The following is a 72,089-nucleotide window of genomic DNA, read 5'->3' on the forward strand; positions in this document are numbered from 1 at the left end:
GTAAATCCACCAATCACAGCGTGCTTTTCTCGTGACGTAGGAACATTTGAAATTGACGAACAGCGCGAATGGTAGTTGAAGAAATTGGCACAAAATGTCCCTGGTCTGATTGTCTTTTTGACGGAAAAGCGAGTATGGACTCGTTCACAAACAGAGTCGCGGCAGATACAGAGTTGTGATGGAGGATGTTTTACCCGCTCGGACAGTTTGTGGCCCAAACAACAGAACTGTCTCCTGGTCAACGGACTCTGCCCTCAACAATAAATACTGGAATGTAAGTTTTTAAATGTCTTTTTCAGTTTACATCTTTCGTTTATCCTTTACGTATACACTAAAATCCGTTAGATCTTTCTTAGAATGACATGACAATTACATTAATTGTGGTTGTATGCTTTAGAATAACAGCTAACTTTTAGATTTGTTTTCATTCAGAATCAGACGGCCTACTTAAATATGGACACTGATGATGCAACAAAAAGTCTTCATTTACAACAAAGGTACTTTAACGTCGTTTTACGTCGTTATGCGATATTGTGTTCTATATGAATACGGATACTGTGCATTTGCTACTTAAAAGTGTTAATCTGATTATTTCTTTTGAACTTAATAATATTTAAGTAATTCATAAAGATATGTTGAAATGGGAAAGATATGTTTTAATTTTTTTTCTGTACTTTGGGGCTGACAGACAGCCATTGTGAAGGACACAATCTGGCAAAAATTTATCTGCAGAAGTGAATGGGAGGATATGGGTAAGTGGTTTTGTAAGTTTTGTTGTAAATCTTAATAAAATGTCCTTTAGAAACAGTTTGTAGTAATTATTTACTAATATTTTCAAGAACAAAATAATGTTGGTTTAAGAAATGCAACATATTGTTAACCTATTTGAACATTATTATTATTATTATTATTATTATTAATATTATTATTATGTTTTCCTCCGAGACTAAATTTTTTAACCCTTAAAGGATTAGTTCACTTTCAAATGAAAATTAGCCCAAGCTTAAAGGCCTTTGCACACTGAGTCCAAAATTTGCATGTGAAACTTAAAATAAAAAAATAAATTCGACCTCACGTTATGTCAATTGCGTTTGCACACTGCCTCCGAAACTTTCGTCCGTCAAAAAAAATATTCGGATCAGGTTCGATTTTCTGCGTTTTTCGCATCCATGGCATGCGTTTTGAGAGACGTTTTGACAATTCAGAGCCACCGTACGCGAACGCAAAAATCCAGAATGCCATCTGACAAGTTGATCCACGTCTTCTACAGCACAAAACAGCAGCACTTAAAGGGCATATTGCAGGTTAGAGTATCAGTGATTCAATGTATAGAAAAATAATGTATTAAATAGATTTTCTTGAAAAAACACATATAAATACGCTACATAGGCTTCTGGAGTCGTTTTTTGTGAGAGAATTTTACTTCCGCATCTGAAAAATGCCAAATCGGAAGTGATGTAACTCAAGGGAGTGCGATCAATATAAACAGGAAAACAATGGATCGCAATGACAGTTCGGATACTGAGGAAATTGTAAATTTTTATTCATACTCGTATCACAAACCGCAGCCATACAATTAGCCTGCTATGTGTTTAAGAGAGCAGGGACAGGCCAGGATTAGACAAAATAACGGTCAAAATAGACAAATTGAGCTGTTGTGTGAGGAGAAGCAGTGGAGAACAGGGCAGCGACCGATGTTAGCTTAGCTAACGATATGTGCTCAGATCACAATATTGTACAGATTATTATCATGATTCAGGCAATAGCAAAGCTATTGGTCATCTAGGAGTAACGTTATTGATTACTAATAACAGAATCTAATAAACCTTGATCAGGCGTATGTCACACGCGTTAATATCCGTCCACACTAAAGTTACGTGATATAGCGGTTTCTCATCACGACTGATTTGGTAGTTAGCAAATTAAATAATAAAATAATAATAATAATAATAAAGATTTACGGTGCAAAATTCACGTGTTCATCAAGCTGCATCTCTGACGGATCCGTGATCATGTCTCCCGCCAGCGGCCGAACGTAGTTTATGTGTTTCATGTAATGGTATCCTTTATTCATTAATTCTGTGTTATGAGTTTATTCCGTGCCCATTCGCTGATAGTGTGAGGATGTATATGACGCCATGATTATGTAGTTGTGTGAACTTGAATGTGTATATACGTTTACAGTATATACATGGCATGAATGAAATTGGAGTATTTACATTACCAGCACATAATTCAAAACTGTTTTGTGCGAGTGTGAGACTGTATGTATGTGTACATAATTTGTATTCATCAGTGTTGAAATTGATTCAAGTAAAAATGGTGAAGAAGCATTGCGTGTGTAAGTTTATTCATTTAATATCATTATTTACAGTAGTATTACAATGTTGAACTCAGGGGCGTAAATTTCATTGGACAGTAGGGGGGGACAATAAACATAACATTTCTCAAAAGCAATTTTTGAAGGGGACACAAATAATACAGCCAAAATTTTACTTATAAAGGATATATGCAGGGGTTAAATCGGGCCGGGGCCATCCGGGGCTGAGCCCCGGCACATAGGCTTATCAGGGCTCGACATTAACGCTTAATTTTTTGAAGGCGCAAGAGAAAGAGAGCTTTACTTGTCCTGATTAAAACATCAATAACAAAAATAGTTAGGGAATCACCAAAACGCAAACATGATTCTATTACATTTAGTGTAAGTGGCGATTGATAATGGATAATATAAATATTTAATAATAAATATTTATTAATGAATGATTCAGCATTTTGAACGAATCGGTTGAGTCAAAGATTCAGTAATAGCCTATTCCAAAACACCTGCCTCATTCTTGAATTAATCAGCCGTTTGAACAAATCGTTTGAATGAATGACTAGGACAGTCTCTTGCCACCACCTACTGCCGGTTCAGTTTCATGTTTAAATTTTCCCAACATTTCTTATTTGTATATTCAAAAATATTTAAAGAATATCATAACATTATTTAATGCAGTTGTAATTTTTCAGTGTAAATTATTTAATTTGATTCATAACAGTCCTGCTTTATTTTTCTTATTGAATTTATTGATCAAATGTAAAAAAAAAATGAAATAAAAGATGAAGCATGTAATAAGATAAGGGGAAAAAATGCCCTTGGGGTAAATATCACAAATATGCAGATATAAATATGCAAAAGCTGACGGAACACTGTTGAGAATATAGCTTCAGAATAAATTATATTTACACCAAAAAAAATCAAATTTTTTCCAGACAACTTTTTTGGTCAGACAAGTGACCAATTTACTTGTCCAAAGGACAATACCCTGTATTTTGTATTGATATGCTCTCCTTTAAGCCTACAGAAAGACTTTGTTATCAGATGTAGCTTTGCACACTGCCAGCATTTAGAATGATTTTGATCTGCATTTTAGTGTTCATAGCAGAGGGCTCTGTCGACTTATTTTTAGTTTGTCAATTGATAAGATTTTGTAGGCTTTGCATACACATGTGCACTCCTCGAAAGCCTGAAACCACAGAGCCCCCCACATAAGAAATCCCAATTTAACCCCTGGATATATGTAATGTTACACAGAAGAAAACCTTACTACTATTATTAGTGTAGCATGTAGACTGCCATTATGCTCAATGTTTCTCTTTGGTTCAATAAAAAAACTGACTAAATTGACCAAAATATTCAAAATCATTTATTTATTGGAATATTTTTGAAGTTGTTTACAACCAAGTCACCAAAATACGATGAATACACTTTGAGCAAAACCCAACACACAACAGTAAATCTACTAGCCTTATTAGAGTTCACATATTCTTATCACACTGTTAATTGTTGTTGGTGTGGGTGACATAGTATCCAACAAGCTATTGTAAACAAGCTACCAAATGCTAGGTAACATTATAATCGCTAAAATAGCGGACTCACGGGAAAAAAAATCATGTTATCATCTTGCTTTTTTTGTTATGACTAATTACTCAGCGTCGTCAGCATTAAAGCAAAAATAACCACTTAATCCGATGTTTTTGAATAAAATAGCCTTAACAGCCTACTTACTAGAGCTCCTCTCAACTACTGTCTGTCTTCTCTCCCGCCGGCGCCGCCCGATTTCTACACGCACGAGTGTGACGTGCGCGGTGGACCAAACCACTGTGAGGCAAGGGAGGGGTCACTCAAAATGTTTCTAAACTTAAAACGCCTGTTTGCGTTTGTATTGCTTTACTTCTTACACAATTATTTTAAGGATATATCATTTATTTACAATACTTAGAGTGGTTTTTAATTATATTTTTTTGGGGGGACAGCACTCAGATAGGGGGGGTCATGTCCCCCCGTCCCCCCGCGATTTACGCCCCTGGTTGAACTCCATCATATCGCCAGGATGATAATCCTTCGGTCTATAATGAACACGTTTTTCGACGCAGATGCAGAAGTGAAGTCCCGTCTCTTCACCTGCACAAAACAAACCCCGGCACAGAAGATAGCAGCGTCCTTTTTCTTGTTATTAAACCTCTGTACTCGATATCCTGACAGGCTGGAGTTTGTGCAACCTCCACAAACACAATAATTTACCATGACGATGATAAATAGAATACAAAAACTACCGAAAACACACTAATTCACGACCGCTGTCACTGAATACCAGCCTACTCTGCACTGAGTCAACACAGAGCTCGGCGATCGACTCCCTTGAGTGACGTAATATGACGCGACGCTGAAAAAAAAGCGTTTTTTACAGAGACTGTCACTTTATCTACTAAATTCATGCCCTTATGTCCTGCAAAACATGTTTAAACCCTGCAGTACCCTTTTATATGGTATTTTTGTGCAAGGTTATATATTCATCTCGAAAAAAATGTTTAACCTGCAATATGCACTTTAATGACAAACAACGTGCGGTTAATGAAGGCCTTCTGAAGTGTGAAGTGATGCATTTGTGTAAGAAAAATATCCATATTTAACAAGTTATGAAGTAAAATATCTAGTGGTCTGGCCAAAGCTAGATATTTTACTTCATATACACCTAGGATGGCTTGGGTGAATAAAGCTTGGTGTCATTTTCCAGCACCAAACACAGACCTTAAGACTGTTTTGAAGTTCAGTGCTATCATTTGTAACTGATCAGACTTAACAGTTTTCATATACAGTGTTAAGTTGGGCAACCCTTTGCAGAATCTGTGAAAATGTGAATAATTTTAACAGAATAAGAGCGATCATACAAATTGCATGTTGTTTTTTATTTAGTACTGTCCTGAGTAAGATATTTTACATAAAAGATGTTTACATATAGTCCACAAGAAAATAAATAGCTGAATTGATTAAAATAACCCTGTTCAAAATTTTGGGAACCTTTGGTTCTTAATACTGTGTTGTTACCCGGATGTTTTTTTGTTTTTGTTTTTTGGTGATGATTGTTCATGAGTCCCTTGTTTTTCCTTAACAGTTAAAACTGCCCAATATTCCCAGACCCCTGACTCTTAATGCATCGGGTTTTCCTTCTGGAGCATCAGTGAATGTTTGAAACTTTTTTAATAGTTGAGTTTAAGTACCTTAGTTGTTCTCAGTGTGAAAAGATGAATCTCAAAATCATACAGCCACTGCTGGAAAGGGTTCAAATATGCAGAAGATGCTGAAAAACTGAAGAATCTGCAGGAGCTGGAGGATTTTTCTGAAGAACAGAGCTCAGTTTAACTGCTCAGGACAAACAAGAGACTCATGAACAACCATCACAAAACACACAAACAGTCGTGGATCATCAGGTAGTGACACAGTACTGAGAACTTGCAGTTGCAACTTTTTATCTCACAATTCTGAGAAAAGTCAGCCAAAAAAAAGCAATTGTGAGAAAAAAACATTGCACAATGACATTGACATTGTAACTCCCAATTGCGAGAAAATGTCAGCAGTTTATGTTTTTTCTTATTCCATAGTGGAAACAAGCGTCCATACGCACATACTTTAACTCATATATAATGTGCAGATTGCAAACGGAAACCTCCAGGAGCACAGAAACTTGTCAACTGTCCTATAACTTAACAATAACAAAACAGTGTAGAAACTGAAAGTTATGGCATATATTTTTCTTTCTGCTTTTAAAGTAACTAAAACCTACAACTTCACTATTAGCAAAGAGATGCTACACTGGTAGGATTAATTCACACACACAGTTGCTCTCGCTGATGCATTCAAATACAGTGCTACTTTATCTGTATCTAAATGAAAAGAAAAGCAGAAATCTGTAAGAGATGTAACGATCCATAGACAAAATAACTGATGAAAACTAGCTATGTCGTAGCAATAGAATTGTTGGCAGCGTTCTGCTGCAGCTCTGCACAAGTTGACTCGAGTTCGAGTCTCGGTTCGAGGTTCATGCTTTTCAAGCCAACATCAAAGTTTGTAGTTGTGTTATTAACATAATGGATTAAGTAGATGTGTTTTAAATAGCAAACAGAGTAGATACTTAAAGTATTATATCTATTGAATATCAATATTGTTTGCGATTTTAAAATGTAATATGTATTTTGTGTTTACACTGTTGTATGCTCCTCTGTTATAGGCTCTGAGGAAAAACTCTACACACAGACGCTCTACACACATAGACGGCTCAATGCTGCTAACTGGCAGAGCAGCTGGAAAAATAAAAGACAAGAAAAGAAGAACATTAATACGGACGACTGTATTATTTTTCTTCAAGGACCAGGTCAAGCAAAGACAGTGTTGAGCACTCAGAGCAAACACAGCAGTCAGACGCAGGATTACACACTGGACTTTAGAGTTCTTCAACATGTGATGTTGGACATTTACTGTTTCTAAAGCCAATAATTTATGTGGATGCCATTTATAGACCTGTTAGATTTTGTTTTATTTTTGAGATTAATAAAATTGTATGTTTTAACAATGTTATAGCTAAGCTTTTTCTTTCTTTCTTTTTTCTTTTTTGAATATTTAGGAGAACATTCTGGGAACAAAAATAAAACTTCCTGTTAAATAACTATAAGAATGTTAGGGGATAATGTTCTAATGTTATGACTAAACATTTATAGAAGGTCATCGCAAACGTTTTTAGAGTGTTTTGTAGAGAATGTTATCTTACCTTTTTAGAAGAACATTCTAAGAACAAAAATAAAATTTCCCACTACAAACTTTATAAAAACATTGGGAAATAATGTTCTAACAATGTTATGACTAAACAGTTTTAGAATGTTTTAGAGAATGTTATCCTACCTTTAAGGAGAACATTCAGGGAACTAAAATAAAACTACCCGCTAAAAACATTATAAGAATGTTAGGGAATAATGTTCTAAGAATGTTATCGCTAAACATTTGTAGAATGTTTTTTAGAGAATGTTATCCTAACATTTAGAAGAACATTCTGGGAACTAAAATAAAACTACCTGCTAAAAACATTATAAGAACGTTAGGGAATAATGTTCTAAGAATGTTATCGCCAAACATTTGTAGAATGTTTTTTAGAGAATGTTATCCTAACATTTAGAAGAACATTCTGGGAACTAAAATAAAACTACCCGCTGAAAACACTATAAGAACGTTAAGGAATAATGTTCTAAGAATGTTATCGCCAAACATTTGTAGAATGTTTTTTAGAGAATGTTATCCTAACATTTAGAAGAACATTCTGGGAACTAAAATAAAACTACCCGCTGAAAACCCCGCTGGGGTTGAGTACTAAAAAGAGAAACAGAAACCAGCTATAGGGCTCAAAGTAGTTTTAATAGTACTTTCAGAAGGGAAGGAAACATGGAATTTGCAATGGGGCTTAAAAACTCCATGAGCAGTGTTGGGGGTAACGAATTACAAGTAACTTGAGTTACATAATTAGATTACTTTTTCAAGTAACTCTTAAAGTAACGCATTACTTTTTCAATTTACAGCAACATATCTGTTACTGTCACGGTTCATGAATCCGCTGTCTCATTCTGGTGTCTGTGTGATGGTGTGGGTGTGTCACCTGATTGTTTTGTGTGGGCGTCGCCGCTGATTGTTGATCAGCGGCAGCTGTGAGCAATTACCATCTGCCTATATAACGCCTTGTCTTTCGTCTCTTGTTTGTCAGATCGTTGTGCGGTGTCTGCGTGTTGTTTCCTGTGTTGCTTGTTGTGTGTTTCCCTGGACTGGACTTTGATTCATTGCTTCCTGGTTTTCGTGTTCTCATTGGATTACTCTCTGGACTTCACTCACGGATTACTTCACGGACACTGCTCTTCGGTCACCACTCATCACGGATCTTCACCGCCCATCGACGTCCCTGTGTTACCACTCTCCTGCTGACTGTTATATGTTCTTTGTGTATGTTGAATCTGACTACCTTCGGTGTGAAGCTCTATTAAAGAGATTTAACTTGCATCTGCATCCTCCCTTCATTCCGTGACAGAACGATCTGACCAACATGGATGCAGCGAGTTCAGCAGCTTTAACGGAATTCATCAACCACAGCATCTCCCGCATGGACCAGCAGCAGGAGAGCATCACTTCCACTGGACGCGCTGTCCAAGCGCTGGTAACACAGGTGTCCGAGCTCTCCCGGGAACTTCAACAACTTCGCGCTCCCACTGCGCCACCCACACCGCCTGCGACGCGATCTACCGGAGCCCCGCCTGCCTGTGCCCCAGAGTTACGCCGGTAAGCCAGAGTTTTGCAGAGCTTTTCTGAATAAGTGTTCCTTGCATTTTTCTCTGCAGCCTCGTACGTTCGAGCATGAGGAATCCAAGGTGGCGTTCGTCCTTACATTGTTGACTGGGAAGGTGGCCTTATGGGGAACGGCGGTGTGGGAGAATAAAGACCCATGCTGTTCCTCGTTCCAGGCACTCTCCGCCGAGATGAAGAGGGTGTTCGACCGTGCGGTTGCAGGCAAGGAGGCCGCTCGCCAGCTCACCGAACTCAAGCAGGGCAGCCGCACGGTTGCGGATTATGCCATCCAGTTCCGCACCCTCGCGGCGGAGTGCCGTTGGAACGAGGAGGCACAGTGGGATGTGTTCCTGCATGGGCTGGCCGGCCGTATTCACCGCGATATTTACACCCTGGACCTTCCTCAGACTTTCAACGGGCTGGTTGATCTCGCTTTACGGGTGGATTCCCGCCTCCAGAAACTGGAGTTTTTGGAGGCCCCCAGCACCAGACTACAGGGAGCGGAGGGCCGGACGGCCAGCGCTGCTAATACGGTCGGTCCCGCCACAGATCCTGAGCCCATGCAGGTAGGGAGAGCTCGGCTTTCCTGGGAGGAGAGAGAAAGGCGGAGATCCCTGGGCTTATGCCTTTACTGTGGAGCATCGGGACATCTTCTCAGGTCTTGTCCAGTAAAAGACCAAGCCCGATAGTAAACTCGAGGCTACTATCGGGCGGGATCTCCGCTGAGAAGTCCTCACCATCACCTCTTCTCCCGGTAAGACTGAGATGGGCGTCTCACAACATCACCTGCAATGCACTCGTTGACTCCAGGGCTGAGGGGAACTTTATGGACACCAGCTACGCACTACAGCACGGACTACCCATCTCTTCACTCACTTACCTGGTTACAGTCAACGCACTCAACGGTCAACGTCTTCCTAACATCTCTCAGATCACGGATTACGTCACCCTCATCACCTCCGGTAACCACAACGAAAGGATTCAGTTTATGCTTATGGACTCACCACAAGCACCCGTAGTTCTCGGACACCCCTGGCTCACCAAGCACAATCCTCGGATCGATTGGCAACTCAACACCATCACCGAGTGGAGCACTTTGTGTCACAGGTCTTGTCTTGTGTCTGCTTGTCCCATGGTGTCTTTCTCTGTGTTACAGGAAAAGGCTGCGGATTTGTCTAACGTGCCCGCGGAGTATCTGGACCTGAAGGAAGTGTTCAGTAAGTCCCGTGCTGCTTCTCTCCCTCCTCATCGTCCCTATGACTGTGCCATAGACTTAGTTCCGGGTAAGTCTCTGCCTAAGGGCAAATTATACTCTCTGTCTGTTCCCGAGAGGGAGGCCATGGAGAAATACATTTCTGATTCTCTGGCAGCCAAGTTCATCCACCCTTCCTCTTCTCCAGCGGTGGCGGGGTTCTTTTTTGTGGGGAAGAAGGACGGATCTCTGCGACCTTGTATTGATTACCGAGGGTTGAACAACATCACGGTAAAGAATACTTACCCTTTGCCGTTGATGTCTTCAGCCTTTGAGAGGTTGCAGGGAGCGTCCGTTTTCACTAAATTGGACTTGAGGAACGCTTATCATTTGGTCCGCATCAGGAAGGGGGATGAATGGAAGACCGCTTTTAACACCCCCAGAGGGCACTTTGAATACTTGGTTATGCCCTTCGGGCTTTCCAACTCGCCCGCGGTCTTCCAGGCACTCGTCAATGACGTGTTGAGAGACATGGTTGATCAGTTCATTTATGTCTACCTGGATGACATATTGATATTTTCGTCGTCTCTCCAGGAACATGTTCAACACGTCAGACGAGTGCTCCAGCGTCTGCTAGAGAATGGGCTTTTTGTCAAGGCGGAGAAATGCGAATTTCATGCACAGTCTGTTTCCTTTCTAGGGTACATCGTCTCGTCCGAGGGAATTCGCATGGATCCTGACAAGGTTAAGGCTGTGGTGGATTGGCCAAGTCCAGATTCCCGTAAGGCCCTACAGCGGTTTCTGGGGTTTGCCAATTTTTACCGCCGTTTTATTCGCAATTTCAGCCAGCTAGCCGCGCCTCTGACCGCCTTGACCTCACCACGAACGACCTTCAGGTGGTCAGATGCAGCTCAGGTTGCATTTGCCAAACTGAAGAGTCGCTTCGTTTCGGCTCCCATTCTTATCGCCCCTGATCCTTCGCGTCAGTTCGTGGTGGAGGTCGATGCGTCAGAGGTGGGGGTAGGAGCAGTTCTTTCCCAGCGGGCGCCCTCGGACGGTAAGATGCATCCCTGCGCGTATTTTTCTCATCGTTTGTCTCCCGCTGAACGCAATTATGACATTGGTAACAGAGAGTTGTTGGCAGTCAAATTAGCGTTGGAAGAATGGCGTCATTGGTTGGAGGGGTCGGGGTACCCTTCATCGTTTGGACTGATCACAAGAACCTAGAATATATTCGATCGGCTAAAAGACTCAACTCCAGGCAGGCTCGGTGGGCACTTTTTTTCGGACGTTTTGATTTTGCTCTATCGTACCGCCCGGGCTCCAAGAACATCAAGCCCGATTCTTTATCTCGTATTTTTGATCCATCCGAGCGCCCGTCTACTCCCGAGTGTATTCTTCCTGAGACATTAGTAGTCTCCACTCTTACATGGGAGGTCGAATCGAAGGTCCTGGCGGCCTTAGAAGGGGTAATGCCTCCGCCCAGGTGCCCACCGAACCTTTTGTTTGTGCCGGAGGAGTTAAGGTCCTGCGTCATCAAGTGGGGGCATTGTTCCAACGTGGCTTGTCATCCAGGGGTTAATCGAACCAGATTTTTGGTTAAGCAACGATTCTGGTGGCCTGCTATGGCTCGGGACATCCGCAGTTTTGTTTTGGCTTGCTCGGTTTGTGCCACTGGTAAAACGTCCAACCGCCCTCCAGATGGGTTCTGTCCCTTTGAGACCCTGGTCCCACATCGCTCTAGATTTTGTCACCGCCCTCCCACCCTCCCAGGGGTACACGGTCGTTTTGACCGTAGTGGACCGGTTCTCGAAGGCGACTCATTTCATTCCCTTGACCAAATTGCCCTCTGCCAAGGAGACAGCGGTAACTGTCGTAGACCACATCTTTCGGTTACATGGCCTCCCGGTAGATGTGGTGTCCGACAGGGGTCCCCAGTTTGTGTCCAAATTTTGGCAGGAGTTTTGTAGACTGCTGGGCGCGACGGCTAGTCTTTCCTCTGGGTTCCATCCCCAGACCAATGGACAGACCGAGAGAGCCAACCAAGATTTAGAGCGTATGTTGCGATGTTTGGCGTCCAAGAATCCTTCCTCCTGGAGCCAACAACTCTCTATGATTGAGTACGCGCACAATTCGTTACCAGTGTCTTCTACGGGCCTCTCTCCATTCGAATGCAGTTTAGGTTACCAGCCACCTGTGTTTCCCAGTCTGGAATCCGAAGTCGCGGTCCCCTCTGCTCACGCCTTTGTCCAGAGGTGCCACCGCACTTGGAACAGAGCCCGCGAGACTCTGTTGCAAGTGAGGGCGCGCACCAAGGCTAAGACTGATCGCCACCGGTCAAAGCCTCCCGTATACGTCGTGGGTCAAAAAGTGTGGCTTTCTACCAAGAACATTCCGCTCCGTTCCGTTGCCAATAAGTTAGCTCCCAAATTCATTGGCCCGTTTCCTGTCACTAAAATTATTAGCCCAGTGGCAGTCCGACTCAAATTGCCTCCGGCGTACAGGAGGATTCATCCCGCCTTCCATGTTTCCAAAATTAAGCCTGATTTTCACTCACATCTTAATCCACCTACTCCGGTTCCCCCACCGCCGCGGCTCGTAGACGGGGAACCAACCTATTCGGTTAATCGCATTCTGGACTCGAGGCGGAGGGGACGAGGATTCCAGTACTTGGTGGACTGGGAAGGTTACGGTCCGGAGGAGAGAAGTTGGGTTCCTGCTAGAGACATTCTGGATCACTCCCTTATCGATGATTACAATCGACAGGTAAGGAGTTCTGGGAACGCCGTGAGGCGTTCCTAGGAGAGGGGGTACTGTCACGGTTCATGAATCCGCTGTCTCATTCTGGTGTCTGTGTGATGGTGTGGGTGTGTCACCTGATTGTTTTGTGTGGGCGTCGCCGCTGATTGTTGATCAGCGGCAGCTGTGAGCAATTACCATCTGCCTATATAACGCCTTGTCTTTCGTCTCTTGTTTGTCAGATCGTTGTGCGGTGTCCGCGTGTTGTTTCCTGTGTTGCTTGTTGTGTGTTTCCCTGGACTGGACTTTGATTCATTGCTTCCTGGTTTTCGTGTTCTCATTGGATTACTCTCTGGACTTCACTCACGGATTACTTCACGGACACTGCTCTTCGGTCACCACTCATCACGGATCTTCACCGCCCATCGACGTCCCTGTGTTACCACTCTCCTGCTGACTGTTATATGTTCTTTGTGTATGTTGAATCTGACTACCTTCGGTGTGAAGCTCTATTAAAGAGATTTAACTTGCATCTGCATCCTCCCTTCATTCCGTGACAGTTACTTTTTCAAACAAGTAACGCAAGTTACCTTTTCACATTTATTGACTGACAGCTCTCCTGTCCTCATGTTGAGAGAAATAAAGTGCAGAGGTGTTGTGTATGCTGTGTAAACATGATGGTTATTGTAGTTCTAGACTAAATGTGAACATGCATTTACTCATTTATCATTTATGCATTTGTCTCACTTGCACGAAAACATTCAGTATTCCTCGAAATGAATAAAAACAGTGAAATGCAATCTCTGAATTTTACGCAATCCTGTAATTAACTATATTTAATTACACAAATATACTTTATATGCATTTAATCACACTGTATTTACCAATATCTGCTGACCTTCAATGATTTAATGATTTAATAAAATGACTTTAGATTAGATTTAGAAATAAAAGTGTTGAACTTCAGTCTCCTGTATCCTTTTCTTCTTTAATCCAGAATGGCAGCACAGCTGAAAGGTTTGTTTGAGCTGCGCCCTCTACCGTACAATTGTAAATATGCATTACCTTCAGGCTTATTCATTTCACTTTTGGTGTGAAAGGGCTTTCACTACAAATGTAAACACACACACAAATAAATTGCCGAAGACTGAAAAACATTATTGAGTTAATTTAAGATGTAAAGGTCAATGTTTTCAAGTTGATGAATATTTTGGTGGGATGCTGCCCAGTGCGCCCATGAGACGTATTATTATATATAATGACACAATTTCATCTTATCTCCAACGGCTGCTGAATGTAAGAGACAATTACGTGACCTCGGGAAAAATGATTGGAAAATAAAATATCCATTCAAGATTGAAATGAGGTTGACTCATCAACGTACCGCCGATCCATTTCTTCGAAATCATATTCATAACGCTTATTCTATTTTGAAAATTGGCTGGAAGGAGAAGTTGTGCAATTGCACATAATTCGAACCATAACGCTCAACTTTCACTGTACGCTGAGGAAAGGGTAAGTAAAAATGTCTTTTTATTAATAGTTTTTACACATTTGATGTTAAAGGGATGGTTCATTGCGATTTCACTTTTTTAACTTTAGTTAGTGTGTAATGTTGCTGCTTGAGCATAAAGAGTATATCTGCAAAGTTACAGCGCTGAAAGTTCAATGCAAACGGAGATATTGTCTTTTAAAGTTATGGCAGTTTAATGCCTACAATTATGACCGGTTTGGACTACAACGAGCTTCTTCCCAGGTTGGTGACATCATAAACCCTGCAATTAACATAAACACTGCCCCCGGGAACAGCAACAAAATGTGCGAGGCCATGTCGCATGCATGCATACAAGTCTTCTGTGTTTGGGATTCCTAGGGAAGCTCGACTTTGGGAACAATGTTTAAAATGTATGTTTAATTCTGTTCCTGACAATTATAATGCTAATTTAGCTGTCTGTGCTGCACATTTTACGGAAGACAGCTTCCAGAATCTACACGAGTTCAATGCTGGATTTGCACAAAGGCTATTACTGAAAGATGGAGCAGTTCCCACTTTAAAAGCAGAAGCTGCTGTTTATGGGCCCCAACCTGTAAGTATGTTTTATTGTTTATATAAAGTTATATAGTTTCTGGGAAGTAAACAAAGACCAATGTGGTTTGGCTTCGCTAGCCAGTTAGCTAAATTCTAATTCAACAAACACCAACAAACTTCTATGTAATAGCTCCAGTGAACTTCTGTTGGTGTTTGTTGGCGTTTCTGTTATCAGTGTACAGCATTGTTTCATTACGGCTTTTATGTTGTTTACCCACATGCTCCTTCATGTTATAAATTAAGCAATATCTTTACAAAAATGCTACTACTCAGTCATGTATTCAGCTACAGTAAAGCTTTAATCAGGATAACAGGTTACATAAACAGCAACACTTTGATAAAAATACAAACAAAAATACTTACCATTCATAAACGTCCTTTAAAAGCCATGCTTGCAGAGGTTCTGCTTGACCCTCTTAATTACTGCTATCTGTGTCTGATTTGGGCTCAAATTGATATGGCAATATTGACACCATTACACTGTGTTCCAAATTATTATGCATGTGACATATCAGTAGGATTTCACTACAATAAACATTCAGATTTTAGTTTTTCTAAGAAAGTGTTTGTTTGTTTATTTATCCATGTCTTTTTAGATAACTGGTATCAATCTCAGACAAAATAATTTGCCAGGTCTACATTTCCACTGAAGCACATGCGTCTTTTGCCCATAATGGTAAGGGTCGTGGCGTTTCCGGACAATGTGAATCGTGACAACGTGCCAGCTAACCAATCCGAGCCCATTGCGTATTTCTGAGGGAAGGGCTTCATAGAATCAGAAACTTAACAGAGCGTTTTTAGGAGAAGGGAAACAGTTGTGTAGAATAAAGGTAAAATATATGAAAAATATGGCGCTTTTTTTTTTTTTAACAAAGCATTAAGACATGTTAAACTGCACCCCATAAACTGACGGTTTGCAGGGGAACACGGAAGCAGGCAGAGAAAAGGATCCACGTGCAGTATATAATTTATTCCAGTATTCCATGAAGTAGATAAACACAGGTAGCAGGAAACACAAGGGAAAAAAACAGGAGTTCAAGAACACAGGAATACATTCAACGACTGACAAACGACAAGTGAAACACACTTATACACTGGAACAAACATGTCCAGTGTCCATGGTAACAAACAAGGGAATGGCAGGAGGGAAACAAGAGGTGAACACAATGAAGACAGGGTATACAGGCAGGGATCATGCCATAAACACAATCAAGCCTAGAAAAAAACAGTGAACCACCCCTTTATTGTTGTAATATTTTATATTTTAAAGTATTTAAAACTTTTCTGCTTCATAAGTTCGTAACGTATCGTCCTGTTTTGTTTTTTGAGGTAAGTGTTGGAACTGTTTTAGGGGCCGTTCACGTCGCATCTAAAAACGTGTGGAAAGTACTGCTTTCTCCTTCTTTCCAAAATGCTTGTGCTCCAGAGATGTAAAGTACTTGAGTAAATGTTATTAGTTACTGTACTTAAGTATCTTTTTGGCTACATTGTAGTTATTAGTAGTAGTGGTTTGTAGTATTGAGTATCAAAGATATTGGCAACTTTTACTCTCTACTTGATTACATTTTTGAGCAAGTAAATGTGCTTTTTACTCCACTTTGGACTTATAGACTTTAATAGACTTTGACAATTTAATTTTACTTAAAATTGAGTTATTTATCCGCAATATTGACAAGACCGTTTTGATGGATATTGGTTTACTTATGGCCACTTGAGCTTAACTAAGACTTTAGAGTTTGTAGACGTTTAAAAGGTTGCTGTGTCAACCTTGATTTATTGCAATATTGAGGTGTTCAGTTTCATTTTGATTTTAGAAAATGAACTTGATTTCTCATCTTACAAATCAGTTGTTTCTTATTTTCACTGGCAGTCTCTCAGGACTAGTGCATCTCTGAGCCTACATTCAACATGATTAAAATACTTAAGTACTGTTAAAATCAGATACTTTAAGACCTTACTCAAGTCGTTTTGGAATTGGTTACTTGTTACTTGTAGTGGAGTCCTTTTTGATGCAAGGTATCTGTTCTTTTACTCAAGTATGGTTTTTAGATACTCTTTACACCTCTGTTGTGCTCCCGTGGCATCTGTCATTGCTATACAACCATGGACTGTGCTGTCCACAACAATGAGAAAGTTTCAGCAAAGAATAAATTGATTTCTCGGCTAGCCCTTGCATTAGCTCTACTTCTAGATATATTTATGGAGATGAGAAATAAAAACCCACCCGCACAGGTATGATCAGCTGTTTGGCTGAGCTTTCTATATTTTGTTACAGAATGGCTGAAGCTGATCGGTTGGTTCTTGTCACATGACCTGCAGTGCACTTGCGGCATTCTGAAAAGTTGATATATTAGGCTTGTTCGACTTCATGTGGTGCCGCAAAGATTGGCTGTCGCCTGACAAAAAGCAATGCAATCTGGTTAGAAAATCTTCCTGACTTTGATCGGCACTGCAGCCGCCTTACAATTACATGTGCCATCAAAGTACCGCAAGAGCAAAACAAGACCAGCCACCTAGATCTTATTCCTGTATTTAACCAATCTTGATGGTGAATATCTGATATTCAAAACATGGGAATTTCAATCACATCCAACGCAAAAATCTTGTGGTCTGCCATGAATGACGTTGGTTCAGCACACTACGGAAAGAACGAAGTGTCCGACCTAATGGCCATTTCTGTACTCCTCCCCCGCCTGCAACTGGCCGATCTCGCCAGCCAGTGACTGGCTAGTATATAGTATATAGTTAATCTCGGACAAGCTTGTTTTCATCATGCTGTGCCTGGAAGACGCGAGCGTGTTGCACCGCATGTGCGTCGCTTCTATTTTGAGCGCGTCCACATTTGAAATAAGGAACCTGAGCGCACAAAAGACGTGATATGTGAACGACCTCTTAAGTTGTTTAAAGTCCCCCTGTAGTCAATTTTCTTAATGCCTTTTAATAGCTTGACTGTAACTCTACACCCTTGCCTCATTTAATATACACGGATCTATGAATATGATAATTAGCCCCGCCTCGACTCACTCGCATGAGCTCAGACGAAATCCACTCGGTCAACATACTGAGAAAACTGGTGGTCCTTTTACAGCTTGTTATTTTTGACCCTTTACTTTGCTTTATTCCCCTGTTATGATACGGTTCAAATTCATTTCACTCTATCTTTTATCATTTTACCCATGTACGTGTGACTTGTGTGTGTGTGTATATGTATGTGTTTGTTAGTTATATGTTCATGATTTAGTTAAATAAAACTTGTGTGCACACTCTTGTTAGTTGATTCTGACTTGCTTATAAACCCAATGTCCCTGATAATGATTCGATCACAGTTACGTGCTAAGTGTTTAGTGCTCCTAATTCGTGCCTCATCCCAGACCGCTTAATTGGCAATTGAATGAGCAATCACTCAGCGCTGAGGGAGAATATAGTCTCATTTTATTGATAAGGAAAGAGAGAATATATAGAAAGAGTACAAGGGGTGTAGTATAGGTTCAGCCAATGAGAGAGAGCATACATCATATAGCTCATGGTATAGGAATGTGATACATATAGAAAAACAAGTCTAAATATGGTCATCTATTGGTCAGGTACCCATGAGGTTCCCTTAAAATCCCAAGGACCTTCTCCTATTCTTGGTAATACAGAAAAGCAGGGACCATTCCCTGTCTCCCATTCTATCCTAGCAGAGTATTGTTCCTTATATGGAAATGGTTCCGGTACATAAAGAAAACCATATTTTAAAACATAGGATACAGCTTCAACAGAGGACAAAGGACCCTCTGTCCACTTTCCTTCAATGCTGAGACCATCATAAAATCTATCAGTTGCCCCTTTTGGCAATAAAATTGCCACACCCAAATCTCAGCATTACTTTTTCATATACAAATACAATCACTTTCTTTACCTTTCATAATCACAACATTCTTCAGCAAACATTTCCTTCATTTTTCTTCAAAATTACTAACATTTAACAGTTCTATTCATCAAAGCATATTGAGAGGATACAAAGGTATTCATAGCACAATTAATCAAAGCTCTAATAAATGGAATAATACAACAAATAATAAATGCCATAATTAATAGGATTACACCTATAGGAATCAAAGCAGATACAAGCATTTGTTGCCATCCTGTGAGCCATGCTAAGAACCCACTTTGATTATCAGTAATTTCTCGTCCTTGTAATTCTTGAGCAATTCTAGTCATATTTTTTAAACCCTCTGAAATTAAATGACCATCTGCATCATTTTCAGGGATATAAGTACAACAAGAGGTACCAACAATAACACAAACTCCTCCTCCTGCCGCGGTTAATTGATCTAAAACTAGCCTGTTTTGCAGGGCAGTTAAACGGAGCCCTCGGAGTTCCTGTTGAACACCAGCCAATGTGTCTCTTGTAGTATTGATAAATGAAATTAGCTCATATCTTGTAACCTCAACTTCAATTTGAAGACTAGAGACACCTATTCCTGGAAACACTGCTTCAAAGAATCTTTCAGTACCAGTCCAGAGTCGATGTTGCATTGATACTGGATTATCTCTACTCAAACTACTAGTTGAACTGCAACCAGAGAGGGAGCGTTTCTTTTTCTGTTTTTGTTTTGTCATAACGTGAGGTTTGTGTGGTCTAATAACCATGGAATATTCTTCCAAAGTTACTAGAGCACATCTTCCACTCCAATCTTCTGGAAGAGTAGTGTAGACTCTATGTCCACACAGCCAAAACCAATCTTTTACAGCTCTAGTTCCCCGTGAAGCAGGAGCATATCTGTAGCAATTTTGACCTGGCACAAGTGCACAATATTTAGAACACACATCTTGAATAAAAGGATTAGCCCATCCATAAGCAATCATAGTAGATATAGGATGTGGTGTTCTTTTAGAACACTCAGTCATATTAGCTTTTGGATAATGCAAAATACAACTCATACAACAAGACATATTTTCTATCTCACAATGATGGTATGTTCGATTACATTTACTTTTAGGAATTACCCCCAGTCTCACTGTTCCAGTTTCTCTTTCCATACATAACAGTGAGTCTGGAATAGAGCCAATGGTTGTCACTTTAGCATGTACTTGCGTTGCAAGCATCATTATTCTACTTTTTCCACAACTCCATATTGCACTTCTATTTGGAGCCATCATTCCAGTAATGCTAACAAAAATAGGGCATTCTAATTCTTCTTCTGTCCTTGGTGATTTAACCTCTACATGTGGTCCAGAAGCACTATGTGGCATTTTGGTGCAAACATAACAGTCACCTGTTTTTCCTTCAGATTTGGCAGTGTAGTTGGCTAATCTCCACCACATGTTAGCTGCGAAGGCATGTGGTTCTTCTTCATAATGTACCCAAGTTTCATTACCAGTGCTAACAGCAGCTTGTATGTGAATAAACACATTTGTCAGCACAACCAGGTAAAATATCAATTTAGCAATCATGGCTAGAGAGCTTCAATGATAATTATTGCTGGTTTTAGATCTCTAGCAATCTCTTTCTTCTTCTCCTCGTTGAACGTCTTGGTTCACCTTCCTTCGGATCTTTCCTTGGCTCACTGGCTTCCTTCTCCTCATTGACCAGAACGTTCCCCTGGGATGGAGCTGCTTTCAGTCGACTGGCATGGATCCACTGCGGCTGGAAGTCAGTCAGCACTCCTGTTCTCGTCACAGCAATCACCGTGGCGGGCCCCAGATATTTCGGCTCACCCAGTTTTGTGGGCTTCAGACACTTTATCAGCACCTGTTGTCCTGGAACGAAAGGATGAGTGGGTTTTTCTGCAGGAAGAGGGAGAGAGAGAGACACATCACCATTGATGCTATTCAAAGTTTTAATTAGGGAATCCACATAATCCGTGATGATCACCTCCGTGTCACCTGTGGAAAAATTGCCAGCGCGACCTCTGACCCATGGGGTCGGGAAAGGTCTACCCATAAGGATTTCAAACGGAGACATCTTTGTTGTTGCTGATGGTGACATTCTAATTTCTGTCAATACGGCAGGCAGCAGATCAACCCAATTTCTGCCTGTATCAAGACACGCTTTATTAAGACGATCTTTGATAACCCTATTCATGTTCTCAACTTGTCCACTAGATGGAGCATGAAATGGTATATGTAATCTCCAGGTAATATTAAGCTCCTTTGGCTAACAATTGTGTGACTTTGGAAGTGAACGGTGTTCCATTATCACTATCGATAACCATTGGTATACCAAAACGCGGTATAATGTCCTTAGCCAGAACTTTAACTACCGTCTGTGCATTTTCTTTTCCACACGGAAAAGCTTCAGGCCATTTAGAAAATCTGTCAACAATCACAAGCAAATATTTATTATTTCCGCAAGGAGGCATATGCGTAAAATCAATTTGCAAGTGTTGGAATGGTAGCTCAGGATGTGGTAAAGCGTCATGTTTAGTTGCCTTGTGCTTGTTAGTTTGAGCACACACCAGACAAGCATCCAATATCAACAGAGTATTTCTTTGAATATTTGCTATGCAATAAGATCGATTCAACATTTGTATCACTTTCTTTTTTGACACATGTGATACACCATGATAATGTCTACATAGCATAACAATCGCAGATGCAGGTAATGCAAGTCTACCCTGTTTGTCTCTCAAGATTCCAACTTGATCTGGTTTTACTTCATTGTCTGACCAGTAAGTCAAATCAGCTTGCGTAGGGTTAGCTTGTAATATTTTAATGTCCAAATCATTAGTCAATAATGAATTCATCATAGGCACATCTGTGCCCCTTTCGCTTACATGTGGACTTAACATTACTTCTTTAGCAGCCCATTTCGCTACTTCATCTACAAATCTATTTCCTTTGGCTTCATCTGTTTCTCCTGACGTATGTCCTGCTACTTTAATAACAGCGAGTTTTGATGGTTGTTGTGCTGCATTAATGAGCTCCGCTACAATACTATGGTGAGCAATTGGCTTTCCATCTGAGGTTTTAAAATTTCTTTCTTCCCACAATTTAGCAAAATCATGTACTATGCTATACGCATATTTAGAGTCAGTGTATATATTAACACACTGATCTTTTGCCAATTGACAAGCTCTCGTTAAAGCAATTAATTCTGCAACTTGCGCTGACTTGTATGGCAAAGAGTATGCCTCAATTACACGATCAGGTAATTCAACAATAGCATACCCACACAAGTATACATTATCATTTGGCTTGAAACAGGATCCATCAATATACCAATTCTTCCCCTCCTCCAGGACAGATGCAGAAACATCTGGCCTGCAGGCAGTCGAAATCTGGATTCTGTCCAGGCACTCGTGGTCATCACTCTCAAATTCACCTTGCGTCAGCAACCTGTGCAAATGTACAGTAGGGCCATGAATAACAGAAGTTGGCTTCAAAATCAAATTAGCAGTAGCTAATAATATAGCCTTCATAGCCAGAGCGGCGTTGAGCAGTCATATGTTGAGTAGAAATATTACTCATAATGACTCCTACCTGATGAGAGGTATGCACTATCAATTTATGTGATAACACAATTTTTTCAGCATCTTGCACCATGATCGCCGTGGCAGCCACTGCACGCAAACAAGCAGGAAGTCCCCTGGCTACTGAATCAAGAGTTTTAGACAAATAAGCTATGGGACGAAAAGTACCCCCATGTTCCTGGGCCAGGATTGCGGCGGCTGTACCCCCACTTTCATGCACGTATAAGTGAAAGTCTTGAGAGTAATTTGGGAGGCCGAGTGCAGGAGGTTTCATGAGGGAGGATTTCAAATGTCTGAATGCTTGATCCATCTCAGCTGTCCATGTAATGTCCTCTGTGTCCCCCAGAGTAGCAGTTCGTAGGATTTTATCATACATGGAACAGTTGGGCACCCATATTCGGCAATAATTAACCAGTCCCAGGAAGCTTTGCATCTGCTTCCGTGTCGATGGGTGCTTGAAAGTAGCAATAGCTTTCACTCTGTCAGCAGACAATTGCACTTTGCCCTGTGACAGTTCATGTCCAAGGTACTCGACCCTCCTCTGTACCCACTGTAGTTTCTCTCTTGATGCTTTGAAACCAGCCTCTGCCAAAATATTGCAGACAATTTTAGAGGCAGCAGCACACATGTCCTCAGTTGCACCAGTGATGAGGATGTCATCTGCATATTGAAGCAGACAGGTGTTTGGAGGAAGTTTGGCATTTTTCAGAGTTGCGTGCACTACAGCAGAGAAAACAGCCGGAGAATCCCTGAACCCTTGTGGGAGTCTTGTCCACGTTAATTGTGAATTTTCCAAGGTAAAAGCAAACAATGGCTGTGTTTGGCGATCAACAGGAATGCTGAAGAAGGCACTGGAAATATCCAGAACTGTAAAAAATGAATGTTCAGAAGGAATAGAATTAATTATAGTTTGCACATCAGGTACAATAGGAGACAATGGTGTTACCAACTCATTAACTTTTCTCAAATCTTGAGTTAAACGCCAAGAACCATTTGCTTTCTTAATTGGATTAATTGGTGTATTATAAGGTGAATGAGTGTGCACCAGGATGCCTTGAGCCAGTAATTTATCAATAACAGGAAGAATACCCTCCACCTTTTCTTTTGAGAGGGGGTACTGTTTCTGATACACAGGCTTGTCTGTTATTAGCTTAGCAACATAGGGCTGGACATCAATGAATCCTGCGTCATCCTTATGGGCCGCCCACAACTTGGGGTTGACGCCCTCAATTTCCTGTTTGAGCTCAGTTGCAGAATCATCCTCAAGGAGAGCATTTCCTGTATCAACAGTGAGAGAAAAGGCTGCAGGAAAAATAAGTTGTAGAGAGTCAGCATTAAAATTAAGTTGAATACCTAATTTATGTAAGAGATCGCGTCCCAGAAGAGAAAATGGTGAACTCGGTATTATCGCAAAAGCATGCATTTTAAACAATGATGGGATATCATTAGAAGTAACTGGAAATGTTGGTGTCATTTCACATCTCACAGGTACACCATTGATTCCCACAGAGTTTACATGTTTTCCTGTAATCGAGCCCTCATAGACAAGAGAGGATAACGATGAGATCGTTGCCCCCGTATCTATGAGAAAAACATAGGGTTTATGGTCAACATTTAATTCAATAAATGGCAAAACAGTTGACACATTCGGATAACTCAAAGAAATCAATGAAAAATTATCAGAAGAGGGCTCAGTCGAACTCAGTCATTGTTGCCAGGAAATGGGATACACTGGATTTTGTCTGTCAGTCTTTGCAGAAGGGAGCGCAAGTGGGGCTTTTGCTTCAAGCCACCACCAGAGCCCTTCTTCTTCTGCTTTTCTGACCTCTGCCTCAAATCCCAAGCCTTTTTCCTACAGTCACGTTCCAGATGTCCTGGCTTGCCACAATAAAAACAGCGTCTCACATTTCCAAATTGTTGTGGACGAGGATTCACAGCAGCATTCACTTGAAGCATTGCAGGAGTTTTGCCCCTGGAGACATCAAAAGCTCCAGCAGAGGAAAGCTCACGCAAGCGTCGTCCCAATTCATCAACAGAAATGGTAGTAATATTCGGAGTTGTTATACGAATTAACTGCGCAGTGTCTTTGTTCATATTATTTAGGAACGTATTTAAGAACAATGGACAATTTTGTTCAATAGGAATCGCAGATTCCTCAACCCATGCATGTTTAAATCTATTAAAGAATGCAACAGGGCTTTCACCAGTTCTCTGTTTGGTATTGGCTGCATGCGAGATGTCTTGTTTAGCAGAAGACACTTTTAACAAAAAAGCAGTCAATTGCTTTGAAAAAAACTTTAAGTTTACCTGAGCTGGCCCAAACCCAATCACCTGCTTCGTCCTCATCATTCCTCCGAATCAGTAATTAGAAGCACTCGTGAAGGTTTAGACAAATCAAAGGGGCTTCGAATCTCCAGCTTTCTGAGATACAACATGATGAACAGGCGGTGTATCGTAGATGGGGTTTAAGTAATAAACTTCTTCAATCATTTCCTCCTCTGTGATTTCCGCAGGCAGTGTTTTAGTCAAAATAAAACGATAATCTCGTCCCGTCAATTGACTGTAGGCAGTTAACCGTTGCAGCACTGCCACAAATTGATGTGGTGACCTAGCCGGATCAGGCAGATCTTTGCAAATAGCCACTGCCTCCGTAACACTCAGAGGAGTAATTTTGTAACCATCTGGAAGCTGTACAAACGGAAAAACTTCAGTTGTGGACGGCAACTGCGGATACAATCGATTGGTCAAGGGCTTTGGAATTTCAGCAGAAACAACACATTCATATGGAGGAAGGGACGTATCAGGTTTCAACTGAGACTGAGAGAGAGAGCTGTCTTGTTTTTTCAACTCTGGACCCTTATCCCAATAAGTTTTCATCTTCATCCAAGCTTTATACGCATCTTTCATATAATCAATTGGCCATCCTGGGTCACCCCAAGAACCAAAGATCATATCTTTTGCACCACGCATATCTTCATCTTTAAAAGAACCATCGCGGGGAAACTGGATCTAATTGTATTTTCCCTTCTGACCATCCCGCGAGATTAGAGATATAGGGTTCAGTAAAAAACGCTTTATTATTGCGATTCATGAAATCCCTCTGGGGTTTCCCCCATCAACGGTCGACTAATCGTTTCACCCATTTAAAACAGCCAACAAAGATCTCTCCTTTGCTTAAAGAAAAGCCTTACAATTTCAGAAAATGGCCAAACAAAATACAAATTAAAGTCTGCAGCTTTATATTAACTTTTTAGTATTTTTGGCAAAAAGAAAAATTTTAAATTCAGTATTATTCATTCAACTGCCAACAAGGACCTGAGGATATCACCATGAAATGGACTAAGAGAGAGAGAAAAATTTTCAACTCAAACTCATCTATTCCCTTCCCACGTATATAATCCGTGAGGATAACACCAAAAAATGAAAGGGTGATCAGTCCTCTTTCACTCTTCCCGCATTTATCAAAATACGAGGATATCCACTTTTAACAAATATGAAAAAAGTGCGGCACAAAAATACAAGGATCAATTTCTCAACAGACAGTAAGATGCACTTAAGCATTTTATTTCTTACCTGTCTGGAGAAATCCCGACGAGCCCCCAAATTGTTAGGTTTTTGCTCCTAATTTGTGCCTCATCCCAGACCTCTTATTTGGCAATTGAATGAGCAATCACTCAGTGCTGAGGGAGAATATAGTCTCATATTTATTGATAAGAAAAGAGAGAATATATAGAAAGAGTACAAGGGGTGTAGTATAGTTTCAGCCAATGAGAAAGAGAATACATCATATAGATCATGGTATAGGAATGTGATACATATAGAAAAACAAGTCTAAATATGGTCATCTATTGGTCAGGTACCCATGAGGTCCCTTAAAATCCCAAGGACCTTCTCCTATTCTGGTGATGCAGAAAAGCAGGGACCATTCCCTGTTTCACATTCACTCCTAGTAGAGCCTTATATGGAAATGGTTTTGGTACATAGAAAACCATATGTTAAGACATAGTATACAACTTTGACAGAGGAAAAAAAAAAGAGCCTCAGTCCACATACTTTCAATGCTGAGACCAACATAAAATCTATCACTAAGTAAGCGTTATTTTTGAAAAGTTGATAGACGATCATTACTGAGTGTTCCCTAGCCAAACAGGTTAATTGATTGTAATATTAATTTTATCACATCAAGTTAATTTTATTAACTGATCCAAATATTTATAATTAATTATAACTTGTTATGAATAATTATATTTATTTTGAGCTAATTTGATGCAAGGTAGTTTGTGACTTCAGAAACACCAGCGATTTCAAACTGCGGGTTTGAGACTGTCTTTGGTTTACTGCAGTTTTAAAGAGAAAAAATACTCAGCAATGGTATCAATTGCACGTCCTCATATTGCTGTGTTAGATGCATTCCTGGGTCAACATATTTTGTTGATCCTGGAACAACATTCTAGTCTGAAAATTTAGACTTAACCCTATTCCTACCCCTAAACCTAACCCTACCCATAAGTTATCCCAAAAATCTGAGGGAAATGATAGATGAATAACACTGATGTAGAAGCACCAATTCACCAATTCATAATCTGTAAACTTGTGTAAACCCTCAAATCTGATTGGTTGATTTGAATGTTGTTCCAGGATCAACAAAAATGTTGACTCAGGAACATGTTGAACTCAGCAGTATCAGGTTATGTGTGTCAATTTATGAATTTGCACATGGTTTGTCTTAAAGCATTTTAAAAACACCACATAGACATATGAACAACATTAAAAACTTGATTTTCACCACAGGGGGACTTTAAAATGTCAACTTTAACACAATTAACTTATCATTTTATAGCTTTAATATTTTCTAAACTGTTGGACAATCACATGTGTAAATCTCAAAGCAGACAGAGAAGGCTATGCTATACATGTGGCAGGCAGTGCAAGTGACAATAACAGGTGAATATGACATGACTTACCATGTTTGTTGACTGATCCAACTCACCACAGTCGTTTGATGGACTCGTAAAGGCACAAGTGCGCGAGAGAAAAAAAGCAAGCACGTATAGCAGGTTAACAGGCTAGCGAAATGCTAGCGTGTTGTGGTAGCGATAATGAATAAAATTAAAGCTAGCAATGTCAGATTATGATAGGCAATATTAGACAATATCTGATATATGGTGATAAGTAAGTTATATTTAACAAAATAAACAACAAGGAATGATAGTAAATAGAGATTCAAAACAAAAAGCTATATGGCGCTTACAGACGCAAACCACTCAGCAGCGAGGCAGTCCATAGCCGCGAGAATAACATATGGCCGCGAGAGTGTGCAGAAACCACTCGCTCATCTTAGGCTTGTAGTGATTTTGGACTAGCCTCACTCGAGGGTACCACAGATTTAGTGGTTTATGGTCTTAAATAATAATATTTTGTATTAATATTAATATTGAGTCAGATGATTCCTTCTAATATTTTTGGGGCACCAGTCAAGTTTCACCTTGACAATAAAGAACAATAATAGAAGATTGTTGACTGAATTACAATTATATGAATTGGAGGAAGTTTATCATCTGACCAATATGAAGGATTTTGTGAGATATTGTTAACTTGTAGAGCCTCTTACTGTATTATCAACACAAGGAAGACACAAGTGTAATAAATGGATTTTATTAACAAAAGGATAGACAAGAGTAACTAACAACTATTGAATGGATAAAGTGCGAAAAGATTGATAAATGCAAGTGAATGAGTAGGATGTTACTATGGCAGTTACAAGTTACACACTAATGCCAAGGTCTCTAGAAAGAGGTTTGGTAAGTGATATTTACGTCTGCCTGGTCGTGCTGAATCCGAAGGTGACGTCTTCCACTTGTTGAGCTGAGCAGCATTGCAGTGGGAAGAAAGGAGTTTCCGTTTCACAGCCTTGAACACAAAGTACTTGTGAACATTGAACTCCTGGAGCACAGAGAAGGTCTTTTCCTGGAACACGCAGGAGAAGAAGCCTTAAAGAAGCCTTGAAGGTTCTGATGTCTGTGCAGACGATCCTATTCTCTGGAACACGCAGAGGGAAGGATCTTTAGATTCTGAAGTCAGTGCAGATCCGGAACACGCAGATCTGGAGGATCTCTGATGAGAGGATTGAAGTTGGTACAGAAGATATCTTGAAGATGGGGGGCTAAGATTGTAGTCGTTGTCTCTGTTGCAGTTTTCAAACTCCCCAAATTCACTTCTTACAGAACTTCCTTGTTTCTCTCTTTAGAGCTTCAGAGTCTTGAGAGAACAACTTCACAACTCTGTGGAGTTGGACTTAGCTTAGCACATCTTGGGACCGGATCCTTGAACCGGGACTGGAACAGGAACTGGAGCCTGGAACCAGAACGGGAAACTGCGGCAACCCGACAAACTGGAACAATTATCTGTCCCAGAAACAAGTCTTTTAACCTGTCCTGAGAGGGAGGGAAATGCAAATTTGCACCTTTCAGATCCACTGTTTTGATTGGCTGATGCTGTCAGAGGTGGCCACTGGATGGCCCCCCTCTTGCATGTGGTTAATTTGCATAGCTTTATGTTCATGTTTAGAACAAGGTCCTTAAGGTTTTTCATATGCATAATTCACTTTCCAAACCAATTTCAGATTAACCTAGGCATTGTGCTGAAAACATAAAGACCAAACATTATTGAGTTATATTGACCTTTTACGTATGCATTAACGCATTCCTTGGTAGGCAAGTTTGTATAGTTTGCAAGAACAGAAACAACACTCAAGTATATAGAGTTCTTGTACCCTTGTATGTGTCAAAAACGAGACTCCGGCAGTTCCTTCTGCTCGCCACCAGAGGGATCCCTCTCTTGAATATTAAACCCCTTTGAACTACATTTCCCTCTCATGTACCTGTTACTGATTACCCTTGCACCTGACTCTCATCAGTGGATTATTTAAACTGCTCTCAGACTCTACCTCATTGTGAAGTTTTGTTTTGCCCTGGTGAACATCTTGGTGGTGAGCATTTTTTTCCTGTGTCTTGCCTTCCTGTTGATTACCTTTGGACTGTTTATTCTCTTTGTGATTCTCTGCTGCCTGCCCTGGACTGTTTTCTATCGTGGACTGATTTTTGATTGTTTGCTGCCTGCCCCAACCTTATGCCTGTTTCTGGATTACAAGCTGCCTTATCTCTACTGTTGTGTTTGCTGGTGATTGACCTTGATTGTACGCCCAAGTTTATAATAAAGCTGCAAATGGATCCTCACTTTGCTGAAGCTTCCTTACATAAAACTTCGCCATCACATGATCCAGCAGTGATGGCTCAAATGTCCTCAGAGCTTTCAACTCAAGCTAATCAACTTGCCATACATCAACACCAGCTGGCCCATTTAACTACAGTTACAGAGGAGCTCGTCAAGACACTGCAGAGCTTACGATTACAGCCACCGATTCTCCACCGCCTTCACTAACAATTAATCCTTGTCTGGCTCTTTCTGATAAGTTTGACAGTAACCCAGCAAAATGTAAGGGATTTCTGCTGTAGTGTTCATTATTTGTTAATCAACAACCAGTGATGTATGCCACCGAAGCCAGCAAAATCTCCCTGGTATGTTCACTTCTAACGGGCAAAGCTTTGAGTGGGTGACGGCAGTTTGGAGAGAGGATGGTACTGCTTTCTCTTTGTTTGACTTTTTCCTTCAATGGCTTCGGGAGATATTTGAGCATCCAGAGGGAGGTATAAGTGCTGATGATCAACTGTATACCCAATAGTATACCCACGTCTGCTTTACTAGACTCAGGGGCAGCTGGAAATTTTATGTCTCATGAGTTTACTCAACAACATCAACTCCCACTAATATCCTGCACTTCTCAATTGGCAGTGGAGGTGCTAGATGCGTACCCCCTTGGTGAAGGAAGGGTTCTACACACCACCGTGGATCTTCAACTGCAGACTGGAACCCGAGACAATTCATTTCTACATCATCACATCACCTCATAATCCAGTAATTCTTGGACTTCCCTGGTTACACCAACATAATCCCCTCATCTCATGGAGGGAGGGTAGGATCCTCAAATGGGACCCCTTATGTCACTCCAACTGTATCACTGGCAGCTATTCACTCTCTGTTCAAGCCATCACACTTAAGGATAAGTCTGCTCTTCTTCCTACTCTGCCCATTAATAATAATAGGGGTGTCCTCGACTACGGATTTACATAGTCAAATCCGATTTGAATCAGATTGCCTATATTCGACTGATAGTCGAATCATAAAGGGGGGGGGGGTGTCTTGAAAAACAGCAGTCCACTAGAGAGTGCGCACGGACTTTGAAATGTTCGCGCGCTGAACTGTGCACGAGATGGAGCGGGACACGGAAAATGAAGTAGGCCTGGCTATAGTCTACCCGCCGCTTAAGACAACGTTTATTTTCTTTCACACACAGCACAGAGAAACATCTTATAAACCAACCAAACTGCCTGTCAAGTGATAGACGAAACTGACAATACTGAAGACTGATATTTTTTAAACAAATGAAAGGCAATCTGGATAAACATTCACAGCCACGATGTACAGAACACTCTCAAAGAAATAGAAGAAAATGAATAAAAACATTTTGAATAAATAAACTTTAAAATATATATATTAATAACTGCAGAAAGGCCACACTGCAGATAGATATACATTTCATATGTCGGCAAATCAAATTACATCGTCTAAATTGTCTGTGCGAGCAAGCTTTAACTAATCTACAGCGCAACATTGATGCACCAAAAACCAAAAAAAAAAATTTAATTTAATTGAAAACAAATTAGCCTATAATTTTTTTTATCAAACATTAATTTACAAAATTGAATTGGAACAGAATATACTGTTCAAATACATGAAAATAGCCTAATTAAAAAAATGAAATATGATCAAGTCAAACTGCAAAATGGGGAACATATATTCAAAACACAAGCCAGAAATAGTTCAATTAAATAACCCAGAGTGATCAATAAATAAATTAAAATTAAAGAAATTATTAAAACAACGAAAGTATAGCTAGAATTGTCAACTTTTTAACTGCAGAGACAATAAACGCTAAACTGGAGTGGGAGTCTTTTTAGCTTAACATTAACAGCATCCAAAAATCAAATTACATCCGGCTGAAACAGTTTGAAATCACTTGTAGCTACCCTACCTGATTGAGAGACAAAAATCCAGTCTTTCACGTGATCTGCCTGTGTCCGTTTGAGTCTTTTTAAATAGCGCGCTATAGTCAGCTCGTTGGCCGGCAGAAGCAGTGTTTGTCGTTGTTGAGTTCTAGGACATGAGCTGTTGGCACAACTTGCATCATACGTTTTTTTGATCATCTTTTATCATTTCAAAGTGCATCCAATTATACACTTTATCCCAGACATTGTTGAAGATTTAATCCCTGCCGTAAAGATGCTCATCACAGATCATGGAAGTGAAACTTAAATCGGTCACAGGTTGGATTTATTCACGTACATTAAAAATATTTATTAAAAGCTTATTTTTTTCACATTTTTATTTATAGTATTAACATAATGGGCTGTATATTAACCTATTGGGAAAGAACCGGTATGTCTATGTAAAATCAGATATTGAGCGCCCCCATATCTCTTCTCATAACACCTTTGCGACGATTCGACTGTGAGATTGGTAGTCGAATCAGGCTCCTCCTATCGAAGATTCGAATCGTCGACTATTCAGGGTCACCCCTAAATAATAATAATAATAATAATAATAATAATAATAATACATTTTATTTATAATGCGCTTTTCTGGAACCCAAAGCGCTACAAACAAATAAAATACAAAACTACAATAAATGTAATACAAAGTAAAAACTAAAAACCTAAAATAATCATTACAGTAAAACACAATAGAATATTACTGACAGTCCATAAAAGCAATTTTAAAAAGATGAGTTTTTAACAGCTTCTTAAAACTGGCTAGTGTGTGAGCATCTCTAACAGCAACGGGAAGCGCATTCCATAACCTGGGTGCAGCAACAGAAAAAGCTTTCTCCCCCATGGATTTTAATCTAGAGGGAGGCTGTTGAAGAGTAAGGGAGTCAGCAGACCGAAGGGAACGAGAAGGCGCGTAACGGGTCACTCGGTCACAATATAAGAAGGGGCTGTTCCATGTATTGCTTTGTATGTTAATGTGAGAGTTTTAAAAAAACAGTACGTGACTGTACTGGAAGCCAATGCAAACTATGAAGTACACCTGTGATATGCTGACGTGATGGAGTATATGTGAGAACACGAGCTGCTGAATTTTGGATATACTGCAGACGTTTGATTGATTTAGCAGGTAAACTGATGAATAGTGCATTACAGTAGTCAATCCTAGAAGTAACAAATGCATGAATAAGCCTTTCAGTGTCAGGTGGAGTGAGGAAAGGCCTAATTCTTGCAATGTTTCTGAGGTGATGGAAAGCAGATTTTGTGATACTCTTAATGTGAGAGTCTAGTGTCAGATGAGTGTCAAAAATCACTCCAAAGTTATGAGCCTGAGCAGATGGAAGTACTACACTGTCATCCATAATCAAATTAAGATTGCTACCCTTGTGAATAACTGCCGGTGTGCCAATGAGTAGGACCTCTGTTTTTAGAACAATTCAATTTTAGAAAGTTATGGTGCATCCATGTTTTTATTTCCTGCACACACTCTGAAAGAATTGTTGAGGTGAGAGTAGGATCAGATTTGGAGCTGATGTAAATTTGGGTGTCATCAGCATAAAAGTGATACCCCAAACCATATTTCCTAATAATTTGTCCCAGAGGAAGCATATACACACTAAACAATAAAGGACCCATTACAGATCCCTGAGGAACACCATGACAGACCTGTCCAAGTTCAGATTTGATGTTTCCCAAGACAACAAACTGGGTACGATCAGAGAGGTAGAATTTAAACCAGTTAAGCACCGTACCAGTGATCCCAATCCATCTCTCTAGCCTATTTATCAGGATAGAATGGCACACTGTATCAAATGCAGCACTAAGGTCTAACAAGACCAGGATGGTGGAGGCTCCAGAGTCAGCTGAGACAAGCAGATCATTCATAACTTGAACCACGGCTGTCTCTGTACTGTGTCCCTTTCTAAACCCAGACTGAAAAGGTTCAAAAAGCTTGTTGGAAGACAATTGTGAGTGGAGTTGCCACAACGACACGTTCCAGAACTTTAGCAAGAAAGGGTAAGTTTGAGATCGGTCTGTAATTAGATAGATCTAACTTATCACATCCAGGCTTTTTAAGGACTGGTGTAATAGCTGCAACTTTGAGGGCTTTTGGAACTATGCCAGTAGTGGGAGAGATGTTCAAGATGTTCAAGATGAGGGACTAATTGAAGACAGACACCCCTTTAGAACAGATGTTGGGATTGGGTCAAGAGTACATGTAGTTGTATTCATTGCCATCACTAGTTTAAGAATACAATCATTGGTGACTATGTTAAAACTAGAAAATGCACTTTCAGGAAAACTAGGTGGAAAGGTCACAGGAACTTTCGAGCAAGGTACCAAACTGATGGACTTATAGATATTTTCAATTTTTTCCATGAAGAAACTAAGAAACTTGTTACACTCCTGCACAGAGGAACAAATTGGTGACTTGATTGGTGCAAGAAGGCTGTTGATCGTCTTAAAAATCTTATTAGGGTTTGCAGCACCATCACTAATGATAGATGAATAGTACTTTGTTCTTGCTGCTTTGAGTGCTTCAGCGTATTGACTCAAGTGATCGTCATACATAAGCTTATGAACAGTTAATCCTGATTTCTTATATTGGCGTTCAAGCTGCCTATTTTTTATCTTCATGGCCCTTAACTCAGTGGTGTACCAAGGAGAAGATTTACTAAATGAAACAACACATTCTCTCCTAGGAGCTAATTCATCCAAAGCAGATGACAAAATAGAATTATAGTGATCAACAGTTTCAACATCTGAATGCTCTGAGATCAGGCAGGAGAAAATGTCAAAGTTAAGATTCTTGACATTTCTAAAACTAATGACCCTTTTTTGAGTACCTCTTAGAAGTGGAAAATTTAAATTAAAAGTGAGAAGCTTATGATACACAAGTCACTACTATCAAGCTGATCAATGTCCACCCCAACAGAACATACCAGATCAAGTGTGTGACCTTTAACAGTCTAATGCATCCATGAAATCAACTGTTCGATTACTATTAGAGTTATCCACGTGGATATTAATGTCTCCAGTCACAATCATTGCTGGACAAACAGCACTAAGAGATGTAAGTAGCTCTGTGAGTTCAGTAAAAAACAAAGGATTTGGTTTTGGAGGTCGATATATGAGTACAATAAGGACAGGTGAGACACCGTTCACTTTAAAAGCAATGCACTCAAATGATGTTACACAGGGAATTGTCATTTCCGTGACAGTTATATCAACTCTGTAGATAACAGCGAGACTGCCGCCTTTACCACTTAGACGTGGCCTCTCAATATATGTGTATCCCGGTGGAGCACTCATATTTAAGTTTATAAAATAATTTGGCTGGTGCCAAGTCTCACAGATACAAAAGAAGTCCAGAGAATTGTTCAATATGATATCATGAAGTACAGCAGTCTTATTATTCAGTGAACGAACATTTAGATGTGCAAATCGAGCAGTTTCAAGTCGTATTTTCTGCTGAGTCAGTTGCGGATAACACAAGTTTGCATGGCAAACACCACATAGAGAATGCTTTTGTATATCAGAGTCCTTGGATCGAGAGCATAAAACTTTAATGCCAGTCCCAGTAGTATGAACATTCCACCGTGATCCTCTGTGTAAATATTTCGGCCGACGTAAAAGTCGACATGATTTCAAGGTCTTTAGAACACAGACGTCAGGAAGTAAATAGTGTTCCAGTGAGAGAAGTTCAGCAAAAGAGTACCTTATCATGATGAAATCCAACTGTTGAAGGACCCGCTCTCCACGAAGCCCAGACAGGGTCAAAATAATGATGATGATGATGATGATAATGCAAAGCAAAGGAATCTGCATGATATGAGCAGCAATATCCAAATTGAGTCAGTTGAAATTGAGTCCAGACACATTGTTATCACACCGCAGCATGTAAATAGCTATCACACAGGCCACAGCGTTCCCAATCAGCAGGATCCGCAATCCCACGATGTTTTGCACTAAGAGATGTAAGTAGCTCTGTGAGTTCAGTAAAAAAACAAAGGATTTGGTTTTGGAGGTCGATATATGAGTACAATAAGGACAGGTGAGACACCGTTCACTTTAAAAGCAATGCACTCAAATGATGTTACACAGGGAATTGTCATTTCCGTGACAGTTATATCAACTCTGTAGATAACAGCGAGACTGCCGCCTTTACCACTTAGACGTGGCCTCTCAATATATGTGTATCCCGGTGGAGCACTCATATTTAACACTCTGAGGTCTAAAAACGCGCCGGCGCGTTTTGCAGTTTTTTTTTTCACATTGCAGCAAAACAGACTTAAAATACTCCGTCATTTTTTATCATAGAGACATAAGTAATATATCAAATGAAACTATAGAATGTCTTCTTTTTTTTGTGTACACTCACAATCAAAATAAAACTTTGTGCTTTTTAAAAATAAATAAAATATACAGGGTGTGCTGTCCTGCCATCTCCGTCTCTGCAAACATCATTCTAAAACGTCACTAAAAGTAACTAAAATAGACGGCTTATACATGCTACATGGACATGAGAGATATGTCTTTGCAAAGCTTTAAGTGTCTACTTTTAAACGAAACAAATAAATTCTAAAAAAAATATTCTCCCTTTATGTAATCAGTATAAAAGTAAAGAGAGGTACTGTTTCTCCTGTCTTACCTAATTATCTTTAATGTGTGCCCGCCCACGCGCAGAGCGCTCTATTCATAAGATAATGTGCTAAGGCGATCTATGCAAACTGTAAACGCCCCTAACAGCGTCTTAAAAAGCATCAAGTTTCATCAGATTCATTCGCTTTCCTGCGCGTTTGGAAGATGGCACGCTACTCAGGTGAGCAGGCTCTTCAGATGGTCCTGGACAGTGAGGAAGAGTTCACTTTTTCCTCGGAAGAAGAACACGACTCTGACGATGAACGTCTGTATTTTGAAGAGCGACTTGATCTAGCTGAAGATACAGTTTCTGATGAGTAAGTGATTTAGTTTTACTTAAATTATTTGACGTGTTTTTTCTATATAAGCGTACATATATATTTGCCTTATATTTACATCTAGGCCTATCTATATAACTCTATATAACTTTATCTCATAAAAATGCTTATAAATAGAATGCTTTTCTGTTGATATACTTAAATTATTTGACGTGTTTTTTTATATAAGCGTACATATATATTTGCCTTATATTTACATCTATCTATATAACTTTATCTCATAAAAATGCTTATAAATAGAATGCTTTTCTGTTGATATTCGACTTGTTATTAATATGCATAGATACGTTGGATACACGCGTTAGATCGATTAACTGCATGCAGTTGAATAGCATATTATGATAGACGTGAATGTGCTAAAATATGCTTGGTTGTGAAATGCGCGAACGTGTTGCTATTCACTAAATGTGCTAACTGATATAGCAGACTGTAACGTTTACACATTCGCACACTTTGTCCGGTAATGGCCAATTGACATACATATACAGCATGCTTGTATACCTGTTAATTTCCTGTCAGTTATGCATAGCTAATGGTATGAGAGTAGTATCTTATATGCTAATAATAACAGTTTTTTTGTTTTGTTTTAGAAATGTGGATCCATCACTCTCGCATTCACCTGCAATTCTCACTAAGAGGGCACGCAGCAACACAGGCGATAATGAGAAAGAGTAAGTACATGTTCACCCACTATATGTGCAAACTGATATAGCAGACTGTAACGTTTACACATTCGCACACTTTGTCCGGTAATGGCCAGTTGACAGACATATACAGCATGCTTGTATACCTGTTACTTTCCTGTCCGTTATGCATAGGTAATGGTATGAGAGTAGTATCTTATATGCTAATAATAACAGGTTTTTTTTTTTTTTACAATTTGTTTTTTTTAGGAATGTGGATCCATCACTCTCACATTCACCTGCAATTCCCACTAAGAGGGCACCCAGCAACACAGGCGGAAATGAGAAAGAGTAAGTACATGTTCACCCACTATATGGTAGGCCTATGTACACTACCGTTCAATAGTTTGAAATCGGTATGATTTTTCATGTTTTTAAAATAAGTTTCGTCTGCTCACCAAGGCTACATTTATTCAATTAAAAATACAGTAAAAACAGTAATATTGTGAAATATTATTCCAATTTAAAATAACTGTGTACTATTTAGTCTACAGTGTCACATGATCCTTCAGAAATCATTCTAATATGAGGATTTGCTACTCAAGAGACATTTATTGTTTACAATTGTTCAGAAATGTTTCTTGAGCTGCAAATCATCATATTAGAATGATTTCTGAAGGATCATGTGACACTGAAGACTGGAGTAATGATGCTGAATATTCAGCTTTGACATCACAAGAATAAATGACTTTGTGAAATATATTTAAATAGTACACAGTTATTTTAAATTGGAATAATATTTCACAATATTCCTGTTTTTACTGTATTTTTAATTAAATAAATGTAGCCTTGGTGAGCAGAACGTATTTTAAAAACATTAAAAATCTTAGTGATCCCAAACTTTTGAATGGTAGTGTATGTATATATGTGTCTGTATGGCTTTCTTTCTTATGCGTGCACAATATATTAGCATTAGTGCTTGGTAATGTTAATATATACAATAATAAACATTATATTAGTATTAGTTATTGATGATGCAAATAGTATAGCTCCTTGTGTAATAACCATCTCACTGTTTTTTTTTTCTCCAGCTATAGCCCTAATGAGAGTGCTCCAAAACCCCTTGCAAAAAAGGCCAAGAAAAACATTCAGACAAGCAACAGGCATTCAGCTCTGTCATGGAAAACAGATAATGACACTGACATGGTTCCACAGACTCTGAGATTCCTACCTGCACGGGAACCTGGACCACAGCTGCGTCCTGCTGATGAACACACTCCTAAGAGTCTCTTCAAAATGTTCAAAATGCAAGGAATAATGCCACCGCTGGTCGTCGGAACTGCATGCTTTGCAAAGTACAGCTTGGTAAAAGGCAAGACACACCTTGGAAATGCCAGGCATGTGACATTTACTTGTGTCTTCAGTTGAAAAGGAACTGTTTTCAAAAATGGCACACAGATGTGTGACTGTTCAGATTCTCTGTTCACCACCTCTCACTGACCATTGGGCTGCAAAGATTATCTATATGTGATCAAGCAGGTTATGTATAGGGTGTAAAAGTGGGCTTTTTTATAAACCTTACCTTTATTTGCCTGTATACACAAAATGTGCCTTTGACCCTAGTTTATATGTGGATTATATTGTTAACTTTATTTTAAATAAAAAAGAAAAAAAACAATGATATGTCTTGTCTTTGCATTTTCTTAGTTGACTCAGTCACATTCCTGACTGAATGGCTCATTATGCGGCTCATTAGGGGCAGGGTCTTAATCTCCCCAGGTGTAAATCACTTCATTATTCATGAAGAGTCACACCTCTTCGCATATGCCCTACCTAAACAAAAAGTGCCTTAGAAATTTAAAATCAATACAATGTTTTATGTGTCAGAGTAGGGAGGATCATTTCCACATCATTTTGAAGCAAAAACTCTACACTAAAATATACAATTCTCAAAAGTCTTGTGAAAAAACATTTAGTATGCATTTTGAGGTATTGTTTCAGTTACTTTTGTTTTTGTTTTTTCAATAACCACGCATAAACATTATTCCTTTAAAAACACAAACATGTACATACATGTTCCTCACATATTATGGTAGCCTAGTTTGTGCTGAATACAGTGTAATGACACTTTTGTCATTAATATGTTTATAATCAACTGATAAAAGCACAAATGTCAGAGCATGTCAAAACTTCTCCAGGGCCCAAAATCAGCCTCAGACTCCAGAGGGTTAAGTTTATAAAATCATTTGGCTGGTGCCAAGTCTCACAGATACAAAAGAAGTCCAGAGAATTGTTCAATATGATATCATGAAGTACAGCAGTCTTATTATTCAGTGAACAAACATTTAGATGTGCAAATCGAGCAGTTTCAAGTCGTATTTTCTGATGAGTCAGTTGCGGATAACACAAGTTTGCATGGCAAATACCACATAGAGAATGCTTTTGTATATCAGAGTCCTTGGATCGAGAGCATAAAACTTTAATGCCAGTCCCAGTAGTATGAACATTCCACCGTGATCCTCTGTGTAAATATTTCGGCCGACGTAAAAGTCGACATGATTTCAAGGTCTTTAGAACACAGACGTCAGGAAGTAAATAGTGTTCCAATGAGAGAAGTTCAGCAAAAGAGTACCTTATCATGATGAAATCCAACTGTTGAAGGACCCGCTCTCCACGAAGCCCAGACAGGGTCAAAACAATGATGATGATGATGATGATAATGCAAAGCAAAGGAATCTGCATGATATGAGCAGCAATATCCAAATTGAGTCAGTTGAAATTGAGTCCAGACACGTTGTTATCACACCGCAGCATGTAAATAGCTATCACACAGGCTGCAGCGTTCCCAATCAGCAGGATCCGCAATCCCACAATGTTTTGCCCAAAAGCCACTAGAAACTCCACAGTAGAACTCCAGTGTCAGAAAACAGCATAAAAACACCAAATAATAAAATCTCAACTGTTTAAAACAAACGAATGAGGTAATTAGTAAAAAAACACGGACGGAGAAGCGGCAGCCAACATGTGCAGGCGTTCTCTCCACCGGAAGCTCCATTGAATATACTGACTTCACTGAGGCTTTCAGCAAAACTAAGGCTTCAGAACTTCCTCCTCATCGTTCAAGCGACTGCTCCATTGAACTCTTACCAGGCGCAGCACCACCTAAGGGTCGAATTTTCCCTCATCACAACCCGAATCCGAAACTATAAACTAGATTCAGGAGGAACTTTCAAAGGGGTTCATTAGAGCATCTACGTCACCTGCATCCGCTGGCTGCTTCTTTAAGAAAAAGGATGGCAGTCTGCGTCCTTGCATCGACTATTGCAATCTTCTGACTGTCCAACAGTCCTTCAGTATTTCAATCATTCATCAACGATGTCTTTCGGGACATGCTTGACCGCTGGGTAATCGTCTACATCGATGACATTCTCATCTATTTTAGCACCTATGAGGAACATGTACAACATGTAAGAGCAGTATTACAAAGACTCATTGAGCATCAGTTATATGCCAAAGCAGAGAAGTGTGAATTTCACCAGACTACAACATCATTCTTGGGCTTCATCATCAGTCAGAAGGGAGTCACTATGGACGATAGGAAAGTCAAAGCGGTTCTTGACTGGCCACAACCGACAGCCTTAAAGGAATTGCAATGATTCTTGAGATTTGCTTTTACTTTTACTGACGCTTCATTAGAGGTTTCAGTTCAGTAGCCTCCACACTTACAGCCATGACTAAAAGAAGCTCATCCCATCTCACATGGTCAGCTGCAGTTCAGGAGGCTTTCACAGAACTCAAGTCATGTTTCACATCTGCTCCCATCCTCCATCACCCTGACCCAGAACTCCCGTTCATAGTTTAGGTGGACGCTTCAAATATGGGCATCAGAGCCATTCTCTCACAACAGCAAGGTTCCCCACCCAAGCTCTATCCCTGTGCTTACTATTCATGCAAACTAAATCCAGCCGAACAAAATTACGATGTTGGAAACTGGGAATTGTTGGCCATGAAATCAGCTATGGAGGAGTGGCGTCATTGGCTGGAGGGGTCTAAACATCCTTTTCTGATTCTAACTGACCACAAGAATTTGGAGTATTTGCGTTCTGCCAAGAGATTAAACCCTAGACAGGCCAGGTGGGCACAAGAGACCCTCCCTCCCGAATGCCCCACTGATAGAACCTTTGTACCACAGGATCTCCGTAAGAAAGTGTTACAGCAAGTTCACACCTCACTCAGCTCCGGTCATCCTGGAATTTCTGCCACTTTTCACCTTCTTCAGAACAGTTTCTGGTGGCCAACCATGCGGGCAGACACAATAAAATTTATTCACGAATGCATCACCTGTAACACAAGCAAGTCTCCCAGACAATTACCATCTGGCTTACTGCATCCATTGCCAATTCCTCACCAACCATGGTCCCACATCACCATAGACTTCATTACCGATCTCCACAAATCCAATGGCAATACTACAATACTCACAGTGAAACATCGCTTCTCCAAGACCTGTCGTTTAATTCCACTTCCCAAGCAGCCCACAGCGTTTGAAATGGCTGAACTTATGTGCAACTTTGTGTTTCGCTTCTATGGTCTCCCTGAAGACATTGTGTCAGATCAAGGCTCCCAATTTGCATCCAGAGTATGGTCAGCCTTCTTTCAACAACTCAATATCAACATTAGCATCACTTCAGGAAATCACCCTCAATCCAATGGTCAAACAGAACGTCTCAATCAGGAGATCACCCGGTTCCTCAGATCCTATTGTCATCAGAATCAAACAGATTGGAGTTGATACCTTATGTGGGCAGAATATGCTCAGAACTCACTTCAAAAATCCTCCACCGGACTAACTCCGTTCCAATGTGTAATGGGCTTCCAACCTCCTCTATTTCCATGGTAAGGAGAATCTACTGAGGTACCCTGTCAACGATTGGCTCTAGAGAAGTGAAGACATCTGGAATCAGGCTCACACCCATTTGCTACACGCCATCAAGAGACAAAAGTTGCAGGCCGATCGTCACCATCGCCCCAGTCCTGAATATACTCAAGGTCAATGGGTCTGCCTATCCACTTGAGACCTACGCCTCAGACTTCCATGCAAGAAGATCAATCCCAGGTACGTGAGTCCCTTTCAAATTATTAAACAGATTACACCAGTTTCTTTTCATTTAGCGTTACCCTCTAATTATCGCATTTCTCCCACTTTTCATGCATCACTTCTCATACCTGCTGGTAGTCTGAGAGCGGAGCAGGAGCAGACCAGTTGCCGGGGTCCCCCACCCATCTTGGTGTACGGTGAGGAGGCGTACCAGGCTCGAGACCTACTTGACTCCAGACGCCGGGGTAAGCTCCTCCAATATCTGGTGGATTGGGTGGGGTACGGACCGGAGGAGTGATCCTGGGTCAATGCAGAAGACATCCTCGACCCCACACTCTTGACTGAGTTTCATAGGACGCACCCAGAGAAACCGGCCCCTCGACCTCGCGGAAGACCCCAGAGTCATTTGTGAGCTTTGGTTTGGAGTGGCTAAAATGCATCTTTACGCACAACTGCCAGCCTGCATGGAGAGATTCTCGAGATTCTCGAGATTCTCTTAATAATGTGGAACAACCTCTAAGTAGGGTTTCCATAGACCTGGCAAATTATTTTGTCTGAGATTGATACCAGTTATGTAAAAAGACATGGATAAATAAACAAACAAACATTTTCTTAGAAAAACTAAAATCTGATTGTTTATTGTACTGAAATCTTACTCATATGTCACTTGCATACTAATTTGGAATGCAGTGTACAATGGTCATTGAGAGTTGGTAGTTGAGAATTTTGTTTCATTCATTTAAAAATGTATTTTCAATCCTTAAAATGCTGTGCTTTTTTAGCATTTGGTGAATAGTTTATTTTATTAGTTTGTACTGCTTCATAAAAGTCTATAGCAAAATATTTTGTTAAATTATTTACTTCTCACTTATGGAAAATGTGGCTGGCGTTCAGCATCTTCCTCCTTTGCCAACCTAACAGTAGCTATATTTTCATTCAAAGTTGCGAAATTAACTCATGTGCAAACTTTAAATATTGCATAAAACATTTGGAATAAAGCACTGTTTCCATCAAATGTGTTCAAAAGAACAAAATAGTCACTTCCTGGGAAATTGGTGCAAAATATCTGTAATAAAAATTAAAGTTGCTGCAACCGTTGAAGCTACTGTGGCTCTTTTAGAATGTGTGAACTGATGTAGGCACGCGGGATTGGTCACTTGTTTGTTGCCTTGCTACCAGTTTCTCCGTAGCTGGCTAAGTGCTCTATTTCTAATTTAATAATTTTATTATAAATAAATAAATGATAATAAAATTAAAATAATATCTGATCATCCTCCATAACGCGGCCATTATTTACATCTCATATCATCAGTAAACTGTTGCGTTACCAGGCAACTGGCGCTTTTGTATTACATTCCAAAGAGTGGCCTTACAGTAGAAAATGAAACTGTATATGTACCAGCCGGCCCGGATCGGCACGGAATGGAACGGTTACGTAATGAGAACCGTTTGGCCCAACGGTGGAAAAGCGGCTATAAATTACTTACACACACACACACGATTGCTGGTCGATTGCTCGATTGCTCCTGTCTGCCTCGCTGCCTCTGCCTCGCTGCTGGTGTTTGCGTCTCCGTATAGTTTTGTTTTCTCTTACTTTTATTCATTGTTGCTTATATTATTATTATTGCCTACCACATTAATCTGACGTCGCTAGCCTGTAATCTTTGAATCTAAATCGCTGTTACAACACGTTTGCATCTCGTTTGTTAACGTGTTATCAGTCTCGCATGCTCCTTTTCAACGCGTTCATCAAACAGCTGTGGTAACTCGGATCAGTCTACAGTGGTAACTCCGATCAGTCTACAAACACGGTGAGTCATGTCATCCTTTCCCACTGTTATCTCGTGTTCAGTTTGTCACATGTTCAGTGTAGCTCTCTCTGTCAGCGACGAGGGATTTACATGTCATAAATGTAGGGAAATAGTCAGGCTGACAGAGAGAATCTCAGAATTAGAGACACGCATCCAAATCGAGGATAGTAGACATTTAATCGAGGATAGTAAGAATGCAGGGGCTTCAGATACTGTTTTGGATGCGACTAGCTTAGTGAACTCTGTACATTGTTCGGTTCCAGCTGTAGAGCCCGCGCAGCAGGGCACTTGGGTAACGGTGAGGCTGCCTAGCCGCGGAAAACACCACTCTTCCGTTCCAATAAGAACATCAAACAGGTTCTCCCTACTCAGTGATACACCCACTAAGAATCCTGTTGAAAGTGCCCTAGTTATTGGCGATTCTATTACACGGAACATGAAAATAGAGACACCAGCCACCATAGTCACATGTTTGCCGGGAGCCAGAGCACCTGACATCAAAGCAAATTTAAAAGTGCTGGCTAATGCTAATCGTAAATATTCTAAAATTATTATTCACGTCGGCACAAATGATGTTCGACTTCGCCAGTCGGAGATCACTAAAATTAACATTAAAGAGGTGTGTGAACTCGCAAATACAATGTCAGGAGAAGTAATTTGCTCTGGTCCCCTTCCTGTTCGTAGGAGTGATGAGATAGCAGATTAGCAGATTATCATCACTCAATGGCTGGCTGTCTAAGTGGTGTCTGCAGAATAATATAGGTTTCATAGACAATTGGAAAAGCTTTTGGGGCAGACCTGACCTGTTGAAAAGAGATGGTATTCATCCGTCCCGGGATGGTGCTGCTCTTCTCTCTAGTAATATGGCACATAGTCTCACAACTAAAACATGACAAACTGGGGCCCAGGACAGGAAGCAGACAGACTGGCTAAACCGACCGTCTGCTAGCTGCCTCATGTCACAGAAGTCAGATAATTCCCAACACATAGAAACTCTTGCACCTAGATATTATCAAATAGAGACTGTGTCTGTACCCCGAATTAATAAAAACAAAAAACTTTCAAACCCATTTAATGGTAAAAATGTAATTGATGTTCAACAAATAAAGAGATAATAATGATAAACAAATTATAAAGCTTGGGTTGTTAAATATTAGATCACTTTCTTCAAAAGCACTTATTGTAAACGATATTATCACAGACAATAATCTAGATGTGCTGTGTTTGACAGAAACCTGGCTAAAACCGGACGATTACACTACTTTAAATGAGTCTAGTCCTCAAGGTTATGATTATCGACACAATCCTCGACAGAAAGGAAAAGGGGGAGGTGTTGCTGTAATTTATAGCAATATTTACAGTATCAGCCAGAAGTCTTTCAAATATAATTCCTTCGAAGTGATGGTGCTTTACGTAACATTATGTAAGTTGACATTTGTGTTGGCTACTGTATACAGGCCACCAGGGCACAATACAGACTTTATCAAAGAGATTGCCGATTTTCTATCAGAATTAGTACTAGCTGCAGATAAAGTCCTTGTTGTTGGTGATTTTAATATCCATGTAGATAATAAAAAAGACTCATTAGGATTGGCATTTACAGACATTCTAAACTCTATTGGTGTTAGACAACACGTGTCGGGACCCACTCATTGTCGTAATCATACTTTAGATCTAATATTGTCACATGGAATCGATATTGATGCCGTTGAAATTCTGCAGCAGAGTGACGACATCTCAGATCATTATCTAGTCTCGTGTATATTACATTTAGTGAAAGCGGCTAAACTGCCTCCCTGCCATAAATATGGTAGAACCATCACTTCTACCACTAAAGATTGCTTTATAAATAATCTTCCTGATCAGTTTCATCGCCTTAGCATACCAGACAGCTTAGAAGACCTCGATATTGCAACAGAAACTATTGACTCTCTTTTTTCCAGCACATTAGACTCAGTTGCTCCTTTGCGTTTAAAAAAGATTAAGGAAATTAATCCAACACCATGGTACAATGAGCACACTCGGGCCCTAAAAACAGCAGTTAGAAAAATGGAGCGCAGCTGGAAGAAAACAAAACTAGAAGTATTTCGCATTTCGTGGAGAGAGAAAATGATTGAGTACAGAAAGGCCTTAAAAACTGCTAGATCTGCCTATTTTTCAAAACTTTTAGAAGAAAATAAACACAACCCTAGGTATTTATTTGATACAGTGGCTAAATTAACAAGAAATAAAGCTTCAACTTCTGATGTTTCCAAAGAGCACAGCAGTAATGACTTTATGAACTTCTTTACTTGCAAGATTGATAATATTAGAGAAAAAATTATAACCATGCAACCGTCTACTACAGTCTTGTGTCAGACAGTGCACTGTAGTGTCCCTAAAGAAAAATTCAATTCATTTACTGCTTTAGGAGAGGAAGAATTGTCTAAACTTGTTAAATCATCAAAATCATCCACATGTATGTTAGACCCTATACCGACTAAGCTATTGAAAGAGATGCTTCCAGAGGTCATAGATCCTCTTCTTAATATTGTTAATTCATCTTTATCACTAGGATACGTACCAAAAACGTTTAAGCTGGCTGTTATTAAACCTCTTATTAAAAAAACACAACTTGATCCTAGAGAATTAGTCAATTACAGGCCGATCTCAAATCTCACTTTTCTGTCAAAAATACTAGAAAAGGCAGTTTCATCACAACTATGTTCCTTTTTAGAAAGAAATAGTATCTGTGAAGATTTCCAGTCAGGATTTAGACCATACCATAGTACTGAGACTGCTCTCATTAGAGTTACTAATGATTTGCTCTTATCATCAGATCGTAGTTGTATCTCTCTATTAGTGTTACTGGATCTTAGTGCTGCATTTGACACTATTGATAACAATATTCTTCTAAACAGACTCGGAAATTATGTTGGCATTAGTGGAATTGCATTTGCATGGTTCAAATCATACTTATCTGACCGTTATCAGTTTGTAGTAGTAAACGATGAGATGTCATATCAATCACAAGTTAAATATGGAGTACCGCAAGGCTCAGTACTAGGACCGTTGCTTTTTACTCTGTACATGCTACCCTTGGGAGATATCATTAGGAAGCATGCCATTAGTTTTCATTGTTACGCTGATGATACTCAGCTCTATATTTCTTCGCGCCCTGACGAAAATCACCAATTCGCTAAATTAACAGAATGTATAGCTGATATAAAAAACTGGATGACCAGTAATTTCCTACTACTAAAATCAGGAAAAACAGAGATTCTAATTTTTTGAACCGAAAACTTCTTCATGCAATAATCTAGAATACTGTCTAACACTTGATGGCTGCTCTGTTAAGTCTTCGTCGTCAGCTAGGAACCTGGGTGTGCTCTTTGATACCAATCTTTCATATGAAAGCCATGTTACTAGCATCTGTAAAACTGCATTCTTCCATCTGAAAAATATATCCAAACTACGACATATGCTCTCAATGAAAAATGCAGAACAGTTAGTTCATGCGTTTATGACCTCAAGGCTAGACTACTGTAACGCTCTACTGGGTGGTTGTTCTGCTCGCTTGATAAATAAACTACAGCTCGTACAAAATGCAGCAGCTAGAGTTCTTACTAGAACTAGGAAGTATGACCATATTAGCCCAGTTCTGTCATCACTGCATTGGCTTCCTGTTAAACATCGTATAGATTTTAAAATCTTGCTAATTACTTACAAAGCACTAAATGGTTTAGCTCCCCAGTACCTAAGTGAGCTCTTAATACATTATAGTCCTTCACGTTTATTGCGATCTCAGAATTCAGGCCAGCTGATAATACCTAGAATATCAAAATCAACTGCAGGCGGTAGATCCTTCTCCTATTTGGCACCTAAACTCTGGAACAATCTTCCTAGCATTGTTCGGGATGCAGACACACTCTGTCAGTTTAAATCTAGATTAAAAACACATCTCTTTAACCTGGCATACACATAACACATTATCAATTTATATTTTCAAATCCATTAAAGGATTATTAGGCTGCATAAATTAGGTCAGCCGGAACCGGGAACACTTCCTATAACACCAGATGTACTCGTTACATCAGAAATAGAATGGCATCTACGCTAATATTAGTCTTTCTGTTTATCCCAAGGTTTACCGTAGTCAACCGGATCTGGGCCGTATCCAGCTGAGACCAAGGATCTGCGCCTTGACACGACCACAACGCAGCCCTGAAGTATCAGCAGAGATCGAGTCAACTAGATCATCCACTGTGAAGACATCATCAACACGACAGCCAGTGCCACAGTTCCTCAACAGACCGTCCATACCGGCGTGATGAATACGATCCTCAACTGGACTCGACCACAACGCAGCCCTGAAGTATCAGCAGAGATCGAGTCAACTGGATCATCCATTGTGAAGGCCTCATCGACACGACAGCCAGTAGCACAGTTCCTCAACAGACCGTCCATACCGGTGTGATGAATACGATCCTCAACTGGACATGACCACAACGCAGCCCTGAAGTATCAGCAGAGATCGAGTCAACTAGATCATCCATTGTGAAGGCCTCATCGACACGACAGCCAGTAGCACAGTTCCTCAACAGACCGTCCATACCGGCGTGATGAATACGATCCTCAACTGGATGGAACTGAAATAAATACTTTGATTGTTGCGATCCTATCAGATTTATGATAGCAACCTGATTGTAACAAAGCACTGTTCGCCAGAGGAGAACTGGCCCCCCGACTAAGCCTGGTTTCTCCCAAGGTTTTTTTTTCTCCATTTTAACACCTATTTGCCACTTGTTTGCCACCTGATGTCACCTGATGGAGTTTGGGTTCCTTGCCGCTGTCGCCTTTGGCTTGCTTAGTTGGGGACACTTGACATTTGATATTCAATAGTATTCTTGACATTTATTCAACAGTGCTTCTGATCTGCCTGCATTGACACTATTATTTAAGAGCTGCTGTGCAGCCAAATTATGTACCAGCTATCAATGTAAAGCTGCTTTGACACAATCTGCATTGTAAAAAGCGCTATATAAATAAAGGTGACTTGACTTGACTTGACTTGTGCCTCAGAGCACGTATATGAAACGCAATAAACAGACTTGGCTTAGGTATTTCAGAATTACCACATTTGACATGCTATGCAATAAAATTGGTCCATTGGTTAGTTAAGTGAAAGTGAAGTGATGTGTAGCCAAGTATAGTGTCCCATACTCAGAATTTGTGCTCTAAATTTTACCCATCTAAGTGCACACAAACAGCAGTGAGTATTGAACACACACACCGTGAACACACACCCAGAGCAGCGGGCAGCCATTTCTGTTACAGCACCCAGGGAACGATTGGGGGTTAGGTGCCTTGCTCAAGGGCACCTCACTTACATTTCTTAACATTACTAAGACTCAAACCCATGACCTTTGGGTTACAAGTCTGACTCTCTAACCATTAGGCCACAACTGTCCAATCACATCCTCTGTTGAGGTAAAGTCAAACGATTGTTGTGCTTATCCTCCTCAATTTAGCTCACAAGTTTTCCATGAGCATTTTTAGAATTTATGCGCATGTTGGGGTTTGCCATCAAGCGTCTTTTGTTTGTTTGTTTGTTTTTTTAATGCAATATCCCAAAATTTGCATAAAAATAGGTGGATGGAAACATAGGAAGTGTTTTGGTGTTTTAGGCCTTTTTCTTTGGCTTTTTACAGGCTTTTCACCTCCTTGAGATTTAAATGGGAGTGAATTCAGGTTGATTGGGTCACTTTTTTACAATTCATATCAATGGCACAAAGTGTCCCAATCACCCTGAATTCACCCTAATTTCCACAGAGTGGCTTTTCAAATAGGCCTACTACCCTTTCACTTATTCAACAGTTTTACAGTTTTTCTAAAGAAATTTTAAAAAACTAATAACATACTTTGAAACAGTTTGGTAAAAGGCTGAAGGCATTTTATCATGTGATACAGATGTTCGGACCGAGAAAGATTCCTTATTTACATGTTAACACATCTGCATACTGCTGTAAGTACACAGAGATGATGTAATTAAAAGATAGTAAATCACTATTTTCTCATTTCCCCGCTTGCTTTAAGTAAATCCCAAATAGCTGCAAGTGCTGGCCACAGCCAGTAAAGCTAATATTGTCTTTGTCTCCACAATTTCTGATTTGGCAGAGAAAGATGACTTTGGATTACTGTAATGAGAGTCTTGAGGGGGAGATTTAGTAAAGATGCTATTGATCTTTTTTATTCCTGAAATAATTTGTTTGCCTTTACTCTTCCAGCATCTCCTATGAACAGCAGCCAAAAGCCAGAGAGTTAAACAACTGTGTTCCACTCCCACCTATAAATGGGCCCTTTAAATGATTTATATGGGATTGTGTGGATATAAACACATTCATTTTCATAGCAGTTATGTTCTTGTCCTTCATTGATAAAATATTTCAGCATTTTAGTTAACGCTATCGCTTTGGCATTCAGTATTTTCTCTGTTTTTGTGAAGAATTTACACACACAAGACTGTGGATCCTCATCTCCATATGATAACAGTAAATTTACAAATATTTGTTCATTTATGATTAACACGGTTATATTCAATTGTGAATCTGACACAATTAGAAAACTGGTACTAATAAAAACTGTAAAAACTTAAATGAAACTAAGCCCAGATTAGTGTAACAACACAGACTACAAAATGATTTACATGAAGATTATGTTTTTCCCATCCATGTACTTACAGTATATTTATTAAAGTAAATTAATCAGCATTAACTTGACCTGCAATCTAACAATAACAATGAAAACAGATTTTGTTGTGGCCTCATGGGATGTCCACTGTTTACACACTTCAAAATCTCAGAAGATGCAGTAGGTCATCTGTGGATTGTTTGAATACTGCATCATGAATATTGAAGTATTCAGACAGTTGAGCAGGTATACAGATGCAGGGGAGGTATCCTTCAAGGCAATCCCAGTATGCACTGCAATGAGCTAAGTGGAAAAAAATAAAGATAGCAGACAAAGCAAGATAATTTTTATTAATATAGTATAATTATAAATATACTATAATATCTTTTAATCAGAGTATTTTAGCCGTAATCTTTATTCACCAAGTGTGCGCAAACACACAAGGAATTTGTTGTGGTTTTCAGGAGCTCTGGGTACATACACAAGATAATATTTTATAAAAACAGGTAATATATTATAAAAACGGGTATGTCACGGTCGGGTTGTAGTATTCAAAGCACGATGAAGAAGATATCTTCAGGAACATTTAATGGAGTAATCTGAACAAGGAAAGCACCAGGAAAGCAACTACAAACACAGTGTAACAAAAAACTAGACAAAGAATGGACAAAGAATGCACAAAGAACCCCCCCCCCCCCCCATGTTTGTTAAAAAAAAAAAAAAAAACTTTCCTGCTTCCAGTCAGTGATATCACCTTTATATTCATTCAGAATGTCCAGTGTGGGCCATTATCTGGTCACTATGATTCTCAAATTAGTGAGATAAAAGAAAAAGCCCTCTGTGAGCATGCTGATTACAGGATCATATCAGCTATTGTATTAACGTTAATATAATGTCCAATCTTAACAGAAAACATGATTTTTGTGATCTTATGCATGCATGTTTTTTTTTAGCACATCATGTAAAGAAAATTTTGTATAGGCATACATTTTAAAGGGGTGGTTCATTGCTATTTCACTTTTTTAACTTTAGTTAGTGTGTAATGTTGCTGCTTGAGCATTAAGAGTATCTGCAAAGTTACAGCGTTGAGTTCAATAGATATTCAGATATTGTCTTTTAAAGTTAAGGCAGTTTAAAGCCTACATTTACGACCGGTTGGGACTACAACAAGCTTCTTCCCAGGTTGGTGACATCACTTACCCTGCAATTAACATAAACCCTGCCCCAGGAACACATAACAAAGTGGGCGAGGCCATGTCGCGCGGCATTAAGGAAGATCCAGCTTCCAGAATCTACAGGAGTTCAATGCTGGATTTGCACAAATGCTATTACTGAAAGATGAAGCTGTTTATGGGCCCCAACCTTAAAGTATGTTTTATTGTTAGTACATGTCTTTTAAATGTATAGTTTCTGTTGCTATTTTTTGGTTGCATCAAGGACATAAACAAAGACCAACACGGTTTTGCTTCACTAGCCAGTTAGCTAAATCCTATCGCATACTTCTTCAACAAACGCCTACAAGCACCAACAAACTTCTATGTTCATAGACAAACAGTTGTTCATGCTATAAATTAAACAATACCTTTACAGAAATGCTACTACTCAGTCATGTATTCAGCTATAGTAAAGCTTTAATCAGGATAAAGCCATATATTGAAAGCTAACATAAACAGCAATAATATTTACATGTGACAGCATATCTAAACACTTTGACACAAATACAGACGGAAATATTTACCATTCAGAAACGTTCTTTAAAAACCGTGCTTGCAGAGGTTCTGCTTGACCCTCTTCATTACTGCTATCTGGGTCTGATTCAGGCAATACTGACATGGTAATATTGACACAGCAATACTAACGCCATTATTTACATTTCCACCGAATCACATGCAATGGTAAGGGGCGTGGCGTTTCCGGACAACACGCACTAGGGCTTTAGCGAATCACAATACATTGGGCCAGCTAACCAATCTGAGCCAATTGCATATTTCAGAGGGAGTGGTATCATAGAACCAGGAAGTCAACCGGCCGTTCAAATGACAGTGGAGACAGCGGTGTAGAATAAAGGTAAAATATATGAAAAATACAGCGTTTTTTTTTTTTTTTTTTTAAACGAAGCATTAAGACATGTTAAACTGCACACCATAAGCACAATCAAGCCTATAAAAAAGCCAGTGAATCACCCCTTTAAATTACAGTACCAGTCAAAAGATTGGACACATTACTATTTATAATGTTTTTGAAAGAAGTCTCATGCTCATCAAGCCTGCATTTATTTGATCAAAAATACAGAAAAAAACAGCAATACAGTGAAATATTATTACAATTTAAAGAAATGTTTTTCTATTTTAATATACTTTAAAAAATAATGTATTTCTGTGATGCAAAACGTCTAAATATTCATATTACCTCTATGATATTTTATATATTATATATATAGCCTAAATGTTAGTGTGCAGTTTAACACATTGCATTTGGGAATAGCCATGGCAATTTACTAATGTAAGTTGTGTGTAGTAAACGAAACTGCATGTCGATCTGTCCCATTAATTCACACTGAGACACACAAAACTTGCAGGATTCATATTTAAACAATCTTTTTGTAGTTTAATATTCACAGACACTATATCGCGATTAGAATAAAGAACTTAAGAATAAAAATGTTTAAAAAAACGTACCATTCACAATCATCGGCTTGATCTAGTTGATCCTCAAAATGAAAGTGAAACCAGTCATGCTCATCCTCTGAGGTAAATCCTTTTAAAAATTATTTTTATATGAAAAGTACATGAACAGATCTGCCAGGCTCTTCCATCAGCCATTCACAGCGCACTCCCTCAGCAGAGAGTTCTAACCACACACACCTGATCCTCATCATCACCTAATCACCACAAGATACTTAAGCACAGCACTCACGTCAGTTCACTGTCCGGTCTCGCTGATACAAGGACTACCATTCCAATGCTCCAGCTCTTTGAGAATACTTACCCATTCTGTTCCAGCGTGCTTCCCAGTCTTCGTGCAAAGTATCTGTGTGTGTGTCTCCCTACTGTCTCCGTGAGTTCACTCCACCTCTTCGCCTGCAATCATCTACGAGTCATCCACCTGCAAGATAAAGGACAGTATTACCATCTCCGTTTCACCATCTCAATTATCCATTTAATCATCACTTACCTGCACTTCTGTTATTCTCCGCTGTTTGTTAATAAACTCAGTTATTTCTACAAACCTGTTGTCTCCTACACTTCTGTCCGTGACAGAAGACCGGACCAACACTAAACATCAAACAGCATGAGCTCATCAGACCCATTCCAGGAACTCGTGGATACCCTCCGTTGTACACTCTCCATCAGTCCAGCCACAACTTCACCAGCGCTCACTTCTGCAAACACCGCCATTGCTCCTTCACCACCGGTATACGCCAGTCCCATGGCCAAGCCAGTGCCCTTCTCTGGCTCGGCGGAGGATTGCAAAGGCATCATCTTGCAGTGCTCACTGGTCCTGGAGATGCAGCTGCTATTATACCCTGACGATCACTCCAAGGTAGCCTCCATCATCTCCCAGTTAAATGGACGTGTGCTACAGTGGGCAGAAACCATTTGGTCACAGCATGGACCTGTAACCCAGTCTCTGACTATTTTCCTCACTCATTTCAAGGAAGTCTTTGGTAGACCATCTGGTGATTTGTTGGTGGGTGAGCAATTCTATCAATTAAAACAAGGATTTATGTCTGTTAACAATTATGCCCTCAAGTTTAGGACTCTTTCTGCAGCCAGTGGATGGAACAAACAAGCTCTGCTCACCACCTATCGTCAGGGTCTGGATCCCAGGGTGTGGCTGCATCTCGCTGCATACGAGGATTCCATCGGGCTCGAACGCTTCATTCAACTCTCCATCAGATTCGCCACTTGTATGCAGTCATGTCTCGAAGATCACCAGGGCCAGCTGCTACGTACATCATCCCTCCATCAGCCAGAGTCCATCAGCCCTCCAGAACCAGTATCAGAACCAATGCAATTGGAGAACAATTGTTTAACTATCGCTGAACAGCAGAGGCGGCTGACTCAGGGACTTTGTTTATATTTTGGTACATCTGGACACGTGAGATCTACGTGTCCCACTCATCCTCCTCGTCCCATGGTGAGTGTGATTATACCCTCCATTAAGAAAATGAAACCAGTCTCCACTGTTGTAACACTTACTGCTGTTAATGTCTCCATTCCAGTCTATGCCCTCCTCGACTCCGGGTCAGCCGGTAACTTCATCTCTGCTGCCCTCTGCCATCAGCTTAAGCTCAAGACAACCTCTACGCCGTCCATCTACCAGATCCATTCAGTAACGGGCAAGCCCCTCGGTCATAGACCTGTCCATCAGTGTGCTGGTCCGGTGAAGCTTCAAGTTGGAATGCTTCACATGGAAGAAATTCATCTACTGGTTCAGGAGGGTTCTTCCCTGGGCACTGGCCACCCAGGAGCCAATGAAACCCTCTCACTGCTGAAAGAGCACTTCTGGTGGCCGAACATAGCCAGGGATGTGAGAAGGAACATACAGGGATGTAAGGACTGTGCCATCTCCAAGAGCCCTCGCCATCTTCTACAAATCTGACTACATTCCAGCCTTCGCTACTAATTCTTCTCTTAATATCTTGGGCTTGACTGAGACCTGGATTCGTCCAGAGGACTCAGCAACCCCTGCTGCTCTCTCTAACAACTTGACTTTCTCTCATACCCCTCGCCAGTCTGGGAGGGGTGGGGGCACAGGTCTTCTCATTTCTGACAATTGGAAATACTCGACTCATTCCTCTCTCTTTGCAGCTACAATTCATTTGAGTTTCATGCTATTACAATCTCAATTCCTGTCAAAATTCATATCGTAGTAATTTATCGCCCCCCAGGCCAACTGGGTACCTTTGTAGAGGAACTGGACATGCTGCTGTCCTTATTACCAGAGGATGGTAGCCCACTTGTAGTTTTTGGCAATTTCAACATTCATCTAGAGAAGCCATATGCTTCTCATACTGCTATACTATTCATACTGCTACTCCTCCAGACTGACCTGCTCCCCGTGGAAGAGGATGATGTAGCGAATTCTATACAGTTATTAATCAATTTATGGGTTAGATATATGAATATAATATGAATATAATAAATCATAAAGATTTATTATGATGCATATACCGACCCAAGGGGGAATTAAACATATATTGTGAATTAATTACAACGAATTATAATCAATTACATATATGATTAGTTCTGGTTTAATAATTATTTAGAGAAACCGTCAGTTTGTCCAGCAAACCTTTAGCTCCTCATAGAATATTATAAAAGGAAGGTTTTTTTTCTCTGGCCACGAGAAAGACTTCCTATTCTAGCATCCAAACGTACCGCAAGGAAAGGATCAAAATGTTAAAGTGACCTGGTTTTTGTTGAATGAGCAGCAGAAAAATTGAGCATGGATACAATGTGTTTAATATATGAAAACTACTACTACAGAGGTTATACATCTAAATACAGAATATACACATATATACAAGAGTGAAAGTAAAGAAAGGGAAAGAGAGAAAGCAAGTAGCAAAAACCTACTAAAAGTCCTTGAAAGCCAGCACAGAAATCAGTTTCATTATCTAATAGAGAAACGGTTACTTGCATCAGTTTTGTGTGTCGAGTTCGGTTTAGCGCTGGTGCAGTTCGTTGGCTTCTTCCGTCTCCGCGGGAAGGTTTGAACTGAAGACTTGAAAGTTGATTCTCCACAGTGTTGGGGATTGCATCTTGTAGCTGGTGATGGCTTTCAGAACCTTCCACACTGATGCAGGATCATTAGCTAAAAACTGTTTTTTCAGCTTTTCAGAGTAGCTTCACCCAGCATGTAAACGCATTTACATGCTTTCTGTTGTATTATTGAAGTGCAAGTGTGATATGTGACAGGAACGCATCCTTACTGTGGATTTAAGTGGATCCAGACAGAGAAAAATTTTTGCAGTAAGTGAGGAGGAAATATATCGCAAGCTCAGACTCTTTCTTTACCCAAAGAATTATAAAAATGTGTTTTCATCTCCTGAAGCAGAAGTAGAAGTGGTACAATCAAAATGCTACATCTATAACTGCATGAGAGGATAATATATGAGCCGTAAGTTTCCCGCTGACATGTTGCAATACTCTTCTTCAGTTTTTAATGCTTTATTTAACATCACAACCAACATAAATTAAATAATCAAACTCAGATACGCAAATTATTACGTTTTGACATCACTACTGGGAAACACAGATAAAACAACAGGTTATTTCTTTAAACTGATTTTTGTGAGTTAATCATATACTGGTGTGCATGTAAATGTGCTCAGTGTGTGTTTGTACAAGGCTTTGTTCCCACTCCTGTACTTTCCTCCACATGTTCTAGCAGAAACTGATGTAGGATGTCAAGATGTCAGTGAGCTCATCCAGATCAGTGGCTGTGGCTTCAAAATCAGTGCAGTCTGAACAGGCTTGTAGTGTCTGCTTTGTTTCATTTGTCCATCTCTTTGCAGTCCTTACTACAGGCATATTTAAATTTCTGCCTGTAGGCTGGGAGAAGAGAGTCCCAAAGCTGTCCAGGGGACAGAGTGATATGCATCCTTTAAAACAGTGTAACAATGGTCCAGTATGTTACTGTCCCTGATGGGCATGTGATGTGCTATCTGTCTGTATTTAGGCAATTTGTAAAGTAAAACTCCTGCGGCGAATAAAAAGGCTTACAGTTAATGAAGAAAGCTTCCAAGTTAGGGCAACACATTACATACTACAAAGGAATGATGGTGGTGCTTCTCCGCTGGCCTCCCTGCGTTGTCTTTTTTGGTCGATATTAACCAATGTTTCATTTCGACAAAAATAACATCCAAAGCTTAAAGAATTACCTACATGCACATGTCTGAATGTTTAACATGGTGCTGTAAATTGACCTGCTGCAATTGATGCTGTTGCTGGGGAGACTAATCAATATGAAAAACTACAATTAACTACAAAATGACACTAGGACAGGAAATACAACAAAAGTCCAGACAAGTGCTAGACCACCACAGCTGAGCAGACAGAGCTGAAGACCTCCACGGCAGAGCAGAAGATGTTATGTCTTCTGTTATGTGACAGTAGGGCTGTCCCCTAATAGTCAAGTAACCATTAGTCGACGAAAAGAGGCTTAAGGCCTGTACACACCGGGACGAATATCGTGCGCGATTATCGCTGACGTTTAACGCCTTGTGACTAAACAAAGAGCGCCTATGTGAGTGTGCACACCGATGTGAAAAATGGCAGGTGTAAAAGTGTCATTTTTTAAAAAACGCCTCGGGTTCGTTTTTTTGGTTTGATGCGCCGCATTAAAAACTGGCAGACCAATGAGAGTGGCTCTTTTGTTCACGTGCCTGGAGATGCTGAAGTTACAGTAAAACACGACTTGGTGGCACTCAAGCACTCTTGCCGAGCACACACTGATACCAAGATGACGAAGAGAAAGTAAGTAGACGAGGAAGATCCCTACAAACTATCCCTGCATCTCAAACAGCTCCCAGCTTCCTAGGTCGTGTGTCACTATACCGTGTAAATGAATGTGGCCGACTCCCTGATTAGTGTCCTGACTACTGAAACTAGAGAGCTGATTGAGATGCACGCTATGGGTGCAATGCCAGTTCTTGGCCACACCAAGAGATGTGTATTATTTCTGTATTTTTACTATGTTTTTTTCTTTTACATTCAAGAAATATAGTTGAGAATGTCTATTTCATAAATATGTTTATTTGCACTACCGTTCACTTGCACTACTGTCATTGTGATTTATTTGCACTACCGTTTGAAACAACTTAAAAACTTAAAATACTCCATCATTTATGGTCATACAGATAAGAGTAATACATCACTCGAAACTCTAAAGGTCTTGTAAAATAAAGGAAACAGACAGAATGCATTTTCTGTCGTCTGTCTCTGTGAACTGGAGCGTCACAAAAATGGAACAGAAATTCAGCATATAGACTACTTGTTTCACAGATATGAGAAATATATCTATAGAAAGCTTGAAATGTCTACTTTTAAACGAACCAATCGAAATCGAAAACAAATGGGCCCTACACTCTGATTATGTAATCCATATGAAAGATGCATTTCTCTCTATAGGTGCATCCACTATATTGCAGAGGTGACAGAGGTCAGCATCGTCAACTTCATCTTTGCAGCCGATACTGACTCAGAAAACACTAGTTTGTTAATAAATAATAAAAATATTTCCTTGCTGTTTTTTTTCTGATACATTCATAATCATTACTTTTGCTGGTGTTTTGCGGCAAGTTTTATGCATGTGCCTGAGCACGGAATAGGCTATATATTATATAAATAAATATTTAAGTAATTAAATTAATATAAACGTGCGATTAGTCGACTAATTATTAAATGAAAGACTACTAGTTGACTTGAAAATCTTTAGTCAGGGGCAGCCCTAGTAGACTGTTAGGCTAGGGTTAAGGGTTAGGGTTCGGGTATGTAGAATATGTTTACATGTAATTGCAAAGTTACTTATAGTCAGTAGAATGTCTGTCGGGGAGTATCAAAGTAAAGTGTTAGCAGATAAATTAAGCAGAAAGTCTACTAATACTCTAATCAGAGTTAACTGACATGTAGTTGCACATTTATTTATGGTTAGTAGAATGTCTAAAGAAGACTACTGAAATAAAGTGTTACCCATTGATCTGCCTGTGCAGACACTTGTGTACAGCAGCAGACTTTCAAGACTAATTGAATTTCCTCTACTCAGCATCTGCTGTTAGTGTTGAATGCTTTATCCTACATAGGAAAAGCTTCAGCAATGAAACAGTGAAATTAGCAGTGAAATGGAACTATTTTCAGGAGTTGTTTCAGGTGGAATATCAGAATAGTTTATAGACTTGGCTGATACAGTATATAGCTGAGACAGGCCATATATAGTTTAGCAGACAGACTGGCTAAACCACCCGCTTGCTAGCTGTCTCACATCACAGAAGTCAGATAAATCCCAACACATAGAGACTCTTTAACCTAGATATCATTACATAGAGACTGTGTCTGGTCCCCGAATTAGTAAATACATAAAACTCTAAAACCCATTTAAGGGTAAACATTTAACTGATGCTCAACAAATAAAAAGCAGATATAATACAGATAAAGCTTGGTTTGCTTAATATTAGATCTCTTTCTACAAAATCACTCTTTGTAAATGATATGATTACAGATAATAACCTAGATGTCAGAGGCCAGAGATACTGTCTTCATCCACTGGGTCCCCTCAGGGATGTGTGCTTTCTCCACTCCTGTATATTTTATACACTGGCTATGTTTACATGCACCAATTTTCGTCAGTCCGAATGAATTGAATGCAATTGCAGATCTGTTTACATGTACTCTAAACATTGTAATCTGATTCAAATATCCATTTATATGTGTTTTATATACATTCTGATTAAAACTTTTGCGCATACACATTCTGCATGTGACGTCATATCAATCACACTTGCGGAGACAACCATGGACGTGACACCAACAGAGCTCATTGTTATTTTTGCCATGTTGGCATACGTCTTTACAACTGAAGACGTGAACGTGAACTTGCACACTGCGTAATGTGTGTCAACATTGCACTGTGCATGTGCCCCAGAGACTTCTGAATACAACTGAGAAAGTAGTCGGATTCAAACGTTTACATGGTCATTTTTTGCTGTTGGATTGGATTAGACCAGGGATTCCCAAAGTGTGGTGCGCGCACCCCCAGGGGTACGCGAGCTGCCACCAGGGGGTGCGCGAGAGGAAAAATGTAATTGCGGTCTGTTTTTTTAAATGGGATTTTCCATACAATAAAAAAACATGAACAGTAAACATTTCCTTTGTAATCGCTTTTATTTTAAATAAAAAACTATAATTTATTAGTTTTTGATATAAACGTAGAAGAAGACAGCTGCTGTCTTCTTCTACGTACTGCTCTTCTTTTATGCACTGCAGGCTAGGCTATATGCGTGCCAACTCGTTTCATTCATAGCCTATTGCTGCAATGTTTCTTTTACGCGGCTGAAAATAACCGTGCTTTCTGTTACTGACTACGTTTACATGGACAGCAGTAATCTGATTACTGACCTTATTCTGAATAAGACAATATTATGATTAAGGTGTTTACATGAGTTGCTTTTAGAATATTCCATTCATGTTCCCATTTTACATGTTATAGAACATAGATCGATTAATGGCAAACGTCATTACGTCCCCACGGCACGCCGTCCGACGTTCTCTACAGAATTTCACGTATCATCACCACACAGTTCGTGCCATATACAGTTTTAGGGTGTTTTCATTTTTAATCTTACGAAAGCTTCAAGTGCAGTTAATTATTTGACATGCAATACGTGCAAATATATATACGGAAATATATATACGGAGGGCCCGCAGGGCATGGGCTCCACTTTATCTCTTTGCTGCCGGAGTCTCTGAGCTTGGTATTGTCGTCTGCCGCTTACCTGTGACAGAAGAGCATAAACATAAGTTTAAACTTTGCTAAAAACATTAGCAGTGAAAATAAACAGAGACAAAATGAAATAAGAAGATACTAGGTAGGTAATATAACTATGGCTTATTAATGCATTTATTAATGCACTCTGATGCCGTCCCAGATATAAATGACTTTCTTCAGATAAACAGAATCGAAGATTTTTAGAAAAATAAACACGCAAAAGTGTTGTGAAACCTGCTGAAGAATGACCGTCCTGTGTGTCCGTGGGTATTTCCAGTGTGAGATTCACAACATGCTTATGTCATGTTTCACAACCTGCTGACGATTACGTCAAGCGTGAACATGACAATCGGATTGACGCGATGGTTTATAGTTAAAAAGAAAACATTTAAAATCGATTCTCATAACCAGCAATGTGTTTTTTGCAGATACTCAAAATTCTGCAATGCAATTACGATACAATTTGATTCAGGGGTATCTTGATTGATATCTTGATATGTGCCTATTTTACACAACCAGTTACATTTTTATTTACCTTATGCCAAACATTTATTTGAAAATGATAGACAACAAATGATAGATAGGACAGAAAAAGATAGACTCAATATTCTTTCATTGCGCAAAAGTATTATAGTATAAATTGCTCCAATACAGAGTGGTGCAAACCGCATGCGCATCCCGTGTGCAGAATGATGGGCTTGAAGCAACATGGCTTCTCGATGGAAAGTTCAAAACAAAAAGGAAAAGATATTGATGCGTGGTGTATTAAATCTATGCAACAGTATATTGAGCCTTTCCCTTCTACAGTTTTAAATTTCAGATACTGAGCATGTGAAGAACAAATCATAGCACTCTCTACTGCAGTGGTGTGATCTAACAGACACCCGGTAGAAAGTAACATGATTTAGAAATAGCAATAAACTCTAGCAAGATTTGTGTCATTCCTGCAAGGCTTTAAACATGAGCAACTGATAAACTGTAGTGACGATTCAGCACCCGATCAGACAGTGACAGCGACAGCAACTGTCCCGACTCCCAAGTATCTTTCACAAGCTCTAAAAGGTAGTTTAAATGAGAATGCATGCATTGGCGATAATGCATAGACTGACATTGCATGAAAATGTGGAGAGTGTGAAGAAGGTGCATCTTAAATTTATAAACGATATCGATTTGTTACAAGTTGCTTCGATACATCTTATCGTTACACATTTAATCGATGTATCGATCTATACCGATGTATTGTTACACCCCTATAGATTACTTTACTAATTTACTAATTTGTTTGCACGATTTAGCCCAGGCTACTATTTATTTTCTCTCTCATGTGTGAGAATTCTCCACAAATTCTCCAGCAACAGGCCTCCTGTACTTTAATTAAGCAACTTTTATTCATGCCACCACGACAAACTCAGAGGTACTGGATGAGAGATGAGGTGAGAGGAATTTGATTTGTGGCTTCTTGCTTGACGCTTGCTCTCTTGTTTGCCGTCAAAACGGTTGACCACTGCCGTGTGTGTATTATGTGTCATGTGGCAAAATGTGGTGAAAACTCCCATATGACGTTAATAGTGTGATTAAGGTGTGTACATGTCTACAATGCACTCCAATAATGCGACTAAAATAGGAATACTCCACCTGTCTTAATTCGATTTGTGTTTACTTCGAGTATGACTTTAGTAGGATTAAGGTAATAAAACATCGCTGTTTACATGGTCCTTTCTTAATCAGAGTATTGTCTTAATCGTATTAACCTCTATCGGATTACTGCTGTCCATGTACAACGTAGTCACTGAGCCTGTGTCTGTCACTTGTCCTCTTAAAAGTGGAAGCTTGTGCGTAGCTTTGTTGCATTATATTGAAACTTTGTTGATGTTGTTATTGTCATGCGTGTTCTGGTTATTTGCGCATGATTAAAAATGAGTCTTTATATGGCGATAAAACAAAGCTTTGTTGCGTTTTTTTTTTTTTTTTTTTGAAGTGGGGATTGGGGGTGCGCCAACCCGGTTGGGACATAGAAGGGGGTGCGCAGGAAAAAAAGTTTGGGAACTGCTGGATTAGACCGATCCAATCCAATCTAAATTTCATTCGGATCGAGCTCAGTCAGATCAATTAAGATGTTTACATGAACATTTTTCAATCCGATTGTGTTACGTGTTGCTGCTGTAGAGACGAGGTGTATTCGGAAATCCACAAAAATAAGGGTTTTTATTTACACGAAGGAGAGTTACATCAACACACACATCTAAACAAACAATAGAACTGACAAAGGAGTGCAGGGACTGAGTCCAACTTGCAGGGAATCCAGGGAAATGGCAGGAAGGCTGATGAGGGAAGTGAGTTCAGGTGTGCAGACAAAGAGGATCGTGGGAACTGGAGTCCGGGAAGGTAAGGTAACAGATTGAGCCGTCAATCTGATTACAAATGGATTATTTGGGTGCATGTAAACGTACTGACTGATGATTGTAGGCATGAAAATAGATTTATTGTAAATTATGCAGATGATTCAGCTATTGTCAGCCTCCTCCATGCTGATGAAAATGACCATGGCCCTGTGGTAGATGTTCAGTGGTGTGACAATACATTCCTGCAAATAGAAGTGTTAAAAAGGAAAGACATGCATATTGATTTTAGGAGTAATCAAATTGATATAAAGAGAACAACTATTAAAGATCAGGAGGTTGAGGTTGTGGAATCATATACGTATTTGGGATGTGTGCTTGATAACAAGCTGAATTTTAATGTCAATGTGGAGAAGATTTGTAAAAGGGACCAGCAACGTCTGTACTGTCTATGGAGACTGTCCAAGTTTAACACTGATAGATCCCTGATTACTCCGTTTTACATATCTTATATTGAGTCTGTCTTAACATTTGCAATGTTATGCTGGTATGGCAGTCTTAGTGTGAAGGCGAAGACTGCATTGGTAAAAATAGTTAACACTAGCAGTAAGATTTTAGGAGTTCAGCAGAGTCACCCTACTGACCTGACTGTAACTGCCAGGTATTGGCTTGTAGTCTTAATATGTGTATATATATATATATATATATATATATATATATATATATATATATATATATATATATATATAGCTCAAATTGAGTAAAGACCGTTTTTTACAACTTATGAGATTGTCCGACCTCCTCACTCACTTTCTTTCAAACACGATCCTTTTTATTTCTGTTTCTATAAATGTATGAAGATCTACAGCGACAATGATTTTGTCCTCCATTGTTGTTTCGAATTTCTGCCTCAGCTCGCTACATTACGTCACTACTAAAGCAAGCTCCTGATTGGTTAACGCGGCACGGAAATTCGCCAAAGTTCAGATTTTTCAACTTATGCGATTCGCGCGATTCACGCGTTAAGCGCGTCAAACGCCCGAATCGCTCAATTCGCGCCGCGTCATTCGGCTGCAGGATGTCAATTCGCATCTTTGCATTGACTTAACATGTAAATCACTCGCGCTTACCGCTTCATTCGCGTCCGGTGTGAACGCACCATTACTTTTTTTTTTTTCAAGGCAATCGGTTTGCATGCTTTTTTTTAAGTAAGGTTTACTTATTGAATTTTACAGTGTACTTCTGCAACAACAGCAGCTAAAAAGTATTGAAAAAATATATATAACAAATACTGAAAAAAATAAGCATTTTTTAAGTATAGAAATTCACTGAAATATTGAGAAATAGCAGATTCCAATCTCAGTTGGAGGCATAGTCAGGTGTTGAAGTTCTTTTCACTACATGGACATACAGTAAAATAGGACTCTTTGAATTGGTTTTGTTCAGTGTGGATGCAGAACAACACAGAGGTGCAGAGAGAGAAGAAATAATGTCTGGGTGAGGGAGAAGAATAGTTGTAGGAGGAGAGAAGTAGTTGGATCAGAACAAGGGAGAAGAAGAGTTAGGGGAGAGGAGGAAGAATGTTGGCTGGATTGTGCATCTTTATATTTTTTCCCCTTACACATGTGGAACCTATGAAAGTTTTTTTCTGCCATGAAAGGAAAATAAAAAAAGGTAACTGACTTTTTAAGCCCTATTTTAGCAATCTAAGCGCATGGTCTGAAGCTCATGGCACAGATGCACTTACGGTGTGTGTAAAACTTTTACTACACCGATTCCACTACCACTGTTCCATATATACAGAATATGTGGTCTGCGTAGGACACTAATTACCAAGGGGACACCATCCCAGCCTCTATGGGGGCATCAATCAACACCCCACCCCACCCCCAGAAAGCAATTTCAACCAAGGGGGCAACTGAAGTTCTGCATAGGGGACCCATTTGACCAGTGGCAGCCCTGAGCAGTTCTGTTACTTTTTTTTTCTACTGTACAATCTATAAAGTAATGACTCATTCACATTTAGATAGTATGTATGTTGCCAAGAATGCACACATTCAATACTCAACCAAAAATGTAGAATGGCTTACACGTAAACATTCTACTTTTACTTTTGAAAAGACGCACATAACCATGACACAGCTATATCATGTACCATTTAAAAGGAATGGTGACGAAGTGAAGGAGTTATGGTACCAGTAAGTACTAGCAAAACATCTATGTCTATTTACTTTACAGCAAACAGTACAACATTTCATAGTAATTTACAGTACAGTAAATGTGACCAAGGGTGTCAGTCAGGGGGTAATGGTGGAAAAGTTACTTTTGCTTGGGGCCCAATGCAATTTTAACTGACGGGGCCCCAAGCAATAACCTCTACAAGAAGGCTGAGAATTCCTTAGCAATACCCCCAAGTGTGACCTGTACACATTTGCTATGGCTGTAGAAAAAATATCTTGTCCGAAATAAATATACATGTAATTCCTAAAACTATTTTAGTATCTTCTGGGATATAGCATATAATAAAACTGGAATCAAGTGAACCATCTCACAACTTTATATAAGTGGATGAGGCTGCCTTCAAATTAGCCAGCTGCAGATGAAATTTCATTGGTCACAGAACTACTGTTGATTTGCCATGCCAACAGGGAGGAAACATCACATGTGTGCTGCTATTTCAGAGCATGGTGTGCTAACTCATATTCCCCTTGTAGGGCCATACATCTCCTCATCTCATATCCTCTACATGGCTCTTATCCCTAATGATGAGAGGGGTCTGTTACAAGATCATTTACCAAAACATGTGGTAATATAGGATAATGTGAATTTCCGTTGCTCAAACACCAGCAGGCAATGCTTTGTGACCCACTACAGGATGCTATTGGAATTCCTCCCACCCTATTCCCCATTCCTTAACCCAGTTGAAGAGTTCTACTCATCATGGAGGTGGAAGGTTTATGATCACCAGCCACATACTCAGATGACCCTGCTGGTTGGCATGGATGCAGCATGTGAGGACATCACAGCAGATGCCTGTAGAAGCTGGATAAAATTCCAAAATTCTTTCCACTCTGCGTTGCAAGTGAAAATATCTATTGTGATGTGGATGAGAATCTGTGGACTGACAGACTGGGATGTCAGGAGATGTAGACAGACTGCACTGTAATTCCAATACATATAGTTCTGCCTAAGGGATGTTTCCTATGTTTACCTATGTTTACATTGTGTGTGTGTGTGTGTGTGTGTGTGTGTGTGTGTGTGTGTGTGCACATTTTTGTGATTTATGAGGACACAAATTTGTACAATGACATGGGTATTACACTGGTATTGTAAACATGATATATGAGGACATTTCATGAGTCCTCATATTTAAAATAGCTTTAAAAACATACTAAACAATGTGGTAACACTTTAGAATACTGATCCTTCATTAATGAATAACTACACAGGAACAAATGAGTAATGCATTATTAACACTCTAGTAACACTATTAACTAACAAGTAACTCTGTAATGAATTAGTAAGTAATAGTGCTCAGTTGAAGGTGGTAGTTCCTATTAACTAATCAGTAACATGTTTTTTTTCATACCTCCCAAAACTATAAGAACTCTTTCAGGTTCGTAATTAATGTGAATAATGAATAATGAATAATGTATAATTAATTCTAGAGTAAAGGCCTTGGTAACCCACTAGTAATGACTAAATATTACCAAATTTTAAAAGGAATTACTAATTATTTGGATCAGTATTCAAAGTGAAAAGCAGATAACTCTCTAGTAACTACTGAAGTCATTGTAAACTTTTGAGGTTTTTGTAAAGTATTGGATAGTAATAACTCAAGAGTTACTATATAACTCTAAAGTACTACTTCTTTTTTGGATCAGTATTCTAAAGTGAAGATCATATTAACCCACTAGTAATACTTAAGTGTTACTACATCCTTCTAAAGGAACTACTAATTATTTGGATCATTTCTAAAGTGAAATCGTGGTAACCCACTAGTAATTACTTAAGTTTACCAAATAATCATAAGGAATTACTGTACAAAAACATACAAAAACATCAAAAGTTTACAAAGACTTCAGTAGTTACAAAGTTACTGCTTTTCACTTTAGATACTGATCAAATAATTAGTTTCCTTCTTAAAGTGCCCTGAATAAAAATTGATTTTATTGGCATAGTTAAATAACAAGAGTTCAGTACATGGAAAAGACATACAGTGAGTTTCAAACTCCATTGTTTCCTCCTTCTTATATAAATCATTTGTTTAAAAGACCTCCGGAAAACAGGCGAATTCAACATAACACAGACTTACGTAACAGTCGGGGTGTACGCCCCCAAATTTGCATATGCACCCATTTAGGCAACACAAGGGCAGGACGTCTGGATGTGCACTGCTGATAATCAGACTAGAGAGAGAAAACAGCGAAAAATGGCAGATGGAGCAAAAAACTCACAGTCCATGATAACATGAATTTTTAGTTATATTTGTGAAGTCTTTCTAAATGTCGTTAGTGTTGCTAATGTACGTTAAATGTGGTTAATTACCATCGTTTCTTACTGTATTCATGGAGACAAGAGCCGTTATTTTCATTTTTAAACACTTGGATATAATTCATAAACACAACTTCATTCTTTATAAATCTCTCCAACAGTTTAATGTTAGCCGTTAGCCAGGAGCACTATCAAACTCATTCAATATCAAATGTACACCCAAATAAATACAATACTCACATAATCCGACGCATGCATCAGTATGCTCGAACACTTTGTAAAGATCCATTTTGAGGGTTATATTAGCGTGTAAACTTTGTTTACTGTGATAGAGTCAAGCTCGGGAGGGGGCGGAAGATTTAAAGGGGCCGCAACCTGAAATCGGCTCGTTTCTAATTATGCCCTAAAAAGGCAGTTAAAAAATAATAATTTAAAAAAATCATGGGGTATTTTGAGCTGAAACTTCAAACAATTCAGGGGAACTTAGACTTATATTACATCTTTTTTTAAAAAGTTCTAGGGCACCTTTAAGATTTGGTTTTCAGTCATTACTAGGGTTACCAAGGCCTTTACTTTAGAATTAATTATACATTATGCATCATTCATGAATTATGAACTTATATAGTAGTTCTTAAGTTCTCTTAGGGTAGAAAAAACAGAGTTACTGATAGTTAATAGTGAACTACCACCTTCAACTGAGCTTTTTACTAATTCATTAATCGGAGTATTGTTAGTTAATAGTAGTTACTAGAGTGTTAATAATGCTTTTGCCTGTGTAGTTATTCATTAATGGAAGTATTCTAAAGGTTACACAGTTTTATTAAAAATGCATTAATGGTGGCTCCCATCCAAAAATAATCTTTCAAACTTTTAACTAAATTATATTAAATTTGGGCACCAGATAGGGTTCAACATCACCAGTTACATTGAATTAAAGTCATTTTAAATCATGACATAACAAAACTGGATGCAGTTTAAATATATTTTCATAATCAAGCAATCAGAAAAAAACAGCATTTTTACCAACAAATCACACTTTAAACTCAAATAGAGAGAGAGAGAGAGAGAGAGAGAGAGAGAGAAAAAAAAAACTTGAGAAAATGATCGTGACTGGTTAATAAGGATAGTTTCAAGTCTCACTCCACATTATCGCACCAAAAAGAAACAAAACACAAAAAAACAAAACAAACAAAAACTTCCGGAGATTTTGAGGGTTTCAGAGGACCAAGGGAGAAGAAATGAGCTTTTTAGTACTCTTTTGCAAGGAACGGCACAGCATTGCTCTGCAGCCAGTGTCAAGAGTAAAGCGTTGCTTTGATCACACTCTCGTTAGCCCTGGCGGATACAGTGTGCGAGGCACACATCGTCACGGAAGAGCCGGAATTGAGTTTTCAGCACGCTTCAGCAGGGAAAACGGCACGGCATTGCTCTGCAGCCAGTGTTAGGAGTAAAGTGCTGCTTGGATCACCCTCTCATTAGCCATGGCAGATACAGTATTGCAAGCCATGTCACAGGAAGAGCTGGAACTGAGTCAGTAGGTAAGTCAATTCTCTTTCCTCCCTCGAACACTTCACTTCCTCTCTCCAGGTTTTCCTTCCCTTTTATAATTTCCTTTCCAGATATGGACACGGAAGGCCGGAAGGTTTGCGGAACTTCTCCCGCACCACCACACTCTCCCCCCTTGGAAGAAACAACCCATGGTTGATGGAACAAACAGGAAGGTATGTGTGTTTTTATGTTTTAGAAGCCCAAGAATTCTTCATCATCAGAGCTTTGCTGGAATAACTGCAGAAGTTTCCCCCTTTCCTGGGACTCCAACTCCCCTGATGTTGGGTAGCATGGTTTGAGGTTACATACATGTGCTGTGCGGACGTCCTCCTCTGTTTCCTACAGTGCTATCTGATAATTCAGGGGGCCTAACTGTTTTAATACTCATTAAGGACCTTTCCACTTTGAGGCCAATTTCACACTAAAGTTGTGTTGAGCACTGGACTGAAGGAAATTTCTTAACCAAACACGGCTCTTTTCTTCAAATGAAGCTTCTCGACGGTTTTTAATATAACTCCTGAGCTGTCTTTTTTGGGCTTTTTACAGCACTCATCTGCTTTCAATTTCAGCTGTGCAAGATGGTGAACAACATCATAAGATGGAGTGGATGGTGACAGGCTTTTACCCTGGAGTAATTTATCCATTGGGCCTTGCAGTTTTCTTCCCATTTGGAGTTCTGCTGGGGACATCTCAATGCTTTCCTGCACAGCTGAGTTCATTGCAAAACGGAGTTCAGGTAAATGCTGTTCCCACTTCTTGTGGTTGTCGTCTACGTATGAGGCAATCACACAGCTTTTGCACACAGCTCTTTGAATATGGAGGAAACAAATTGGGTGCCACGGTCAGACAAGATGAAATCTGGAACACCCCACTGGGTGAGGATTTCGGTCCTGAGAATCTTCACTATGGTTGGTGCATTAGCATTGCGCATAGGGATAAACTCCACCCAGCGAGAGAAATAATCGACAAAAACCAGCAGGTACTCATGACTTTGTGCGCTGCTTGGCAATGGCCCCATGATGTCGACACCCAGCATTTTGTTGGGTTGTGATACAGTTACAGGTTGTAGCTCGCCAGCCAGTTTCTGGTTTTTACTTTTCAGTGTTTGACATTTTGAACAGCACTTAATATGTTGTTTGATGTTAGTCCACATCCCTGGCCAGAAAACAACATCTTGCAGATGCTTGTAGGTTTTATAGATACTATTAAGTATTACTATTAATACTATTAATACATAGATAGACTATGGTGAACATCTTATGCTCCAAGTAATGCTGCCATTTTTCAAGTGCCCATATGACTGCTAGGCACTCTTAATCAGTAGCAGAATAGTTTTGATTCAGCTTTGTTAAGGGTGCAGCTTGCGTATGCAATGACTTCAATTTTTCAAAAGCTTCCTGGAATTGAGGTGACCAGCGAAAAGTATGTCCTTTCTTTTTCAGTGCATTGATGGGTTCTACGATCTTGGAAAAATCAGGGACGAAATGGTGATACCATCCCGCTAATCCAAGAAAACATCGGACCTCTTTGATGTTCCATGGCACAAGGTAGGATCGGATAGTCTCCACTCTGGATGAGTCTGCCGTGATACCATTGACACTAACAACATGTCCCAGGAATGTAAGTTCTTTAAGGCAGAACTTGCTCTTTTTAAGGATTATGGTCAATCCTGCAGTCTATGGAGAACAGTTTGGAGGTCCTTGAAGTGCTGAGCTACAGAGGGTGAATATATGATAATATAGTCAATGTATACAGAGCAGATGTTTTCCCATAGCTCTCCCAATACTGTCTCCATTAATTGTTGGAATTTTGCAGGTGCATTTTTCAACCCAAAGGGCATGACATTAAAGTGGAAGAGCCCAGATGGAGTGATGAATGCCGTCTTTGGTTTACTCTGGGGAGTCCATGGCCACCTGCCAATAGCGGTCGTTGAGGTCAGTTGTTGAAAAGATGGCTGCTCCAGAGAGAGAGATTCAAGGATCTCAGTGATGTTGGGAAGTGGGTAAGCATCACTCTCTGTGAAGGCATTGAGCATACGGTAGTCAACATAAAATCTATGGCTGCCATCTTTCTTCGAAACCAGAACAACAGGGGAGGACCAGCCAGAATGTGAGTGTTCCACAATTCCTGCATTCAACATCTCCACAAGTTGATGCTGTGTGTAAATAGTGTGTTGGAGGACATCAGTATGACCTGGTTGAAGAGAACACACTTGAGGGCTTGGACTCCATGATTCTTCAGTGTATTTTTTTCAGCAAGGGGTAAGTGAATTTCACTCACAGCCCTGTCAAATTAAAGTTTGTGTATCTGTACTGACAAGTGGTGATGAGCGGCATATAGATTGCGGCAGAGAAATAGAACTTAACAGTGAGAGGCTTTGGTTAAAAATCTTTGCATGATGTCCTGTCTTTTGGCATTGAGGACTGATATCAGGAACACTTACATTGCCTGGTTGACTGGTGAAAGGATGTCGCTGTTTTGATGATGGGTTGGCGTTGGCATAAAGCGGACAACATCCAGGTGAGTGATCTCCCTTACATCTCCAACATTGCACTCGGGGCTGAACAGTGGTTTTATTACTGATGGGTTTTTGAGTTACTTCGTGTGATGATTTTCTGCTCATACACCTTTCATATTTGCAGTTACTGCTCATGGTCCTTCTTTATCTGATGTCCCAGTTTTACCAGTTCTTCCACAGGTGCTCACCCAACTACGTAGCTGGCTGGCGAGGTAAGGTAAGGTTTTATTTTTTTGAGAA

The 72,089-nt window shown here is 39.7% G+C and overlaps 1 protein-coding gene across 2 annotated transcripts; it reads left to right on the forward strand.

Annotated features, from left to right (window-relative positions):
- The first annotated feature begins 35,592 nt into the window (after positions 1-35,592).
- On the forward strand, positions 35,593-38,701 carry LOC125277807. Of its 2 annotated transcripts, XM_048206320.1 has the most exons (4): positions 35,597-36,237; positions 36,849-36,929; positions 37,152-37,232; positions 37,973-38,668. In XM_048206320.1, exons 1-4 carry the CDS (start codon positions 36,086-36,088, stop codon positions 38,307-38,309), a joined length of 651 nt encoding a protein of 216 aa, XP_048062277.1. In that variant the 5' UTR covers positions 35,597-36,085; the 3' UTR covers positions 38,310-38,668. The 2 variants fall into 2 exon arrangements, with proteins under 2 accessions (XP_048062278.1, XP_048062277.1); XM_048206321.1 differs by lacking the exon at positions 37,152-37,232 and having other exon boundaries at positions 35,593-36,237; positions 37,973-38,701.
- Positions 38,702-72,089: the final 33,388 nt, after the last annotated feature.

This window comes from Megalobrama amblycephala, linkage group LG11 (genome assembly GCF_018812025.1).
Source record: "Megalobrama amblycephala isolate DHTTF-2021 linkage group LG11, ASM1881202v1, whole genome shotgun sequence".
NCBI classification, from domain to species: domain Eukaryota; kingdom Metazoa; phylum Chordata; class Actinopteri; order Cypriniformes; family Xenocyprididae; genus Megalobrama; species Megalobrama amblycephala.

Coding starts and splice junctions, on each gene's coding strand:
- LOC125277807 (XM_048206320.1), top strand. CDS start 36,086: ATGGCACGCTACTCAGGTGAGCAGGCTCTTCAGATGGTCCTGGACAGT. Junction 36,238..36,848: donor GAAGATACAGTTTCTGATGA/GTAAGTGATTTA, acceptor GTTTTGTTTTAG/AAATGTGGATCCATCACTCT. Junction 37,233..37,972: donor ACAGGCGGAAATGAGAAAGA/GTAAGTACATGT, acceptor TTTTTTCTCCAG/CTATAGCCCTAATGAGAGTG.